The sequence below is a fragment of the Pongo abelii genome, chromosome 19 (genome assembly GCF_028885655.2).
Source record: "Pongo abelii isolate AG06213 chromosome 19, NHGRI_mPonAbe1-v2.0_pri, whole genome shotgun sequence".
Lineage (NCBI taxonomy): Eukaryota > Metazoa > Chordata > Mammalia > Primates > Hominidae > Pongo > Pongo abelii.
Window position 1 is genome coordinate 87,257,916 of NC_072004.2, and position 72,089 is coordinate 87,330,004.

The window sequence follows — 72,089 nt, forward strand, 5'->3', positions numbered from 1 at the left end:
CTACTTTCAGCAAACAACTGAGTAGAGTCAATGAAAAGTCACTGCAGTCCCTCTAGGAATGGTAACATGTAGTAGCTTCAGGCCATGGCATCATGCAAATGTGGGATGGCCACCAGCCCACAGATTAGAGGAAGTGTTCCTGGACTGGAAGCCTGGGCTGGGCTAGATGGGTCTACATGGTTTTATTCAGGAGTCTCTGAGAAGCAACGTCTGATTTATTGTAGATGAGCCACAGCCTGGAATAAATGATATGGCATTTTATTTTTTCACAATCTGAAACATTTGATATGGTATTTTAAAATAAATAAGACAATTGTCTATGTGGTTGGGGTGCCTAACAAACACCAAATGCTCTGCTAGTTCTCATTTTCAATAAATGCACAATCTGGTAATTGACAAGCAAACAAACAAGAATAGGGTTAGTGCTTAATAGAGAAATGTGCAGAATGCTAGGTGAGTCTAGAAGAGGGTCTCAAACACACTCTCAGGCAAGGCTCCGCAGTGCAGGCTATATCCTGCTAAGGATAAGCTAAGGCTTGAAAGATGGACAAGGGTGAATTCCACACAGAGGGAGCAGCAGCATAATCTATCCACAGGAAGGCAGGCAGACCAGGGTGCCTGGAGTGTGTGAGGGTGAGAGGTGAAATGGCAAAGGATAAAGCCAAAGAGGAAGAGGCCAGCATCCAAAGGGTCTTCCTTATATGTCCTGCTAAGCAGCTCAGGGAAGCATGTGTCCATGTTTGTATATACATCCCACCTTATTCCAGAAAGGATTTAAAGTGGCTGTTGCTAAAGAACTTGGATTGTATTACGAAGGCAATTGAGAGTAATTGAAGGATTTCAAGCAGGGAATAACATGCTCAGGCATGCATTTAAGAAAGATTATTCAAGCAATGTAGAAAATAAATTGTTACGGGTTCAGGGAAAGGAATGAGACTTCAGGCAGTTAAGGCAGAATAGAGGCAATTACAATAATCCAAGGGAAAAATGATGCTGGCCTGGACTAATGCAGTGGCACTGGGAAGGGAGAGGACTAGAGAGATTTAGGCATATTTAAGATTGAGCAGAATAACTTCTAAGCTAGTGGACCTAATGATACTTAACGCTACAGGGGTAAACTGAGTAGAAAGCAATTACTCAGGAAATGTGTCTTGATCAGGAATCTGAATGAGGGAGACAAATGATCTAGATGATTTGTGTGATATTAGAGAGCATGTATAGCATGAAAATAATACAGTTTCAGGTATCATGAGTTTACTTTGAATTTCCATTCAAATCAGTAGCCTCTTTCCTTTTAAGCAAAGCCTTATTTCTCTCAAGGTACAAACTTCTGAGATTGTCCACTTGTCATAGCTACTCTGGAAACACTTAGCTCATTCTTCAAAAGAGTATTGTTGGTAGCAACACCACAGAACAGAAAAACACATCACACCATCAGGTAGAGTTCCCAGCATGCAGAAACTAGGGGAGGCGATTTTCTATACAAAGGGAAACCTCTTCCCAGATGAAGTGAACAACTCATACAGACCTCAAATCAGGTATTATGAGTCTCACCTGAAACCTGGAAGGTAATTAGTTCTCAATGAGTTAGACCTGAAACCACTTTTTAAAAAGTTTTTAAAAAACATTTTCATTGAAATAATTCATTTTAATATGAATACAAAATTTAAGAATCTCTTCAAGCCTATATGTAAACAAATTAGAGTGAAGGAAGAAGGGTTGAGAATGTGCTTTTGCCAACAGGGAGTTATTTTAAAAGACAATAGTAAAGATTTCCCTTTACGGAAAGTTAATACTTTTCTTCCAATATTTTCAATCAAGACATCGAATCAGTCCCTGAAAGGAAATTTTAGCTACAGTCAAACGTGACTCTGTTTTAAAATATTTATGTAGCAGTAAGGGGTTATTCAAAAAACAGAAAGATGGTTTAAGGTTAGGTTGTTTGTTATAGTGTTCATCAAGTCCATAAATTTAAAAAACAAGATAAAAAAGTAATCTTGAGAGATTTCTAAAAGATATTTGATAAATGTCAGTATTACACGGTATAGTTTGGCTGTGTCCCCACCCAGAACTCACCTTGAATTGTAATAATCCCCAATGGGGCCAGGTGGAGATAACTGAATCATGGGGGCAGTTTCCACCATACTGTTCTCATGGTAGTGAATAAGTCTCAGGAGATCTGATGATTTTATAAATGGGTGTTCCCTTGCACAAGTTCTCTTCCCTGCCGCCATGTAAGAAGTCCCTTTGCTCTTTCTTCGTCTTCTGCCATGATTGTGAGTCTTCCCCAGCCATGTGAAACTGTGAGTCCATTGAACTTCTTTCCTTTATAAATTACCCAGTCTCGGGTATGTCTTTATTAGCAGCATGAGAATGAACTAATACATTACATTTTGATTTTTTTAAAGTAATTTAGAAATAAGTGGACATTTACTCAGCTTGAAGAATGATGTCCCCAAATCAATACCTAACATCATCCAGATTGGCTAGAAAAACATTCATGAAGGCTGGAAATAAGAAAAGGGTGTCACTATTATTTAACATCATACTGGAAGTTCTAGGTAAATAACATAAAAGGGACAAATGTGTAAAAGGAGAAAACAAAGGTATGATTATTTGCGGATGATGTGATTATTTATGTAAACATGATTCAATTAAAAATTGAAATAAAAATATGGGGAGAATTCATTTTAAATAGACAGAATTAATCGACGTTCTGTCTGTAGTACAATAATGTTTTTAGAAAACAATAATTGAGGGAAAAAAGTGATCTCGTTGGAAATCTGTATTTTATTCACCTAGTTTTTTTATCTTCAGAATCAATATACCTATACACCAAAGACACATCCTGTTGATTTTAGAAGGCACTCATTAACTTATTTCATATATTCTTTAATTTATTCAAGAAACATTGCTGAGTGTGACTATTGTTCAGCTACTATCGTTCAGCACTAGGGAAACCATGGCAAATTCCTGTCATTTTGATGCAAGTATTAAATACAATATGCTATCAGAGCATAAGAGAGGACATAAACTAGTCTTGTAGGTTAGGGTCACTTGATCCAAATGAAGTGTAGGGGTTATTTAAATCCATAGAGGTAAGAATAAAGGAAAAGGTATGTGTAAAGTCTTTGAGGCACAGAAGAGCCTGATACTCTGGAAGAAATAAGGCAGGTGGAGCTAGAGTTTAGAAAGTGAGAAGGTAAGTAGCCTCAGAATCTCATTAGAGAGAGAGGAAGAGGCCAGGTCAACAGGGTAGAGTAGACTCCTGTAGCAATTAGGGGTTGTATCTTGACAACATTGAGAAGCAACCCAAGGTTTTGAGTAGAAACAAGAGAGAGCAAGGAAGTGATTTAGAGACTTTTGGGAGGGAGAATCTTTGATGCTTGGCCATTGCTTGAGGTGGCTGAATGGTGGTGCCATTTTCTGAGATAATGAACCCTGGGTGGGGGGTACAGTGGGAGGGTGGCCTGAAGCAGGAACAGGTTCCCAAGTAAATGTCAGTACCACTGTGGTTGAGAGAGAACATTCCCTTGGCTCTGACCACCCAGGTTCAAACCCATCTCAACCCCTTTGCATCAATATCTTCAACATTCAAATGGTTTGGGGGTTCCTCATTTGTACAATGGAGATGATAATAACAGGACCTTCCTTGTGATGATTCTCTGAAATTACCCCTGTAGTGTTGGGCAGAATGTCTACTAATGTGACTGTCATCTTGTAGGTGTTCCTTGGGAGTATGGTCCATTGTGTTTAGACATATTTATTCCAAAATGTCTGCAAACTTCCTGGAGGTGACAATTAAAAGGCATTTGGTGGCTGGGCACGGTGGTTCACACCTGTAATCCCAGCACTTTGGGAGTCCAAGGCAGGCAGATCATCTGAGGTCAAGAGTTTAAGACCAGCCTGGCCAACATGCAGAAACCCCGTCTCTACTAAAAATACAAAATTAGTCAGGTTTAGTGGTGCATGCCTGTAATCCCAGCTACTCGGGAGGCTGAGGTAGGAGAATTGCTTGAATCTGAGAGGCCGAAGGTTGCAGTGAGCAGAGATCGTGCCACTGTACTCCACCCTGGGCAACAAGAGCAAAATTCCATCTCAAAAAAAAAAAAAAAAAAAAAAAGAAGGAAAAATAAAGAAAAAGACATTTGGCTATTAAGGCCTGGATCTCTGGAAAGAGACCTGGGCTGGAAGTATGCATCTGGAAATCAGAATATACATGGTATTCAAAGTATTTTAAACAATGAGAAAGGGTAGATTACTAAATAAATGGTTTGTGGTATAACTGACTAGTCATTAGGGATAGAAAACAAAGTAAGATTCTTCCCATAACCTGAACATGTAAATTTAAAAGGATTGAATGTTTAAACATTAAAACAAATGGAAATGTGACCAGCCTGGCCAAGATGGTGAAACCCCGTCTCTAGTAAAAATACAAAAATTAGCTGGGCATGGTGGCAGGCGCCTGTAATCTCGGCTAGAGAAGCTGAGGCAGGAGAATTGCTTGAACTGGGAGGTGGAGGTTGCAGTGAGCAGAGATTGCACCACTGCACTCCAGCCTGAGTGACAGAGCAAGACCCTGTCTCAAAAAAGAAAACAAAAACAAATGGAAGTGTTAAAATATTACTTTAGGATAAGAAAATTATTTGTAAAACAGAAACAAAAAGCAAAAGCCATGAAATAAAGTACAGATATATTTGAATGCATTGAAATTTTAAACATTTACATCAAAAATATGTACATTTTAAAGGGACAACATAAAAAGTAAGAAATAATCTCATTGAAAAGTAGATAAAGCATATGATCAGGTAAATAACAAAAGAAAAACTACAAACTATGTCAGCATCACATAATAGTTGCCTGTCAAACTGGCAAAAAGAAATTTTAATTAAAATCTATTAAGTGTTAGTAAAGATGGAAGAAAATATGTGCTCTAAAGCAATAATTTTATAATTCTTTGCTCATTTACGAATAAAATAACTTTCTGAAATTATAAATGCTTTCAAATTGTAAATGCTTTCGTATTTCAATATTGTTTTTTGTAACTTTAAAGTGCTGCAATATTTTAAGTATTGGCATTTAAAAATACAACTATTTCTCTTTTACTTTTTTAGTGTTATGTAAATCTAATTATTATTTGATATCCATCCTCATGCATGAAAGCCTCTTCTTTAGGATACGGAAAGTTAGTTTTGTTTTCTCTTTCAGTCTATATTTTATCTCTCTTTCTATATTTTGACCCTAATATATTTTGTGCTTCTACAATTGTATTGATTATCTTTGGATGCTTGTATACAACAACCAAAAAAAAGTATCTAATTTGAAATTTTAAATAGAAATTTGAACGTTTTATTTCCTGTGACTATAAATCTTTTTTGGACTAAGTTATGTTTGCAGTTATTAGTAGTCTGTAATTGAGCAGAACTACATCCAAGATTAACTATTTTGTAGATAATTACTAAACATAAGAAGTAAAATTTTAATGGATATTTATCTCTGTGACGGGCAGGGTAATAACCTCCCAGAAATATCCTCACCTGAATATCTGAAACTGGTGAATGTGTTTCATTACATGGAAAAAGAAGCACAGCAAATAGAATTAATCTTATGGACCTTAAAATAGGAAGAATATCCTGCATTATTTAGGTAGGCCCAAACTAATCATATAAATCCTTACAAGTAGAAAGGGAAGGCAGAAGAATTGGTCAAACAACAGAAATTTGTTTTCTCACAGTTCTGGAGGTTAGACGTCCAAGATCAAGGTTCTGGTTAATTTGGTTTCTGGTGAGGGCTCTCTTCCTGGTTTGCAGATGGCCTCCTTCTTGCTATCTTCACAATAACCTTTCTCATTTCCCTTTCAGAGACAGAGAGAGAGAGATAGAGAGAGAGATCTGCTGTCTCTTCTCATAAGAACACCAAAGGGCTCACCACTGTGACCTCATTTAACCTTAATTACTTCCTTGGGGGCCCCATCTCCAAATATCGCCACACTGGGACTTAGGGTTTCAACATGTGAATTTAGCAGGAAACAGAAATGTTCAATGTATAACATTCTGCCCCAGGCCCTCAAAATCCATGTCTTTCTCACATACAAAATATATTTATTCTATCCCAACGGCCCGCAAAGTTTTAATTCATTCCTGCATTAAGTCTAAAGTGTAAAGACCAAAGTCTCACCTAAATATCTGGCCAGGCACGGTAGCTCATGCCTGTAATCCCAGGACTTTGGAAGCCCAAGGTGGATCACTTGAGGGCAGGAGTTCAAGACCAGCCTGGCCAACATGGCGAAACCTCATCTCTACTAAAAATACAAAAATTACCCGGGCATGGTGGTGGGTGCCTGTAATCCCAGCTACTCAGGAGGCTGAGGCAGGAGAGTCGCTTGAACCCAGGAGTCGGAGGTTGCAATGAGATGAGATTGTGCCACTGCACTCCATCCTGGGTGACAGAGTGAGACACCATCTCAAAAAATAAATAAATAAAAATAACTATCATCTGAAGCAAATATGCAAGGTACAATTTATCCTGAGGCAAACAAAATTCCTTTCCAGCTGTTAACTTGTGAAACCAACAAGTTATGTGCTTCCAAAATCTAGTAGTGGACAGGAATAGAATAGACATTTCCATTCCAAAAGGGAGAAATCAGAAGAAAGGGGTGATGAGACTCAAGAAAGTTCAAAACCTGACAAGGCAAATTCCATTAGATCTTGAGGCTTGAGAATAATCCTGTTTGGTTCTATGCTCTGTCCTCCAGTACCACTGGAGTGGCAGTGTCACCGTACTGGCTCCATAGAACAGCCACCCTCTTTGGCTCTACAAGGAGGCCTCAACCCCACACCTGGCCCACTGAAGCCAAGGAGGAATCAGACTTACCCCTAGGCCTGTAGGAGCAGTGGAAGCCCTATGGTCTCTGAAATGCTTTATAGGTCATTCTTCCCTTTTCTTGAAGGACAATGCACGTTTAAAGCCAGATAGCTCTACGGACTTGTCCTGTATCATCCCAGAAGTCCAACTGCCTCCCTTTGTTCTGTTTCACTTTCTCTGTCCTTTTTATTTCCAACTGGAGTTTCTCTGCTGTTATGATTGCATCTCTTTCTGGCTTCAGCTGCAATGGCTGCCTAGACCTGTGGGTCACAGCCATGCTAATATCCTTATTAAACGGTTGTTCAGCCACACCCTTAGTGTTTTCTTCAGAACATGCTCCATCATTTGCTGCAACATAGGCTGAAAATCTTCCAAAATTTCAAGTACTGGTTCCTTTTTGCCTAACAGTCCTTTCAATATATCTCCCCCCGTCACATTTTCCTCTAAGCAGTAAGGAGAAACAAAGCCAATCCAATACTTTGCTTAGGAATCTCCTCAGCTCAATACCCAATTCTATCACTTGCAAGTTTTACCTTCCACCACAAAACATGAGAATACGATTCAGCCAAGTCTGTTGACATCTATAACCACTTTACGGTACAGGTGGAATAGCTGGCTGCTCTATTTACTAATTTTATCCAATTCACGCAGGAGTCCCCTAATTCTCCCACTGAATTCTGAATTCATTTTTAGAATGTCTGATGTAAAGGGAACACAGTTGTGTGGGTTGTTAATATTTCTCTACCTGTGAGAGAAACTTATCACAAGGAAAATTGCCTTTCCTCCAGCTTCCAAAAATGCATTCTTCATTTCCATCAGAGATCTCCCCAGAACGGCCTTTACCATCCATGTTTCTACCAGCATCCCATGCATGGTGACAGATGTGTTGTCTAAGACGACAGAGCCTTCCTCCACATCTCCTTTTTTCTTCCTGAATGTTCACTGGAATCACCTTAAATGGTTTTAGTCAAGCTATGTTGCCACCCAATGAAATGCTACATAGAAGGCGTTATCTCAAGATCAAGAGCAGCTTCAATTGTAAACAGGTAAATAAAGTGACCAAGGACTTCTTCATGGCTGACTTTTTCACTGGCCTGGACAAAAGTCCTTACAGAGTATTGGTTCAGGTGGAATAGCCATCTGCTCTCTTGCTTCTCTAATTTTATTAGATTCATGCAGGAGCCTCCTAATTCTCCCACTGAGTTCTGAATTCAATTTCAGCATGTCTGATGTAAAAGGTAACACAGCTGTGTGTGTTGCTAATGTATTTCTACCTGTGAGAGCAGAGATGACAACTCTGATGGAAGCGTCTTCATTTTTTTAAAAAATGTGCAGAGAGGTAAGTTTTTCTTTTCTTTTTTTTTTTTTTTTTTTTTGATAATGAGAAGACAGAACCTTCTGAGGCACAGAACACACTGAAGAAAAGGCCATGTGGATGAGCCATGGAGAGAGACTAAGCTCCTAGGGCAGGGAAGGGAGGATGATGTTCAGAGTCCGTAAGAATAATTCAGGGAGAACACAGGGTTGCCAGGACACTTGGAGTCCAGCCCTGCTTCCCCACTAGTTAACTGTGTGACTTATGCAAGTCACTTAACCTCCCGTTTTTATTCCTTCTTCTATTAAAGAAAACCAAGGATTAGATTAGATGGCTTTTAAAGATTTTATTTCTAGTTCTAAAATTCTACAGTTGTTACTATGTTCAGACATTCTTTCACATGCTCTACTAGAAGCTCCACCTTCTTTTAATAAATTCTATTTACTTGCAAGTGGTTGGACTATTAAGAAAAGCAAATTGTTTAAATAATGTCTGACTTTTTGACTGACTTGACTCTTAACAGGCCAGATATATATGTGTATATATATATATAATTTTTTTCTGGGTAGTGAATTTTTAGGTACATCAATCAAGCAGCCAGTATTTATTGCATGGAGCTAATTAACTTTCAAAATGACATTTTCATTTGTAACATTGGTTGAGATTTGAACTCAGATCTCATCAATGAAAAGCAGCTGCGCTAATAACCCAAGTCCCACCGAGCCCCCTAATTCTCCCAGCTTACCCTCACCATAAATGTGATTAATTGCAGGTTTATGGGAGTTCTCAGTTACTGTGAAAACAAATCATTACCAGAAACTGGCATTCCCAATTTATTTTATTTATTTTATTTTTATTTTTATTACTTATACCCTATTCTCCATATTTTCCATATGTTTTGGGTCCTTCTCATCCATTCAAGACCCTGTGGAAAGCTCAGCTCACCCCCATCTGCTGATAAACAAGAACATTTTGTCGTTTTCTCTTCACTCTTTCATTCTTAACGTGTAGAAATAATGGTACTTTGCAGGAAGACATGAGGGAACAATGCAGTTGACAGCTGGACAGAGTGAAGACAAAGATGTATGTGGTTATTCCTCACTTCAGGTCAGTACAGCAAACACAAAACTTCATCCACCTACAAGATTCAGGCATGCAAGAGGTTAGGAACTTGGAAGTGGGCAGAGGGATCTGATAGTGGCTTCTCTTTACTAAATTCTCATTCACTTTGTTACTATTATGGTAAAAAAAATTGTATAAGGAAATCTAGAAAAACAATTTAACTTTTTTCCTCTTGTTTTCAAGCCCCCCCAAGTAGTTAGATTTAATCAAGTTTGCTTTGAGGGATCTGTAACATACATTAAGACATGTAGCAGGAAGTGCCCTGAAAATCTGATGGAAAGAGACACGTCTTACTAAGATACCAGGAACAGAGAAAACAACCAATGCAGTCAAATATAACCCTAAATCTGAAGTCCTGGGGGGCAGCCTCTACTACCAGTCCTTAGTGTCCAGTGGAGTTGTCTCTTAACTCTGCATCTCTGTACGCATCAGCATTTCTGGTTGAGTAGCAGCAGGAATCAACTTATTTGGCAACAGTGAATAAGAGTCCCCATCAATATCAGGTCAGTTGTTTAGTAAGAATGTGTTTGTGAGTGTGTGTGTGTGTGTGAGAGAGAGAGAGAGAGGCAGGCTTATGCCTTAGACTCTCAGATCTCCCAAGTCCTTCAGCTTTGTCAACTGTGACAAAGGTGTAAGGCCAACTTTTCCATGAATATCTACATACATTGCCTTGATCCCCTATCTTCAGAGACAGGCAAGGGATCTCTCTCTTAAAATATATGCTTTCTAAAGGAACTTAAGCTTCTCATAGTCACTTCTTTCTCCAAGCTCCTGATCTTGCAGAACGTTCCCTCTCATTTACGTCTCATATGGGTGTTCTCTTGTCCCCACCCAATATAAACCTAGAACCAATACCCCTTGACTTGACTTTCTCCAAATACCACTATCCAGAGCCAGTTCTGTATGATCAGTGCATAAAGAAGTTTGAAGTTAAACAAGTTTGCAACTAAACAATGAAACAAAGTAGTTTCATCACAGGGTATCAGAGTAACACATGGAGCACATCACTGCATTAAAATTCCATTGACTGGTGGGGGGTGGGGGATGGGGTGCAGTGGCTCACGCCTGCAATCCTAGCATTTTGGGAGGCCGAGATGGGTGGATCACTTGAGGCCAGGAGTTCATGACCAGCGTGGACAACATGGTGAAACCCCATCTCTACTAAAAATACAAAAATTAGCTGGGCATGGTGGCACACTCCTGTAGTTCCAGCTACTCGGGAGGCTGAGGCAGGAGAATCGCTTGAAGGTGGGAAGCAGAGGTTGCAGTGAGTCGGGATCACGCCACTGCATTCCAGCCTGAACAACAGAGCAAGACTCCATCTCAAAAACAAAACCAAAAAAATTCAATTGGCCAATCCACATTAGGAAATTTCTCACTGGCTGTCTCTGCCTTGTGCCTCTGATTTTGACTTCCTTCTTTCTCTCATGGCCAGCCTCCAGCTTCCTCCTCTTCATGGCTAGCCATTCGCTCCTTCTGCAAAACACTACAGCCCTCCATCCCCTACCTCAAAGGCACCTGGCCCACTTTAGCTGCCCCAACACTCATTCAGGTGGCTCTAGAAAACAAAGGTGGGGTTACTTTCTACCATGGTCAAATTCTTAGGCTGGCCCAACTTCCCCAGCAGTCTTTGTAAGCAAAGAGGAATGATATGGAATGTTATCTCCCTAACGTGAATAATATGAGCACCCTTAGAAGGTGGAACTGCCAATAGGACCATTTGCCTTTTGTTTTGTTTCTTTTTCTTTGAGATGGAGTCTCGCTCTGTCACCCAGGCTGGAGTACAGTGGCGCGACCTGGGCTCACTGCAACCTCCACCTCCTGGGTTCAAGCGATTCTCCTGCCTCAGCCTCCCAAGTAGCTGGGACTCCAGGTGCCCACCACCACGTCCGGCTAATTTTTTGCATTTTTAGTAGAGATGGGGTTTCACCGTGTTAGCAAGGATGGTCTCGATCTCCTGACCTCGTGATCTGCCTGCCTCGGCCTCCCAAAGTGCTAGGATTATAGGCGTGAGCCACCATGCCCAGGTTGTTTCTAATAGTATATTTTGTTTGCTACTTAACATCTCTCAGAAGCACTCACACTCTTGCGATCTCTTTCTTGTACACATGCGTGCACACACACACACACGCTTTAACTCACATATTCTTTTTAAAACCCACACACTGGTAAGCAACAGAAATCGATGCACTACTCAGGTCATCCATACTCTTTCAGTGTCTACACCAAGGGGACAGGGGAAGGCAGGAAAGAGGAAAGTTAAAAAAAAAAGCAAGCAATAGGAAATGCAAAAAAATGGAAGTAGGAGGAGAAAGGAAGGAAGAAATGAAGTAAGTAGTGTGTTAGTGTGTTTGACAGCAGAGGATCAACGAGCCATGGGAAAGTGAGTTTTTTGTTTGTTTGTTTGAGACGGAGTCTTGCTCTGTCGCCAGGCTGGAGTGCAGTGGCGCAACCTCAGCTCACTGCAACCTCCGCCTCCTGGGTTCAAGCGATTCCTCTGCCTCAGCCTCCCAAATAGCTGGGACTACAGGCAAGCACCACCACGCCTGGCTAATTTTTTGTATTTGAGTAGAGACAGGGTTTCACCATGTTGGCCCGGATGGTCTTGATCTCCTGACCTTGTGATCTGCCCACCTCGGCCTCCCAAAGTGCTGGGATTACAGGCGTGAGCCACTGCGCCCGGCCGGGAAAGTGAGTTCTAAGTGGGTGGGATGACTGCCCTGTCAGCTGTTTCTCCCTGTTACCCATCTGGACCCTGGCATCATCCCTAGTATGGGGCCAACGTGTTGACATAAAGCCACATGCACAGGGAACATATCTTTGCAGAGACATCACATGGACACACATATGGGGCTCCCTCTCTTCCCCTGCAAAGGAAGACAGCCAGAGGGGAGGGAGATTCCTGGGATGCAGAAACAAAATACACACAGCACCAATAACTGACCTTTTTTTTCTTTTTTTTATAAATTGTTTGGCCTATGTTAAAAGGTCATAAGGCATTCAGCTGATTCTCTATGTGTTAATAAAGAATAGCTTCACTTTTATGTTTTCCCTGTCCTTGAGGCACAACATAGGTCAGAAGTTGGGACTGCACAAAAGAAATTCAAAACATCCAGATCAGGGTCTGTGCGTACAGGCAAGGAATGGGAAGCTACATCCGCAGGAGGTCTCTTCTTGTACTATTTCCAGCCTTCTAATTCACCCTTTTGAGGTTTAGTAAAGTAACCACAGTAGCCAAAACTGAGGGTGTTAACACAAATTAAACCTCAGATCCCTTCAAAGCTTCCTCCTGGTGACTCCAGAGCTCCCACATAAGCCCTCCACCCTGAGCCACCAACACCCGCATCGAGACCAGGGCTTTGGAGAGGATCATGCCACAGACACATCTTTCTATGTGTGTGATACAGCCTCTGCCAACTTGCAGTGAGACCTTGGAGGCCAAATATAACCAGTTGCAGGAGTCCCCATCCTGTGTCTAAGGCATCTGTGTGTGGAGGAGGGGAGGTTATTCCCTGGATGCTGTTACAGCTGGGGTTAGAGATCACCAGGCTCCCCAGGAAACCTGGAAAGCATCTTACTCAAGCTGGCATTTGCTCCTGGTATGCGTGATCCTTCCCTCCCACCAAAATCTACAACTGTATCTCTCAGGCTTTTGGGCCACTCATTATTCTCACAGTAAAATTTCTTTAATCTATTGGATACCACAGCCTCCAAAAAAACTCGGACAAAAGGGAAAATGAGAGAGTAGACACAAAAAAAAAAAATTGAGAAATCACTTGAAAACTGACCCCAAATTACAGGGGAACATTTTTTTTTCAAGTTCATCCTTCTGAAGTATGAATTGCACCAATTTCTTCTCCAACTTCATGACACTTTCGCCTGGATTCTTAAGAAATCCTTGCCATGTTCTAGTTTCCACTAATATCCCTGTCTTCCATATTATCAAGTTATCATTCTGCAAACAAACATCCAATTATATTCATATATTTTGTCTTTAGTGGTTCCCTATTCTCTATACCAGGGGTCCCCAATCCCCCGGGGCTGCACAGGAGGTGACGGCAGGCAAGTCAGCGTTACTGCTTAAGCTCCTCCTGTTAGATCAGCAGCCAGCGGCATTAGATTCTCATAGGAGCACGAACCCTATTGTGAAACATGCATGGGAAGATCTAAGTTGTGCACTCCTTATGAGATCTAATGCCTAATGGTGGAAAAATTATCTTCCATGAAACCAGTCCTTGGTGCTAAAAAGTTTGGGGAGCCCTGCTCTGTAGTATGAAATATAAAATTTTAAAAACATGCTTTTCACAGACATTAGAATATGTACATGTTCCCACCCAGACTAGGGACATCCATGTCACTATTCCATTACATAGTCTATATGACTCTCCTTCCAGACATTCTTCCATTTCTGGTATTGACAAAGTGTGACTTCTTCAAAGGCCAACCTATTTGACCATTTGCTCTGTAAAGTCTTCCGTAATCCTTCAAATAGAGATACTTCTTCCTCTCCTCTTTTCCCTGATGTTTGCCTATAGGTATCCTATTGTAAACTCTTGTTATCTTAGCTACTAGTTTGGCTCCTGTAATATCAAGTAAGCTCAAGGTGAGCATAAACTGCATTTTTAGGTCCCAGTGTAAGACAAGGCATATAGAAGATGTTCAATAAATATGATACATATCAGAGGAAAATGAATGAATTCATAAACAAATGCCTCATTCAGTGGCCCTAAAGAAAAACACACTTGGTCTGGAAAATGTTAAAGAGTGGTTAATCCACATGTACTTCTGTGAATTTACATGCATATGTAAAATCATACAGTTCATGTAAAAACTAATGTACAGATACACATCAAATTCATTGCTTTATATTTTCTGTGGGTACATGCATGCAACTTCAATGTTTCAGTTAAAAATAAAAAAAGTGCCCCAAAGGTCTTTCAGAGTCAGGTCTTTCTGTGTTGTTTTGGTTTTTCTTTTTGATTTTCTAATCACTACTAGGGATTCAATGATAAGATATACCCCATTTTTTTAGCTATCCTCCTTGGCTGAAAGACAGCTTAAATTTTTTTTTTTCCTACTAGGAGCAATTGCTGCTATGAAATCCTTGGGCTTTCTACATCCTTGTGCACATATGTGTATTTTTCTTTTCTTTTCTGTTTTCTTTCTTTTTTTTTTTTTTTTCTAGACAGAGTCTTATTCTGTCACCAGACTGGAGGGCAGTGGTGTGATCTCAGCTCACTGCAACCTCCGCCTCCTGTGTTCAAGCGATTCTCCTGCCTCAGCCTCTTGAGTAGCAGGGACTACAGGCATGTGCCACCACGCCCAGCTAATTTTTGTATTTTTTTAGTAGAGACGGGGTTTCACCATGTTGGCCAGTCTGGTCTTGATCTCTTCACCTTGTGATGCGCCCGCCTCGGCCTCCCAAAGTGCTGGGATTACAGGTGTGAACCAATGCGCCTGGCCGTATGCAAGTTTTTCTTAAGTGTAACACCTGAGAAAAAGAGTTGCTAGTTCATAGGAAATGTCCATTTTAAATGTTAATAACTTCTACAAATTTACCCTACAAATTGGTTTACAAATGTAGCTACTTCAATCTTTCTACTCTTTCATACTCCCATTTTACACTTCAATAAATTCTAATTGACATCTTCTAAAAATATAGTTCCAGATTTTTTTCAGTGAATGCTTGTTAAACTTAACATCAAATTTTCCTAGTATCATTGCTAACCTTTAGTTCTTCTATCTCATTAGTTTCTCTTGGATTCATCTTTCTTGTTGTTGTTATATAGCTTCTTATAATACCTTCAGAGTGTTTGCAGGAGTTTGTCTTATTACTCATATGTAGAAACCTATCTTCCTTTCAAACTCATGCTTGAATAATAGCACTAGGTAGAGAGTTACGGGCTAAAATAAATTTTCCTGTAGCGTTTTAAAATTTAAATTTCTTCCAGCATTTAAAGTGCTTACTGTATTCTTCTGTCTAATATTGATGAGAACTCATATGTCAATATGATTTCTCTTCTATTATAGGTAATCTTTATTTTTTTCTTATCTGATAGCTTTTGGGATTTTTCTCTTGATTATTTCTGTTCTAAAATTTTACTACAATATGTCTAGATGAAATAGTAAAGATTGGTAAATAATTAAGAAACTGAAATATTTGGATGTTTTATATTAGATGGATGTATGAATAACTAAATACATACTTACTAGCTGTTATTTTACTAATAGGTACAATATAAAAGGGCATAGAATAACAGCAGAATGGAGCTCTGATTTTAGCTTGGCACTAATAGGCTGTGACAACTCTGGATTTGTAACCGTTCTAGGTATCACTGTCTTTGTGGGTGAAATGAGGGGGTTATAGGAAGTACCTCCAAGATGATTTTCAGTCATAAAATGTTGTGCTAGGGACTCTGAGTTTTTAGAAACTCTAAGTGTTTTTATGTGGTTATTTCTTTTTTCTCAAGACTATATGGAACCTAAACGACATCAGTGATGTTGCTGTTTGTTAGAGCTATTTCTTTGAAATGATTTCTAGAAATCAAACATCTCTTAACTCTCTTCTCTTGTGTCTCTTTTGCCAGCAGCTAAATGTATGATTTTTCTTAAGTACAATAGATAAAATCAGGAGAATACATGAGTATAAAAATGTTGTTAAATGTTTCTTTTAATCTTACAGCTGAAGTAAAAGGGAGTGTGTATAAGTGAATGAATTAAAGGATTCCATATGAGATACTTTATATATTCAAACTTTTGCCAAAAGGATACTTAAAACATTCACAAAGGGAATTCTAAGAAGCCAAAAGATTTCTCCCTCCAAAAAGGCACAGGACCCCATTGAATTAAAGCTTCGGACCTCTGAGTACCAAGCTGCCCCTGATTAAAAACAAATGGAACACGTGCTATGGAGCATAAGTTTACCTGATTTATGACTTGGAAAATTAAGTTACTATTACTTATGAGGCTTGGAAGCAAAGGCCCAATGCAATAGCTAATTGAGAGTACAGAAGGGGTATATGCTGAAATTGGGAAAATATATTTTAGGGAATGGCTGAGTGAAGACATCAGGGTATGTAATTAAATGGCTTTTTTAAAAAAAGTCACACTCCCAACAACCTCTTATATCAAACAATTGGAATGTGTTAGTTTTATTAACTGGTCTTCTGCCATTAGCTCCATCAAGCTGGGTATTATAGAGTTCACTTTCTTCATTGCCTATAGTAAACATATTAAAACTTGCATTACCAGGTGTCTCGTAATAATGGAGTATTCGTTTAGGAGAAAAATTTGCGGTACTTCTCCAATAATTAAAGGCAATTTGAAATGCAAGCAATTACTGAGTCTTGGTAAACTACCCAAATGACTAGGTAGTTCCTAGGTTCTTCATAGTCATAACGGTATGTTTTGATGAGTTTTCTGATTCATCAAATGAATCGCCATTTAATCTTAAGAAGAAATGTTATTTTCTTAGGAGTTAGGGATCAGGAAGTTCTGGTTACACAAGGTCAAATGCAGGAAGACAGGAGACGGAATAAGACTGTGCACAGGGCCCTTGCTACCAACTCTCATTCCAGTGTAAATCTACTTTCCAAGCCACTCAGAAAGTTGCGTGGTAGGGAACTAAAAATCTCATTATTTCTTACAGTTGGGCTGTGACTATTTGAGTGATAAAACTGACGACATATGGAGGGAGTTTTTGTTTTTATTAGACGATCAATTATTCTAGACTGATGGCCGTAATTTGTTCTAATAACTACTGAATGTTTTTGAAATTGAAGGGTGATACTGTCTAATCATAATAAAAACTGACTTTGCTATCATTGAACTTAGTTACTGAGGAAATATGAATATATACTTATTTAATTACAGTGAAAGAAAATTTTGGCAATTGAGAGGTTATTTTACTAATTAAGACACTAAAAGAATATTTCTCTTACCTAAATCTCTCTTTTAAAATTCATACACTTCATTCTATAGTCATGGTTCTTATCTAGGGGTGATTTTGCCCTCCAGGAGACATTCAACAATGTCTGGAGACATTTTTGGTAGAGGCCAGGAACGCTGCTAGCCATCTTACAGTACACAAGACAGCCCCTATGATAAAAACATTTGTCCTAAAACTTAAAGTATAAAAAAAAAAAAAATCTGTCAACCCAAAATATTGGTAGTACCAAAGCTGAGAAACTCCAAAGGAACTTTTAACCATTCAGTATATAGTTCATTAACTCAATAACTGAAAAGTCACATAAATGCAAATTGATTACTATTACTCTAAATGGACTCCATTTTTTAAAATGCAATTTACATACAATTTTTCAGGAGCACATTATTGTTGAACATGAAATAGAGCTGTACAGATTTAAACCCAACAAACAACACCAAAAAGAAAACCCACTCAACATACCATCTGCTGCAGGGAGGAACTTGACCAATGCCTGACCTGGCACTTTGCCCACAATAAGAACTCAATAAATGCTTGCTGAAAAAGTTTTTAAATAATCAATTATTTGTTCAAAATATAAGGATAGGCTCTCTTGAGAATGTCTATACTTTCTTTCTAATAAAGATCTAAAATGTCCAACGGGAGAAAAATTCATTCCTAAAGAAACTAGATTTGTATCTTATTCAAATTTAAAATAAAAGTATTTTTTAAAAATTGTTTGGTTTTAAGATTGTTGAGTTGGTTGAAACAGAAGGTAACTCTATGGCTATTTTAATCACAGCTCTGGCTCTGTTTCCATAAAAAACACTGACTGTTTCCAGATATAAAAACATTTGCACGACCTTCAGAGGGACGTTCCAAAGAAGCTTTCTGCTGTCTGCAAGACAGGCTATGCCCAGGGACCCACTTTTCTCTATCAATCTCTAGCAAGAATGAAGTCTTCACTTTAGCTCAGTAGCCTGGGGGAGAAAGGATGTTTCACACCCACTAATTAGGGGCTGTCAGGTAACCCAGGTGACCCCTGAGATGCCAAGCACATGGGTAATGAATTGTTTGGTCACGCTTCCTGCCACTCTGACTCAGAGATGCTCACACACCAACCACCCATCTATGAGTCTCTAACCTTTTGGAGGTTTCCTGATCATGAATTTTGAGGAGTAGGAGAAGCCAGAGAAACAGTGGCAAAGACAAAGAGATCCTGAAAGGCCTGGAACCAGAGAGATCAAGAGCCAGAGACAGCTGATTTGGGATGGAAGTTTCCAGCCTTTCACTGAAGTATCTCTCACACATGTATAAACACAAAAAGTGAAATGTCCTTAAGCAACAATCTATTAGTTTAGTGTATCTAGCTGTGTATAAACATCTAGAAACCATGCATCCCATTTTCTTGATCACCTGACTTAAAAAATTGGCTCCAGACTAGTATAAGCAATTTTTCTTTATGACAAAGGATTTTAAAAGATTATAAGAAATAAAGGTAGAATTAAACATTAGGATAACAAGGTTTGGAGTGGAAGTTAAAGATGTAACAACCCCTACATCCCTCCCTATCTATCTATCTATCTATCTATCTATCTATCTATCTATCCATCTATCTATCATCTACCTACCTACCTACATATCTACCTACCTCCCTCCCTATTCCTAATCTATAATGTAGAAAAAAAGTACACTAACATTTCTTCCCATGGGCAATGATACTAATAATATTTTATTTCTGGCAGTTTTATCTGTACTTGAAAATAAATTAATGGCTCCCCGATGAAAGTCAAGTGCAAGTTAAAGATGGAAAATAATTGTATTAAGAAAAATGCATCATGCAGACTTAGCGAATTTTTAAAAGACATTTTCACAAAAAACTACTGAACCTAACTTCACTTGTGAGTCATGGCATAGAGCACGGGGAAAGGTCAGTCAGTACTTATTTATCAAAAGTGAGTAAATAAGGTTGATGCCATGAGATGTTCAGTTGTTTGAAAAGTAAGAAATCCAGCCTAATGTCTGCTTGTGTAAAGAGTTTAACCATGTGAAGTTGCTGAGTTTTTAGGCCAACAGTAAATATCAATAATTTTACAAAGTTTAGCTTTGTAGCATCATTTAAAAAAAAAAATTGTTAGACAACATTTTAAATCTCCCTTCTTACTTTTCAAATCATCTGTGAAAAGGAATCTTCAAAGCTAAATCCTGTCTTTCCCTACTGTTGGCATGGAAGGAAATCTTAGAAATAATTTTCTCCTCCCTAGGCATCTAAAATGAATTTTATTTCAAGAAAGAACAAATTATTTCTGGATAAATTGGGATTACGGAGGAAATGGGCCTGTGGGTCCGCAGCCACATTGAACAGAGTAGGCAGAGGGCAAAGAGAATGAGGAACAGCTAACACTCACAGAGCCAGACCTGATTCTCACTTTTTGACGTATATTTACTCATCTAAATCTCACAAGAAACCAATAAAATGGTATCATTATTGGCCCCATTTTATGGATGTAGTAACAGAGGCACAAGCAAGTTAATTCTTCTAAGGTCACACATTAGTGGATATTGAGACAAGATTCAAACCTAGGCAGTCTAGTTTCAGAACCTACATACTTAACCCCGGCACTGTATTTTTCCACGAACAGTACCCTGTCCTCCTTCTATATCCCCTTCCTCTGATTTGCCTTTCTTTTTTTCACGTAACTCCATCTGGTGAATACATTTGCATGGGCTCATACAATTATTCTTTGTCTCTTGCTGCTGCAATGTCAGGTTTCTGACAATATGAACTGTGTCTGTCTCATTTGTTAAGGCATCTTCTTCTGGGTCTAGATGTGGGAGATGCTAAATCATTAGTTGTTGGAATAAATTATTGTGTGAATGAATGAATGGTGTATTCCACCCTAGGCTAAGGAACAAGGGAAGATTTAAAGCATCAAGTCATTAAATTGAAGCATAAGGTGCCAATCACAGGCAAGGCACAACAAAAGGGATTGGGGGCCCTTTTGGGTCAGTCTCTGGGGTGAGACTGTGGAGGGAACATTTTATACCCTGCCTTGGAATGAGCACCTGATATCAAGCCAGTTGGGTCAAAAACATGTTCCATTCTTGCCTGTGTGCCTGGTCCTCACCGCCAATACCATGAGAGCAGCTTTACTTTTCAGCTGCTTCCCAGCAGAGCCAAAGCACTGAGTCAGGCACACTCTCCTTCTGATGCATTTCCAAGAGGATTGTCCAATATTCAGATTTTGCCCTGTGGCCCCCAACCCAGAAAATTTCCCCATGCAATCCAAATGGCAAAAACAAGAACTGAACCTGTGCCTTGGTCCTGATTAGCACCAAAAGGTGGCCAAAGTTCTCACTGTGGAGAGTGGAAATAGAAGCAAGCAAGGTATTGCATAATTGAATGTGAAATGTTTTCATGAATTTAAATGAGAAGTATTTAAACAAATTTATACTTTTCTGGATTATGATTCTGACTGCTTACTGAAGTTGCAGAAAAAGGCCAGGAGCAGTGACTTATTCCTGTAATCCCAGCCCTTTGGGAGGCTGAGGCAGAAGGATTGCCTAAGACCAGGAGTTCAAGACCAGCCTGGGCAACACAGCGAGATCCTAGCTGTACAGGAAATTTAAAAATTAGCTGGGTGTGATGGTGTGCACCTGTTAGATCTCGGGAGTTCAAGGCTGCAGTGAGCTGTGATCACACCACTGAATTTCAGCTTGGGCGACAGAGTTAAACCTTGTCTCTTAAAGAAAGAAAGGTGCGAAAAAGAAAACAAGATAAATGTTAAACAAAATAGGACGATGGACAGCCAGGGCCCATGCAGACTCAGATGAACACATTCCTACAGATGCTTCTGTGGGAAGAGAGGAGAAGAACGTGGGTGTTTGTGTTCATTTTCACACAGCCCTTTCTTTAACCCCAAGAAAAAGAAATATTACAGCTGGAGCATTTCTTATTCTTCTCTTGGTTCAGAGTAAGGATGTTTTCATGTGTACATGCACACACAAGCATATGTGGAAGTCGGGGTCTATTAAGTATGGAGACCCCATATGGTTCCTTCATACCTCCCCCTATTCCAGAGTTGAAGCAATCGTGGAAATGGACGGAGTCCAGAGTTTATTCCTCAAACTACACGTTCAGTCTTGAACTTTATTTCTTTTAACCAAAGAGTCGTTATAAGCAATAATTATGATAAAAGGGTAATTAGATACAGATTTAAGGATAAACCAGAAGAAAACACAGTGAATCCTCTGCAATTTAAGTCCACATGCACTAATTCAAATTTTACATATTTCAATTAAAAATAATTCGTGCTGCTCTATCTCCAAAGGCCATTTCAGATGGCATACTGCCTGCCAGTGTTTGGAGAACTCTGCTACTGAGGGTGGTTAGGTGGGTGTATTAGTTCTCATGCTGCTAATGAAGACATACCCAAGACTGGGTAATTTATAAAGGAAAGAGGTTTAATGGACTCAGTTCCACGTGGTTAGGGAGGACTCACAGTCATGGCAGAAGGCAAAGAAGGAGCAAAGTCACATCTTGCATTGTGGCAAGCAAGAGAGAGCATGTGCAGGGGAACTCCCCTTAATAAAACCGTCAATCTCGTGAGACTTACTATCGTGAGAACAGCATGGGGAAAGACCCACCCCCATGATTCAATTACCTCCAATCAGGCCCCTCCCATGACACATGGGAATTATGGGAGCTACAATTCAAGATGAGATTTGGGTGAGGACACAGCCAAACCCTATCAGTGGGTGTGGACCTTCCCCAGCTGTCACAGCATTTACCCCAGGAAAACGTGTGCCTGTGCATCGCTCTGTGTGTTCAGGTGGTTTTCATTTGTCATTACACATTCTCATAGATTGCCTCTCTTCTCCTTAGGTACGGCTGGAGGATTGTTAGATATAAGCTAATTCCTTACTCAACCATCCGTTGAGCCCCTGTTAGATCCCAAGCAAGCGTGTCCTACTCTTAGGATACAAAGATGACTCAGGCAGGGTCCCTGTCCTCAATACTTTACAGTAAAATGGAGGAAACTAGGCCCAGTGTAGGGGCTCATGCCTGTAATCCCAGTACTTTGGGAGGCCAAGGTGGGTGGATCACGAGATCAGGAGATCAAGACCATCCTGGCCAACATAGTGAAACCCTGTCTCTACCAAAAATACAAAAATTAGCTGGGCATGGTGGCACGTATCTGTAATCCCAGCTACTCAGCCTCAGGAGGCTGAGGCAGGAGAATCACTTGAACCCAGGAGGCAGAGGTTGCAGTGAGCTGAGATCCCACCACTGCACTCCAGCCTGGCGACAGAGGGAGACTCCATCTCAAAAAAAAAAAAAAGGAGGAAACTAACCAGTTACAAACTATGATCAAGTCTGGCAAGTACTGCAATACAAATAAACATGGGATTGCATGGGAACACAAAGGGATGGGGACTGCAGACGCTGGGTGGAGATTGACAGCCTTAGAGCCACAGGGGGTCTGAAACTTGTTTGGCCTGGACGCTGCATATAATATATATACCTGAATTTGAAGACACTTAGGGCTTTGAACTCAACAATTTGCTGCAGTCCCCACCCTGCCTAATTGCCTTCATTTACTTGGGTGGCCATTGCTGGTGACAGAATGAGAAAACTGGCTGAGTTCACAAGGGAATGAAGAAGTGATGTCCAAGCTGGCTAAACCTAGGCTCTACGTTAGCCACAAGGAGGAAGGGACGGGACTTGAGAAGAGCAAACCTTCTGTGAAATGGAGTGTGAGTGTGAATGGGACCCACTGCTGGAAAAGTCACATGGAGTTCCATATTTCTGAGGAGGGACAGTGGAGAACACTTTAAAGAACACTTTAAAGAATTCAGAGTAACTTTGGAAATTAATTATATATATGTAAATATAATTAACATATATATTTCTATTTAATATATATTATATAATTTAATATATTAATTGCATGTTTCTATTTAATACATTATATAATTTAATATATATTAAATAGAAATATGCAATTAATATATAATTAATATATTATGCATTATCTATTAAATATTATTAAATTTATATCATATATTAAATAAAATAAATTAATCTAATTAATATATAAATAAAATAAATTAATCTAATTAATATATAAATAAAATAAATTAATCTAATATATAAATAATATAAATTAATCTAATATATAAATAATATAAATTAATATAATTATAAAATATATAATTATATAATTATAATGTGTATATTATATGTATCTCCTGTAAATATTGTTTACAAATATATATTTACCTCTTCACAGCCATTTGTTATAGATCTCAAACAAGGCTTTTGTTTAATTTTGTAGTGTTTTCCCTTTTGAGTACAGGGTCTGGATTGGGGTCACCAAATCAAATACAGGATGCCCAAATTTGAATTCCAAATCAACAATGAATTTTTAAAATCAAAGTATGTCCCAAATATTTACATAGGAACATACACTAGGAAAAAAATAGGCCCTAAATATTACATGGGACATACTTATAATGAAAAAAATGTTGCTTCTCTGAAATTCAGAATTCACTGGATGCCCTTTATTCTTGTCTGCGGAATCTGGCAGCCCTGGCATTCATACTGGAGAGCCCCTCAGGGCAGTCCTGTTTCCGTGACGTAGCTTGCAGTTGGACAGACATTCAGATGCTTTCAGAAAGCCTAGGGAGTCTGGTGAGCACATCTCACATCTTTTAGCCCACAAACAGCTCCCTGTTCAGTCTGTAACCTCTTCCCACCCTCTGATATCACTCCCTATCCTTGGGCCACACTCCCAGACATCCTGAGAGCAGATTAGAAGGAGAGTGGGTGTGAACAGGTAACCCTGAGAATTTGGAGGCTGAGTGGGAGAGAGTAGGTGAGGAAGAGGGTAAATTGTCAACAAAATGTCAGCAGCTTGCTGGTGGAAGTTCAACAATGACCATGTTGCTTTAATACAAAGTGTGGGCCGGGCACGGTGGCTCACACTTGTAATCCCAACACTTTAAGAGGCTGAGGTGGGCAGATCACCTGAGGTCAAGGGCTCAAGACCAGCCTGGCCAACATGGTGAAACCCCATCTCTACTAAAAATACAAAAATTAGCCAGGCATGGTGGCTGCATGCCTGAAATTCCAGCTACTCGGGAGGCTGAGGCAGGAGAATCGCTTGACTTCAACTTGGGAGGCAGAGGTTGCAGTGAGCAGAGGTTGCGCCACTGCACTCCAGCCTGGGCAACAGAGTGAGACGTTAGACTCTGTCTCAAAACAAACAAACAAACGACAACAACAACAACAACAACAAAGTGTGGCCCAGATCCTGCAAAGCCATCCACGCTTTGGCCTATCATGGGTTCCATACAGAAGAAAGCTGGCCAAGGAGCCTGTTCTAGATGCAACTCAATCCCAATACAGATGAGGTGGCTCCTTTGGAGATATTTCCCCGAAGTGCAAGCACATCACTCCTCACAAGTACTGGTTGCCAACCTCAGAACACGGTTGCCGGCAGCATTCCAAGCAGTTGACACCCTTGCAACAACCGTTTTCCATTTTTTCTCTAATCCAGCCACTGATCCTTGAATTAGTGTCATAGGAGCTGTCTTCAGAATAGAGCAAGAAGGGACCCTGAAATCGCCAGAGGCATTTTGACTCAATATTCCAACGTGGAATTAAAATTTTAATCTAATTTGAGACAGTTATTTGGGGAATCTGTGGACTTGTCATAAGGCAGATGATTAAAGCAAAACTAAGGGATCTGAGCCTTTCTTTGTGAGGAAAATGTAAAAATGTTGGAGGAATTTGTTTCTTTTTTTATACATCCTATACAAGAAAATTATGTGATAGACACCAGGCAATGTACTTGGTCTCAGTAACCAGGCTGGGCATGGGGGAAAAGGGAAGAAAATAAAAGATCCTTTTTCATCAAGTTGTTAGTAATAATGCTTTTTAATTATTTATTTTGCCCTTGTCACTAGCCAACTTAGCAAAACACACTACAGAATACAGTTAAATGGATTTACTTTATTTGTTTTAACCAAAGAGTTCTTATAGCTTATAAACAATAATTATGATAAAAGGTCAATAGATACAGCTTTAAGGATAAATTACAAGGAAATACATTCATTCTTTCATTCATTTTGAGACAGGGTCTCACTCTGTCACCCAGGCTGGATGCAGTAGCACAATCACAGCTCACTGCAGCCTTAACCTCCTGGGCTCAAGTGATCCTTCCGCCTCAGCCTTCCGAGTAGCTAGGACCACAGGCACATGCCACCACATCTAGCTAATTCATTATTACTATTTTTTTGTAGAGATGAGGTCTCACTATGTTGCCCATGCTGGTCATGAAATCCTGGGCTCAAGTGATCCTCCCACCTCAGCTTCCCAAACTGTTGGGATTACAGACATGAACCACCTTCCCTAGCCAATGATTTCTTTTTAAACCCATATTCACTAATTCAACTTTTACATATTTCAGTTAAAAAAAAAAAAAAAAACTCATGCTGCTCTATCTCCAAAAGGCCATTTCAGATGGCATACTGCCTGACAGTTTTAGAAGAACTCTGCTACTCAGGGTGGTTAGATGGGTGTGGACCTTCCCCCAGTGTGAGGCCTAGAGCAGCTTACCTGTCACAGCATTTACCCCAGGGGAATGTGTGTCTGCATTGCTCTGTGTATTCAGATGGTTTTCATTTGTCATTACACATTCCCATAGATTCCTTATCTTCTCTTTAGGTACTGCAGGAGGATCATTAAATAAAAGCAAATTCCTTACTCAGATAAGGACAGGATTCACCATTTTGGGCATCTAAATAATTTTTTGGCCCTAAGGCCAGGCAAACACCAACGTTCAAGGATCAGAGAATCATATTCTTTCCTTCCACCATTCATCAACATTAAGAAGAAAGAATGTTATGTGTGAGGAACAACTGTTCTCATTTGGGATGCCAGTAGAGGACTTGAGGTTCCTGAAGAGAGAGTCAGTAGTTACATGTAACTCACGCAGGGGACAAGGGATGGGGTGGAGGTGGCATTTCCTGAGGTCCTGACGTCATGTCACTATTTTTTATAGGAGTCCTCCCACTCTTTGTCTGAGAACTTCATTATGTCCCTTTCTGGAGAGGCCCTAAGGACCAACAGAGAGGCGTTGTTCTACCCTGGGTACAGAGACTCCAAGATCTTGTTTTGACCTTGAGCAAATCCCATAAAGTCTTGGGACTCCATTTTACCATCTATAAAATAGAAATAATTCTACCTGCTCCTTCCAACCTCACAGGGTTGTTTTAAGGGCAAAATGTTAAGAGCATCAATTTTAAAGCATTCAGAAGTCACAATTAATGCAGCTTAGCATTCATGTAAAAATGGTTGTTATTATTCTGACAAAAGTATCAGCGTTCATCGATTTTTGTCAATGGACAGCTATTGTATAATACCCTGTATGCATGCCTAATCGCATTATACAACAGATTGCTTTTATCTTCTCACTGACTGGTCCTTCTGCCTGGAATATTCTTCTGTCATGTAGCATTCACGGTAAGTTTTCTCACCTTCTTCAAGATTTGCTCAAATGCCATCTTCTCAATCTCAACCTTATCTTCTGCTCTAACTATTTTACTTAAATTACAACACATCCCTCCACTCCTGGCATCCCTGATACTCCATGCACTGCTACATATTTGTCCATAGAACTTATTTCTTCCAACATACTATAAAATATATTGTGCTTAATATAATTATGATTGAAATAATACATTAATTTGTATCATAAACATGTCACTTATTATGTAGATGGTCTCTTGCCTGTCTCTGTTTCACAAGAGCAGAGATGTCTGACTGCTTTATTAAAGTACTCCAAGCTTATTAAGGCCAGTGCCTGGCACAAAGCAGACACTTAACAAATATTTGTTAACTAGTAAATTAAAAATAAACCTGAGGACATCCAGTGCACACTAACTATATGAACTCCATGTTCCTTGGCTTAGAATCCAAGGCCATCTGCAATGTAGTCTAAATTACCTTTTCAGTACCATCTTCCTCTTCCCACTCTTTGGTTTCCTTCTTTCGTAAGCACACATCCCAGCTAATCTGGATTGTTCCAAATATCCTGCGGAATTGTGTAAACATTTAAAATCTTGTTTCTTTTGCTTAGATGCCTACTCCCCAAATGTTCTCATTTCAAATCCTATTTATCTTTCAAGTTCAAATGCCTTTTCTTCTATGCAGCCCTTCTGGATTTTCAAACAAGGACATCATCTTCCCCTCCTCTTAACTCAGTGCCTCTAGTATGGCCCTTATGTTTACATTGCACTGTAGTTATTTGGAGGCATATTAGTCTGCTGAGGCTGCCATAACAAATGCCACTGGGCTTAAACAACATACATATATTTCCTCACAATTATGAAGGCTAGAATTCTGAAACCGAGCTGCTGGCAGGGCTGGTTTCCTCTGAAGACTGTCTCTTTTGCTTGCAGATGACTGTCTTCTCCCTCTGTCTTCACATCACCTTCCCTCTGCATGCACCTAGGTTCAAATTTCTACTTCTTATAAGGACACCAGTCATATTGGAGTAGGTCCCCTCTAAGGACCTCATTTTAACTTAATTACCTCTTTAAGGTCCTATCTCCAAATACAGTCACATTCTGAGGTACTGGAGGTTAGGATTTCAACCTATGAATTTGCAGGGAACATCATCCAGCTCCTAATGGGCACCTATCCCTTGCTCAAGGAGCTGCGAGTTCCTTTAGGATAGGCCCTTGGTCTCATCTATTTTTGTAACTCGCAAGCAATCTAGCACGGTTTCAGACCTAATTATTTCACAAAAACTGTTGAGTGAGCCATGTTTCCCAGCACAGTCTTACAGAAACCGGAGTATATGATGAAGATTCTCTTGACTCCTTTATTTCTTGCTCTTGGCAACACCTGCCGGATCAACAGGATCTTCTTCAGTTCCTCTTGACTTAGTTCTTTATCAATTTTCCTTTCCTCCAAGTTTGCTCCCCTAAAGATCCATTCCCAGTTGAAGAACTATTTGCTTCTTCAATTGCTTTTTTGCAAATGAGAATAAATTAAGCATTTATTATAACTAAGCACTCTTGCAGCTTTCAATGAGAGCAAATCTTATGTGAATGGGCTCATGTCATAGTAGATAGAATATGGTTAAAATTTAGGCAAAACTTCTACCTGAACAATGTTATAACTAATCATTCTAAGAAAAGTTAAAACCTGTCTATTTTGTATTTAGTACTTGCTGACTTTGAAGCACATGGTGTCCTTGACAACATGTACTTTAACTGTAGGATTTCTAAAGTTCTAATTAGAACTTTAGAATTGTGTACTAGAATTGTACATTTCTGTCAAAACATGAAATGCCATTAGCTAATACAGGATTCCATCTTGAGAAGACATTCATTGAAAGAACTCTAAAAACCTGTGTTTGGTGATTTACAATATGATACTCTGAGACTGGAAACACAGAGAATACTTAATTTTCTGGAAAATGGTTGACTTTTTATAGTACAAGGTAAAGATCTCATGTCGAAGTTCAGTTATACATTAAACATTCCAGTTAGCATTTACGAACAAAACTGTGACTCCCGATTTTCTGTTACTGAAACAAACATACAGCCCCTCAGGAGTACTGAGGCCACAGAAGTAATTTCTTGTATTTTTTTAAAAAGCATATCATTTGGAAGTTTACACTGAAGAACAAGAGTACCCAAAGCTCTGAAATTAAACAAAATAATCCCTGCAGTAACATTGAAGACTAGGAAGTAGTGTTCACAGGAAAAAGAAGACTGGGTTAGGTTAGAAAATTTTAATTATAGCTCTGTTTCTGCCAGACATTTCTATTGTTTTGGTGAATTGGGTAACTGATAATTGGTAACTGATAATTGGGCAATCTTTGGGCTTCAATATCTTCATCTGTAAGTAGAAAGGGCAGATGAAATAACTGTGATCCTTAAGGCAAGGCTGAATTGTGACCTTTGGGAACTTCTCCATGAATTTGGATCATATTGCAAAACCTTTCTCCACTTGATGGAAACCCCATTGATTATCTCAAGGAGTACTTAGATTGGTTGGAGAACAAAAGGCAGAGTTCATAGTATGATGGCAAGGAAAAAGGTCCCAGGACACGCCATTTCTATGAGGAACCATGACCGTGAAGAGGGTTTTCTAATCCTGTTAGTGCCTCCCACCTGCTGAAGTGAAGACACTTAGACTGTTCATCCAGAGGTCCCATGGTGAAGACAGTAAACACCCACAAGACACTGTGATGCTGAAGGCATATTGGTAAAACAAACTTAACCCCTTAGGTCACACTATGTCACCTTCCAGCTATTTTATAAGGTGTGACATGTAAAATACAATAAACATGAAGATGCTGTTGAAACCATAGGTCAAGTTCACATAGAAATAATGAAGTCAAGAGGAAAATTGACTACTTTTCCCCAAATTCCTAGATAAATGGGATATTGGTCCTGCATTGTTTAAACATGCTTGTCCTAATTAGCCTAATTTTTTAGTGAATTTATTCTAAAGGAAAAAGTCTGAGTACCACTATAGCAAATGCTGGGAGCTGCTGACATAGGCATTGCCTAACAGCTCCTAGAAAAACCTGCCTGTTACCATTCCTGATAGGTTGAACATCCATCCACCAGCTGTGAATAAAAGACCACACAGCTTTCAAGCAATCTGTCCATCAGGAAAAGCCCCATATCTGGTCAGATCACAATGAAATTTATTTGGGGTATTTTATATCAGCAAGGTGTTTTCTTCTTCTTTTGCTTGGCAAATCTCATCAAGCCCTAGGTGTGCAAAGTAAATTGATTATTAAGAGTTGACCCACTAAGCTTTCAGAAACGTGGAACACCCAAAAAGCTCATTAAGTCAGACATCTATTAATTGAATCCTGTTGGCTCGTAAACTCTAACAGAGGAGTATCTCAAAGTTTATAGAGATAGTAATAATAATTATGCATGGCATCAGGCAACAAATAATCTACTTTCCATTATTATGCATTGACCTTTTCTTGACATTTCATATGAATAGAATGATACAATATTTATAATTCTTAACATGTCTTTTGCATATGACTTCTTTCATTTAATAAAATATTTTTAAGGTTCATCCATGTTACAGCATGTATCAGTACTTTGTTCCTTTTTATTGCCAAATAATTTTCCATTGTGTGGGATACTCTACATTTTGTTTATCCATTCACCAATTGATAGACATTTGGATTGTTTACATTTTGAGGCAATTTTGAATAATGCTGTTATGAACATTTACATATAAGTCTGTGTGGATGTATGTTTTTATTTATTTTTTGGTAAATACCCAGAAGTAAAATTATTGGGTCATGGTAAACTTACGTTTACATTTAAGAAACTGCTGAATTACTTTCCAATATGGCTACAATATTTTGCATTCCCAACAGCCATGTAGGAGGCTTTAGGTATCTTCACATTCTTGCCAACATTTGTTATTATCTGTCTTTATCATACTGTCAAGAGTTTTGGCGCTCAGCTTATATTTTGGTCCATGTGAATCTGGATATTCTCTACATAAATAAGTATGCACAGCAAGAAAAAAAAATTTTAAGCTATTGATAAATTGCCATAAGTGTACGCACACTTAAAGACTTCCTGATAGTCCATAATCATTTCCTCTATTACATCAAAAGTTCCCAAATTACAACCTGTCACTCGCTTTACCATGTGAAAATAAGCTATTGTTCTTCTCTCTGCATCTTAACTATTTGATTACCTCCAATGTTGCCTGGTATGAAAAAGTTTCAATAGCAGCCAAGAAAAAATAACCCAGAAGTGGTGAAAGAAGAAATGACAAACTGGAGTTTTTCAATAGACACAGAAAAGTATGTAGCCTGATGTTTCTAAAAAGGAAATGGAAGCAGCTCAAGATCATAGCTGCAAAATCTGAGCTGTGAGCCTTGGCTCCTTCGCATTTCATCAGTTACCAGTGGCTCCACTGAAATAGAAAGGTTAGTCATTACTCAGTGGAAAGTTTTGTTGAAGAAAAACACATATATACTCATGGAATATCTTGTCCAGACCACAAATCACTTTACAAGTGACAATCAATTAGGACCCATAACACATGCACAAGGCGGTTCTACCCCATGTTGCAGCAAAACCTTGCTGAACCTAATTATTTCTTCGGACAGATATTTGGAGGAGAGTACTGGGACACTGAAATTTCATGAAAACTTTTTTAGAACAGATAAAGGCCACTTATGCATGTTGAGGGGAAAGACATCCCTTTGTCTAAGCCACCTAGAAAAGTAGCAGAATACATCTAATAGATTTGTCATACATTATAACCTCCTCCTCTTTGGGGAATATGGGTTAAGTGAGACTCTTCCCACTTGGTTTTAAGACATTTAATGGTATTTTTCTCATTTTTATAATATCTAACTTTGACCAACACAGACTAGTAATAGTGGTAGACTCTTTAGTTTGCAGCTTATTCAACAGTTATTGAACACTACCTGTATGCAGGCATTGAACTTCCTAGAATTGTCAAATCAAGTATTTTTTTTCTAGCAGTAGTGTCACAGCACTAAGGTTGCTGGCAGTTGGTGTTGACAAGGTTGGGCATGGGAAGTGGAAGAACCACAAGACAGATTAAATCATGAAACCTCTGTGGTATAAGAGAAGGAGCTAAACAGAGAAATTCCAACTCTTATTCTCTAGGTTTATGACATCATTAGTGAGTCCATTAAGTACTTTGTTGATGTTGGGGTGTTCTATTCCCCCCGAAATCCAGAACTTTTCCAGTTTTGGTCAGTGCTTGAGCCATCAGGCCAAGTGCTATTTTCAGCTCCGGCAGCTCCCTTGTTTTGTGAGTTCAGCCCAGACAGGAAACCACCCAGTCTGGGAAGGTTCAGTTAGATCCCAAAAGAGCACACACACTCAGGTGCAAGATCTTCAAGGCAGCAAGGGATGTTACAGTTAATCACACCCTGCCTAAGAAGTGAACAGGCAGTCATTGTTTTTCCAAGAGATGAATGCTACTTAGTGTGTGTGTGTGTGTATGCATGCAAATATTTGGGGTAGATCTAAAAGGTGTTTTATAAATCCTGCTGCTCTGCTCCATGTGGACCATGTAGATTTCCCATGGATTTCCACAGAGAATTGGTGAAAAACTTAGAAATAGTTTTATTCTAGAAAGCCCTTTTTTTTTCCCACTGGAAGTGGCTGTGATTAAAATTTTTATGTGTAGGGGAAGAATGCCCAGCAGATTTTGTAAATGGACAAACTCTCTGCCACATACAGAACTGTAGTCTAGGATTTGGAAAACTTCTTTAAGGTGTTCTTGACTTACAAGGAAGAAAGCTTATCTGAGGCTCCAATTAAATAAGTCCATCTGGCATTGCTGGTCCTACCAATGCCAACAGTGGCATCAGAGATTAAGGAAGAGAGGAAGAGGGTACTAGGAGTCATCAGATCATCCAAAAGTACATGTGATATTTGGGACATAATTATACTAAAAAATTACTCATTGTTTATCTGAAATTCAAATTTAACAGTTTCCTGTATTTTCTCTGGCAACTCCATCATTGATACTCATCACTCACCTTTGTGACTGAGGACTAAGCTCTGTTTTTGTTTTGTTTTGTTTTGTTTTGTTTTGCTTTGTTTTGTTTTTAATCTTGCCCAAATTCCTATCTAAGGGGTCTGGGGAGTCAGGCCCTATAAACCATAAATTCTCACTAGATGGGTTTTACTTAACCCTATATGTTGTGTCCTACTTTCCAATATGACTCTGGCATAACATTATGAGACAAGGAAGAAAATCAAAATATTTTCCCCCCAAACATGTTTCTTTGCCATATCTTGAAATGGCCCTGCAAAGCTGTCCCTGGTAGGGGAAAATGTGTATGCATAAATAATCTGTGTTAACTTAGTTAGATCTTTTTCTTCCAGGCCTTTCCAATCCTGCAGAGATTAAGTAATAGCCTAGCACCTTTTTGAAGGTCTGAATAGGAAACATTTGCCATCTATTGTCTCTAAGGGCTGCCACTATAAGACTTCAAAAGAACCTTGGTCTCCACAATCTTTTATTTTAACCTGAACATTTCCTTTCTATTGATCCCAGGTCTTTAGACAAACTCAACCAATTGTCGATCAGAAAATGTTTGAATTTACCTATAGCCTGGAAGCTCCCTGCCCCCAACCTTTGAATTGTTCCGTCTTTCTGAACCAAATCAATGTATTTCTTAAATGTATTTGACCAATGTCTCATGTCTCCCTACAATGTATAAAACCAAGCTGTACTCCAACCATCTTAGGCACATGTTCTCAGGACCTCCTGAGGGCTGTGTTATGGACCATGGTCAGTCATATTTGGCTCAGAATAAATCTCTTCAGATATTTTACAGAGTTTGACTCTTTTCATTGACATGACAATCCTCCTGCCTCAGCTTCCTGAGTAGCTGGGACCACAGGCATGCACCCCCATGCCCAGCTATTTTTTATATTTTTTGTAGAGATGGGATTTTGTTGTGTTGCCCAGGCTGGTCTTGAACTCCTGGGCTCAAGCAACCCTCCCACCTCAGCCTCCCAAAGTGTTGGTCTTTATTTGCCCCAAGGGCCTAGAGTTCAGAACAAAATAGATCATCTACTAATGCTCATTGGATGAGTAGATGGATGGATTATTAATATAACTCAAATCTTTAATTCTTCTAAGTTCCATATTTCACATTAAGTGTCCAATTTTAAGTTCATTGGGGAAATAAAATCAATGAGACAATTCAGTTACATGAATTAAGATCAGATTATTTAATATGGGAGTTAGTTTCTGCATTTGGCAGGTTGATACCAAATTGGGGTGAAGTGCTCTCTTGGAAGGTGAAACCAAGAAGTTCTATTCAATCATGAGTAGCTAACACCTATTGAAGCCTCATTATAGGCTACTATATCTTTGTATTAACATTTGATTCTCACAAAACCCTAAAAGGTAGGAGACTAACTCTCTTTCACAGATGAGAAAAGTAAGACACAGAGAAGTTAAGTAATTTATTCAACATTACACAGCTGTTAAGTAGTATTGGAATTTGAAGCCAGGCAGTCTGGCTTCAAAGCTAGTATCATAACTATACAGCTACACAGCATCTCAATTAGAAAGTACTAGGTATTTAACTATGCTGGCTCCATAGCTTTTGCTTCAGGAAGCAAGTGAATTTTTCTGGAATATCTATGTCCGGCCTTCTTTCTCTACTAGCCAATACTATTCATGAATAGAGCTGTCAGAGTCATCTCCTTCTGCAACCCTCTCTCTCCCTCTCCCCCATATAACCCTCAGCCAACATTGCAAATGGCTTTCCGAAATGGTGACAACATACGAGAGAAACTCCCAATGGAACTTATGCCCCAACTTCAAGAGTTGAAGTAAATCCTCCCTCCCTCCAACCTCTGCCCCAGAAAAGAGAACAGGGTAGAAAAGTAGAAACAATTCATACAGTCTAAGAAGACATATTTTGTGAAACTTGGTGCTTGTTGGGAGAGGATGGGACTGAAGATATCTCACAGACTGTAGACTCAAGTCCAATAGGTAAACAGAGACCCAGAAAGCTGGACATAATTTATGTTATTAAAAGATGACTCAGGTGATCTCAAGTGATTCATACCATTCATGTTTGAGGAGAAAATGATTTTGGAAAATTTCTTAAAATCATTTCACATAGAGAACTATAAAAATATTAGGTGTCATGCTATTTTATCTGCATTTGATAGAGATGTAATGTGCTTTATTATTCAATTTAAAACTAATATTTTAGGTGATGACAGGTTGAGAAGACTGGATTCACAGAACTGGAACTGGAAATTATCAACTGGGAAAATCTAATGCAGCTTGACTGATGGCTGGAAGGAATAGTAAGTTTGAATTAGCATTTTGGAAAGCCAGTTCATCAACTGTCATAAGCCAATGTTAAGGGGAAAAATAAAGTGTTAAAACATGAGATCTTTCACTTAGAAAGAAGGAAAAAATGCTACAAAAGGCCAATGGCTTCATATTAAGAGACATTTCCAAAGAAGGGTGTCGAAAGTATATCCTAAGATTTGTTTTCTTCCAGAACTACTTCTAAAGAAAACTAAATAATTATTCACTTGTAATGATTTGGGTAAAATTCTCACTGGGCAAATAGGGATAACCAGAATGATGCTTTATTTCCTAAGATTATTTAAATTTCATGTCAGAGGGCTTTCAGTTCGACGTACAGTGACCTGTATTCATTTCTATTCCATCATCTACCCACATCTTACCACAACAGCTCACTGGGTTTTGGTGTTCCAGGGCTTAAAAACACAGCTGAGGGATCTGCTACTTCAGAAATATTGAAAATCACTGGCACTGTCTTGGGATATCAATGTCCTATGTTCCATGTTCCTCAACCAAACAACCAGATGCCTCAAATCCATAATACTTTCAACATTCTGAGTATAGTGAGGAACAAGAGAAATGCCTGCTCTATTTAACCAACACTACCCAGGCCATAGGGTCTTCTCACGGTCAAGCTCAGTAGATACAAGCAAACCCAATACAGGATGCAGTAGGGTACATGATCCAGGTGTGTAATTGCCCAAGTCTGTTGATCCATTTCATCTCATCAGGATGCAAAACCTCATTTTCTCAAAGCAAAACTCTCAGCTTCACTCTTGGGTGGAGGTGAGGGGGAGCACATAGATCAAAGACAAATAATGAGAATGCAGAACTTCCTGTGCCCACCTTTCACGGAAGGGAAACTCTTGAGTAACCTTATCAAAGTGGATATGACCAAGGGGTACCATTCTTTATGCTTTGGATCTGATGCAGTCTCAAGTCAAATTGATTCCCTCATTAAGAAACATCAAGAAAATTTCACATAGAAAACACTGATAGTACAGGGAGATAAAGGATGGAATAGGAAAAAGAAAAGAAAAAAACAGAGCAAAGTGGGTAGAGAGGTTTCCTGAAGCCTTGCTCAGATTGAGACTCTGAATCTCTGCCAGACCATGTGAAGCTTGCTGTTGTTTTTTAAGTCTCTGTTTCATTAAGACCAGGAGTTGGGCAAAGTTCCCTCTTGATCATGGGGCCAATCTGCTTCTCTGTTATTGCTACCATTGAGAAAGAAAGAAAAAAAAACATATTTGGCATTATAGCTTAGACAAATTTACATTTCATTGTGGAAGATTTGTGTTTGTTCAACTTTACTCAGTTCCGATCTGTTCCAGCCAAATCACTTTTTTTATCCTTCTTCCTCATTATAGTAGGGAACAAAAGGAAAAGACAGGAGATAGAGATGGAAATAGAGATAGAGATAGAGGGGGAAAGACAGGGGAGAAATAGAATATAGGCTCCTTAGGGCCCAGTGAATTCTGCCCACCCCCCTTTAAAGTGGTACATTTCCTATATGTGTTCAAAGATTTGGAATTTGGGTTAAACTGTTTCTTGATCACCAGTTGTTTCAAATATGGAAAGAAAATAGGAGTCATTATGGCTTGGTTGTTTTTTAAAGAAATAAAAAATCTTTTATAAGGCTGAATACAACACAAGTAGGACTATCTTGGTTTCTACCCCCAAAATAAACCCTTGTTTCTAATACGACAAAAGAACTTCATTTTAGAGCGATTATATCCATCACACTATTCCATGTCTTGGTCTTTTAAAGGAATATTAACAGAATGTCTCAGGCTTGACCAGTTGTAGACAATAATTATGCCTAGCGGTGCCTTAAGATCCTGTGACCAAATGATTCCCGGTAAGCCCCATTTAGCATTTATCAGTGTATTTGCTAGTGGCACAAAACAGTCCCTATTTCAAGAGAACTCTCCGATGTGAAGCTGTAGACCACAGAAGATGAAAGACAGAAAACCTGGAAAATAAAAACCTCATCTTCGAAACTGGCATTAGCAGACTGTAATATTCAACAACCACAACAAAATCTAAATAAATAAAGTAAGGCCACAAGACTTCAGTTGAAACCAGAACCAATTGTCCAAGTGCCTTATCAGGAATGATCCGAGCCCCGAGATGGAGGTGAAGTGAATGAAGTAAGCGAGCTAGAAAATCAGATCCTCAGAGCACGCAAATCCACCCTTCTCAGGTTCTTATGCATTTGGAAAAGGTCTACTGCATTTGGAATTATTTGACTTTAAAAAAAAAAAGAAAAATTGGTGACTATTGACTTCATTTTCCTTAAAAGTATAGATAGATATGTATACACGTATAGCTCTACAAATACACATTCCAAATAAATTAGGAAATGATATAATTAGTTTAGCATGGTGGTTGCAGTCACTTGCACAAAAAAAAAAAAAAAAAAAAAAAAAAAGGAAGAAAGATCTAACTGCCTGTTTTTGGCTATTTAAGGAATTTAAAGGACTCCACACAGGTTTATCCTAGTAATGCATTCTGAGTTTGGAAACTTAATATCTGCCGTCCTGATAGAAAATGACCAAAATTGATTTGACCAAGTCTCTGAATTGTAGAATATTTCAGAGCATGTTTTGAATATTACCTGGTATTTGTCCTACACAGCCAGAAAAGGCCAACTCAGGAGGTAGGGGGTGGGAAAGGGAATAAAAAAGAAGAAGAAAGAGTAGGGAGTGCAGGAGGAGAAGTGGGGAAGAGGAGTGGGGAGAGGTAGAAAAGAGGAAAAGAAATAAATAAGAATTACTGGCCAGGGACAGTGGCTTACGCCTGTAATCCCAGCATTTTGGGAGGCTGAGGCGGGAGGATCACGAGGTCAAGAGATCGAGACCATCCTGGCCAACATGGTGAAACCCCGTCTCTACTAAAAATACAAAAATTAGCCAGGCGTGGTGGTGCGTGCCTGTAATCCCAGCTACTCGGGAGGCTGAGGTAGGAGAATCACTTAAACCCAGGAGGTGGAAGTTGCAGTAAGCCAAGATCGTGCCATTGCACTCCAACCTGGGTGACAAGAGCGAAACTCCGTCTAAAAAGAAAAAAAAAGTTACATTATGATACAAGAAAGAGGTGATATATTTCCACCAATCATCGCCAAAAATCTGATATTTTCACCAACCACAGTGCAACGTGCATGACTTAGATCCAGTGCCTTTAAGCCGTTTACCTAATGAATGATTCATACCTCAGATCAAACCCAAGCTACAAGTAGCACATTGAATTAACTTAAGAGGGATAAAAGAACCCACTGTAAGCTCTCTTCCACTCATTTCAAAATGAACTCCAAATCTCTTTGGTTTTCTTAGGAGACTTTCAAAAACTGACCTGTCAGTAGCACACTGAGACTTACTGCATGTCCAGAGGATATAAATGTTAGGCATGGTACATTTTTTTTCCTCAATGCATTTGACTGTATAATTGTTATAACAGTTTTTTCTTCATCCACATTTACCTTAGCAGACAAATTACAAGACAGGAATTCCGAAAGAATTGGCACTTACTTGATATCAATAAGTCAATGGGAGAAGTGTGAAGTCTTATCTTGATCAGAACATTCTCACTGACTGCTTAAGTAAACCACATCACCAGATGACTACACCACCCCACCTAACCCAACACTGCTGTATGCTGAAATAAAACACAAGCCAGAATAAGTGTCTGAACCACATACTTCCTGGGTGCCTACTGTTCTAAGCACTATGCTGGCTGCTGGGCGAATAAAAGCTGGTAAACAAGAGAGGCATGATCATTGGTTTTACAGATTTTTCATCTAGAGAGTGAGAAAGTCATTCAGGAAATAGTCATCCAAATGTGTCAAGTACTGTGAAGGGCAAGTGCTGGGTATCGTGACATCATAAAGTGGAAGGACCTAATTTAGGTAAGGTAGAGAGGGGAAAGGTATCAGCAAAAGTCTGAACTTGTTGCAAAAACCTTATTTTCTATTGCACACTCAAAATCTCACAAAAGTGACATAAAAGACAATCTGAGTGAGCAAAGGAGTAAGGGTTGATTGATTCATTGGAGTTTTAATTTTTATCTTGTTTGAAAGTACCTTTTTTTTTTTTTTCTCCAGGTAAATGGGATACAGGATTCCATTGAGAAAACAGAATCAACAATCAACAAGAGAGAGTAGACAGAGGCTTTCTGAACTGGAAGTCAACATGAGGCAGCTATCAGTGAGTTTCTACCATCAGGCGGGAAGAATTCTCTTTGCTTATGTCATGGTGAAGAGATATCAGGTGACTGAAGCAGAACTTCACCCAGAAGCCCTGAAGCTGGAGGCAAATGCTTTCAGTCTTTATTACAATTCTCAGGAGCCCACATCCTGTTTTCTCCCAGGCTCTGAACTCATCTGCATAGTCAGAATGTTCCTTCCAGCTCTGGGTCTCTCTGCTGGGTTGGGAACTATTTTAATAGCCGCTTGATGCCTCATAGGTTTACTATGAATGGCATTGTGCAAGAGGGGCCCAGCTCCTGGTGTCTATTAAATTATACTACTATTTTGCACTTTGAATTTCCATACACAGAGCAAAATGTAAAGCGCTCAGTCCTTCTTACCTATAGAAGAACCAAGACTAGGCCTCAGACTTCCTGATTCCTTGCCTCAATCCTTGCTAAAGTGTTTATTTTTGTATCTGTGGGTAGCGAGGGGAAAAAGGCACTTTATCTTTTCCAGATTCGAGGTTTGTAAAATATTATGTGCCCTTGTCTAAATTGCAGTGTCACTTTCTACAGTATATTTGTATTATTAAAAATTGATCAAGTTAAATGACTGGTAAAATACGTGGTAAAGCACTAAACAATTGCCGAGTGAACTTAAATGCATTTCCAGTACCTGATGTCACAAAATCTCCTGTGAGCATCAGGAAAATGGTAAGGTTTTATTTACCATAATAAGAGTCATCTTAAACATATGCAAAATGCATTTAGCCTAATATAGGCTATAAGTGGATAACTGTTTAAACTAAATGTTTCATTTAACTGCCCTTATTAAGTGCTCTGAGAACACAGGTCATAGAATCACAAATTGCAGACTTGGAAACCGTCACCCAGTCCAACCCCTTATCAGGTGTTTAAATGTCTCTAGTGATAGAGGTCTCACTACCTCCTAAACAGCCCTTTAGGCAGCTTTGAATTTTAAAAGCTGCAATCCAGAAGAGCAATAAGAAAGAAAAAAAAGTCTCCAACTCAACTTCAATGTAGAGAATAGACAAGTTACCAAGAGTACAAAATGGCATTTTACCAGGATTGTTAAATGAAGAAATCATCTGTTAAATAAATAAAACGTTGCCTTAAATGGGAGCAGAGCCGATGTAGAGCTAATACACCAAGACGTTAGTTTAACAAATGTTTATTGAATATTTATTATATACCTAGTACGGCTGTAGGCATTAGGGATAAAATAATGAATAAAATGGACTATGTTCTGGTAGCTTGTAATAGAATAGGTTGTGTAAGGATAGTTTGTACAAGTAATGATAGTAAGCAGTTTTTGTGCTACATGCCAAGTTTCAAGTTTTGTTCTAAGCATTTTATGTATGTTAATGTATTTGAACTTCACGATGATCCTACCGAAAGGTACTCTTATTACCCTGTTGTATTCCTCTATATGAGAAGACTGGAGTTTTCCCCAAAGTCCTGAAACTAGCACATGAAGAGACCGTATTGTGCATCCAGGCATCTTAGCCTCAAGCTTCATCTCTTAGTCATAGTGCTTGGCTGTCTTTTAGAAAAGGAGAGGAGGGCCAGGCGGGGTGGTTCACACCTGTAATCCCAGCACTTTGGGAGGCCGAGGCAGGCAAATCACCTGAGGTCAGGAGTTCGAGACCAGCCTGGCCAACATAGTGAAACCCCATCTCTACTAAAAGTACAAAAGTTAGCTGGGCATGGTGGCACATGCCTGTAATCCCAGCTACTCAGGAGGCTGGGGCAGGAGAATTGCTGGAACCCGGGAGGCGGAGGTTGCAGTGAGCCCAAATCGGGCCACTGCACTCCAGTTCCAGCCTGGTGGATAGAGCAAGACACTGTCTCAAAAAAAAAAAAAAAAAAAAAAAAGGAAAGGAGAGAGAGAGAGAGAAAGAAAGAAGGAAAGAAAGAGAGAGAGAGGAAGGAAGGAAGAAGGAGGAGAAGGGGAAGGGGAAGGGGAAGAGGGAAAGGAGGGAGGAAGAAAGGAAGGAAGGAAGGAAGGAAAAGAAAAGAAAAGGAAAGAAAAGAAAAGAGAGAGAGGTTGGGTGCGGTGGCTCATGCCTGTAATCCCAGCACTTTGGGAGGTCAAGGTGGGTGGATCATCAGGTCAGGAGATCGAGACCATCCTGGCTAACACAGTGAAATGCCGTCTCTACTAAAAATACAAAAAATTAGGTGGGCGTGGTGGCGGGCACCTGTAGTCCCAGCTACTCGGGAGGCTGAGGCAGGAGAATGGTGAGAACCCAGGAGGCAGAGCTTGCAGTGAGCCAAGATTGCACCACCGCACTCCAGCCTGGGCAACAGGGTGAGACTTGGAAAAAAAAAAGAAAGGAAGGAAGGAAGGAAGGAAAGAAAGAGAGAAAGAAAAGAAAGAGAGAGAGAGAGAAAGAAAGAAAGAATGAAAGAAAGAAAGAAAGAAAGAAAGAAAGAAAAAGAAAGAAAGAAAAGAAAGAAAGAAAGAAGGAAAGAAAGAAAGAAAGAAAAAGAAAGAAAGAGAAAGAGAGAAACGTAGGGGCGGGGGTGCTTGTTTGATCAAAGAGGAACTACTGATGCTATGGGGTGGATGCCAAATTCAGTTTTAGGCATAAGATCTGTAAAGGCTTCCTGGAGGAAATAACCATGATGTATGACCTGATAGTCAAATAAGAGAAATAAATGAAGTTTGCTGCAGGTGGAGGCAGTAGAGGGGAGTTCTTCTGCCAAAGCAATAGCAGGTATCCAGGCTCAGGGGAGTAGGAGAGCCCGACATGTACAAGAACAGGAGGGCACAGGGTGCCCAGATCGCTGAAGGGCAGGAGGGCCAGGATTAAGCACATGCTAGACAGTGACTCAGTGGGGATGAGTTCACTTTTTGTTGCTTGGATCATTCCTTCATTTATGAATTTTATTTATTTATTTATTTATTTATTGAGACAGAGTCTCACTCTGTCACCCAGGCTGGAGTGCAGTGGCACGATCTCGGCTCACTGCAATCTTCACCTCCCGAGTTCAAGCTATTCTCCTGCCTCAGCCTCCTGAGTAGCTGGGATTACAGGCACATGCCACCACGCCCGGCTAATTTTTGTATTTTTAGTAAAGACGGGGTTTCACCATGTTGGTCAGGCTGGTCTCGAACTCCCGACCTCATGATCCGCCCACCTTGGCCTCCCAAAGTGCTGGAATTACAGTGTGAGCCACCACGCCTAGCCAAATTTATTTATTTAACAATCATTTATTTACTAAGATGTGCTAGTCACCCCCACAAGAGCTCCATCTCCAGTGCCCCTGCCCATAAGGTGTTCCTTGTTCTGGATGATATGACGAGATGAAGGACCAATAAATACACAAACAAGCAGTATAGCTTTGAAGATGGAAGACAATATTGTAAATGTGTCTTTTCTTTCTAAGTTAATCTATAGTTAATCAATGTGGTTAATGTTTGCCCAATCAAAACACCAAAAGTATACTTTGAAACTTGAAAGAATGATTCTAAAGCTTATCTGGTGCGCAGGGGAGATGTGCAAGAACCACCAATAATTTTCTGGAAAACAGATATAAACAATTTGGGGATGTATCATTGGGCCATAGTAACTTTAAAAAGAGGTACCAATGCAAGAACAGACAACTGGCCATCACATTGCAGCCAGGCTGAACTTAAAATTGACATTAAAAAATCATTTAAAAATCACCAATGATTGGTGAAAACAGAATGTCACGTTAATTTTCATTTCTTTCATTTCCATTAACATTGGCTGTTTTCCACATGTTTGTTGGCCATTTGTTTTTTTGTGTGTGAATTGTCTGTTCAATTCTCTTTGCCTATATTTCTGTTACTTGGGGTTTACTTATAGATTTGAGATTTTTATGTGACAAGAACATTAAGTTTTGGTAGCATTTATCTGTTGGAAATGAACCCATGCATTCATTTTAATTTGTTGACACGCCAGTACTTACAACTATCTCTAGCCTTGATGTGCACACATATGTACTTGTGCACATGCAATTGCTTGCTTAATCATTGTTCTTTCTCCACAATGATAACAAAGATGAGGTAACTGAATAAGACAAACATTATCATGGCACACTTTTTGGGATCCAACTTGAGCCAAGGAGTGAAATATCAACAATTTAGCTTCCTTTTATGAGAAACCTCAGACTACCTGAAAAAGACATAAAAACTTGGACACTTGAAAAATGTGTGTCAATTTTAAGAATTTTTTCTAAGCACTTATCATTCACCCTCTTTCTACTATCTATCCTTGACTGTTAAAAAGTGAACATATGCTTTATTTCTTTCTAAAGATTATTTCTGTACAGATTCCATGATATTTTAGAGGAGACAAGTAATTAAATGGGTAGCATGACTCTCCGCTTGTCTAATATCTGAGTAAATAAACAAAGAAGTCTCCCAGCAATGCACTCGCTCACAATACTAAATCCAGTGTCTATGATTCTCCCTCCCTCAGAGTTGATTGACTTCTATCCTCAAAGCTTCTTCTAGGGTAGGGTGCCCACTGGAATCCTGGATTACAGCATGTGGTATATTTATCTACTGAAATATGAGCTGTGGGTACAATGAGCAATGCCTTGCCACAGACACCCCATCCATCTGCTGAAAATAATCAATCTCAGAAAATAAAAGTCCAGGGAAAAGTGAGATTTGGGTACATGCCGAGGATTAACAAGGGCGGAACGGCAGTTATTTTATTAACTTGGAAACAGTGCTTGCAAATGGATTTGGTTATTTACCATTGGTCTAAAAAATGCATCTGTCATATAAAGGCTGGAGTTTCAGTCTGCACAGCAGCCAGGCAGATTATACAGAGTCGCCTCTTGGATGGGAAATGATGTATTTGTCAGTGATGGTTGTTTATTCCTACTCCTGAAGTAACTCATGCTCCAGATTGGTCAGCTTGTTTAAAGGACCATCACACCATCTCCACACATTTCCCTTAAGCTTAACTGAATATAGTAGTAATGACAAATAATAATAATAGCTCACAACATTCATTGAGTACCTGTGATATATCAGAAAATTCAGTAGCAACAAAATTAAAATCTCATTTAGTTCTCCTAAGACCGCTTTGAAGTAGTTATTATTACGTTTCATTTATGGACTCACTTATAAGCCAAGGCTCAAAGAATATGTCACTAGTAAATTATGGAAATGAAGATTTGAACCCAAGCCTCCATGACTCTAAACCCAGCCACTCTTAAGAGAGCACCACACCATTAGAAAGTTAGGCAAGACTGGGTATTTGTCCCAGTACAATCTCCCTTACTGGAAAAATAAGAAATACCCTCCAGTTTTAATTATGCCAATCTCAGATTGACAGGATATTAGCTAATCAGGGTGAAGAGAAATATTTCTAATAACATCATCTCTCCTGGAGAGTTGGGGAGGTAGAGGATTAAAATCCTAAGTGGCTCTCCATACATTGTGAAGCTTAGGAAAATAATGCACATGACCAAGCCCATCATTCCTTTGGGCAAGGCTGTCTGCAGGCATTTTGCCTTTTTACCCTTTTTCGTGGGAAGAGCTGCCTGAGCCACAACATACTCTCATCACTTCCCAAATTAGGTTTCCATACATTTATTCCTGAGGGAAATAATCTGGTTCGCATGTGATGGTTAATACTGAGTGTCAACTCGATTGCACTGAAGGATGCAAAGTATTGATCCTGGATGTGTCTGTGAGGGTGTTGCCAAAGGAGATTAACATTTGAGTCAGTGGGCTGGGAGAGGCAGGCCCACTCTTATTCTGGGTGGGTACTATTTGATCAGCTGCCAGCATGGCTAGAATATAAAAAGCAGGCAGAAAAACGTGAAAAAGAAGAGACTGGCCTGGCCTCCCAGCCCACCTCTTTCTCCCGTGCTGGATCCTTCCTGCCCTCGAACATCGACCTCCAAGTTCTTCAGTTTTGGAACTCAGACTGGCTCTCCTTACTCCTCAATTTGCAAACAGCCTACTGTGGGACGCTGTGACCATGTGAATTAATACTTAATGAACTCCCCTTTACATACATATATATAAAAATAACTCCCCTTTACATACATATATACATATATGTATGTATATACATACATACGTGTATATGTATACATACATGTATACATACATGTGTACATACATGTGTACATGTATACATACATGTGTACATACATGTGTATATGTATACATACATGTATACATACATATGTGTATACGTATACATATATGTATATATACATGTATATATACATATGTGTATATGTATACACATATGCATATACATGTGTATATGTATACATATGTGTATATATACATGTGTATATGTATACATGTGTATATATACATGTGTATATGTATACATGTGTATATATACATGTGTATATGTATACATATATGTATACATATATGTATATATACATGCATATATACATGTGTATATGTATACATATATGTATACATATATGTATATATACGTATGTGTATACGTATACATATATGTGTATATATACGTATGTGTATATGTATACATATATGTATATATACATATATGTATATATACATATATACATGTATGTACGTGTGTATATACATGTATATACATGTATGTACGTGTGTATATACATGTATGTACATGTATGTGTGTATATACATGTATATACATGTATGTACGTGTGTATACATGTATGTACGTGCGTATATACATGTATGTACACGTATGTGCATGTATGTGTGTATATGCATGTATATACATGTATGTACATGTATGTGTATGTGCATACATATATGTATACATACATGCATATATGTATATATGTATGTATGTATATATGTATGTATATATGTATATGAACTCCCCTTTACATACATACATATACATATATAAATATATACATACATATATATAAACTCCAATCACTTTTTATATATGTGACTCCAATCACTGATCACTATAATTTATATCTATATTGCTATATATATACACATATGTATGTATATATGTATATGTATAATATATATATACATATCATATTACTTCTCTCCCTCTAGAGAACCCTAATACAAGGTGGAAAAGTACACGTAAAAGAAAAAGAAAAAGAAGAAGTGGAAGCAAAAAGTGAGGAGAAGCAGCATTGCACTGGGCTGTCTAAATTTCATCTTGGATAATAACATAAACTCTGAGTCAGCTTGACTTGGCTGTGAATCCAGACTCTAACTTGGAAAACTGACTTCTCTCTTCATCTATAGAAATTAGGCAAGAACAGAACCTATAGAATGGGGTTGTCATCTGGATTTAATGAGATAAAGCAAGTGAAAGCTTGGAACATCAAAAGGATTCAATGTAGGACAGTTATTGTTATTTTTATTACTATTATTATGTTCCGTCCATCCCCCTTTTAGCATCTATGATACATGTTGCAGACTTTCCTTTTCACCTGCTTCATATATCAAAGTGTCACAGCCTCTTATTTTTGCAGAGTTGGCAGGACAGGCTTATGGTGAGTAAGAGAGAATTGGTTTTCCTGCTTGCTTTTAAAATATTTTACCAACCTTGCTCAGTTTTAGATATGGCCAATGACGAATGAACTTATTTTCATCATTTTTTCATCTGAAGTAGAAGCAGAAAGAATGGAATTCTGATGGTCCAGCTATTCTCAACTCCTTTTTTTTTCTTAATATAAACAACGAATAGTTTCTAACTTGGCATGTCAGCCACCCACACTCTGCTATCTGATATTGAGGCAGAGGTACCAACTCCTTTAAAGATCTATTTTCCCCCTATAACATGTCAGGTTGCCATCTTCAACATACTATTTTCATAATGCTTTTCTTTAAAACCAATTGACCAAATTGTTGAAGAAAATTTGGGGGAAAAGATGTAGGCTGGCTAAACGCAGTTCTTAAAAATCAGAGCTGGAAGGAAAGATGTTTAACTTGGAATAACGATAGGAGACTCACACAGAAGCACAAGGGGTTGTAGCTGGAGAAGAAGGCAACTGGAAGAGGACAAAGAAAAGTGACCTGATACTCAGAGAGCCTGCCTGAGTTTCTGGAGGTTAACCCAACCTGCTCAAGGAAGGCACTTTATTTTGGTGCAGAACTGGATCACCACTATTATATATTCAGAAGCATAGACTTCTGATTATATTTGTACAAACTGGAGAATCACTTCCAAAGAGTTCGTATGCCAAAACAGTGTCTTTCAAAAGAGGGTTCACAGAGATAGGCAACATAATTCACTGCCAATAAAAAACTCAGATCAGCAACATTATGGAAGAAAAATCCAAATAAAATCAACCCGGGGGTTTCCTCTGCTGACGTGGAATCACAAATTATTTTTCTTATCCCACACAGAGAGACTTTTCCCTGTACAGTCCCAGAGATGAAGCCGAAGTGTCAGCTTCAATATGAGAATTTAATTCCACATTTCCTTCAGCGGATCACTAATTCCAAGGTTCAGCATGCCTAAATGTTCTGTGGTTGAGTAGATTTTAGTGGTCTTTAAGAGATTACCTCAAATGCAACAGACTCTCAATACAAGACCAGAAATATTTTGAAAGAAAAGAAAAACACTCTCTACTTCTTTATAATTTAGCTTTCAAGAGCTTAAAATTATTTTAAAACATATTTTTGTATCAAAATTGTGCCAGCTTTCAGACATGGGAGATGTCCTCTTCTTGTTTTGCAGACAACATGTCATCAGTCAAGTATTTATTGGATCTTGAGTCATGCATAGCAATGTGCAAAGGCAGTTGGAGAACACAATAAAGAGGGAAGAGCTGTCTGCCCTCAGTGGGCTTCCAGTTTAATTGGAAGCCCTTTGTTTCATGTAGTCTTCTAATTATTATTATTTTACTTCTTCTGGACATACAACTGTTTGACATACAATCAGACAACAGAAGAATCTTATCAGTTGACTCATCTCAATTGTATAGGATGACTCCAATCACTGATCACTGGAACTTACTATCTGTATTGCAACTTTTTTTTTTTTTGAAACAGGGTCTTGCTCTGTTGCCCAAACTGGAGGGCCGTGATGCCGTCATATTTCACTGCAGCCTTGAACTCCTAGGCTTAAGCGATCCTCCCACTTCAGCCTCCAGAGTAGCTGGGATTTCAGGCGTGTGCCACCACACCCAGCTAATTATTTCTTATTTTTATTTTTTTGTAGAGATAGGCGGTCTCACTATGTTGCCCAGGCTGGTCTCAAACTCCTGACCTTAAGTGATCCTCTCGCCTTGGCCTCTCAAAGTGATGATAGGTGTGAACCAATGCACCCGGCCTGTATTGCAACTTTTTACATGAAGTTGCCCAAGGATGTTTATTTTGTAAGGTGAGGGACACAAATGCATATGTGTCCACGAGTGAAGCCAAGATCAGTGAGCAAAAGCAAAGGAGAGGGAGAGTGCCGAGCAGTGGCAAGTTAGGTCAGAAAGGAGGTAACGGGCAGGAGTAGGGCTGAGAAGAGAGGAAAAGCATTCATTCCAAGGGAAGAAGGTAATAGATGCAAAGACACGAAGTGAGAATGAGCCAGGTGTGCGCGACGGCTGGGAAGCCGAGTGGGCTAGCTGTTCTCTTTGCTTTGGCGAAGATAAAGTTGTGCGGAGACACATTCGCACTGAACTTTAAAGTGTAGGAAACAGAAAGTGTTTTGTCCCCTTCGGAGAGTGTCCCATTTTCCACCCAGGCCACAGCCCTGACTCGGCGATCCTCCTTCAATGGGCGCTTATGTTCTCGCCAGGAAGGGCAGCCCTTGCTAAATGTTATGGTTTGGAAGGATCCTTCACAAGGATGGAAAACCGAGTTAATTCAATTAAGGCCCGGGGTCTTGGGCTTTGAACCAGCCACAGTCTCAATTTTATGAGAGGATGAAAAGTTAATTATTTGCCGAGTTTGAGTGAAGTCTACTTTGAAAATCCCTTTCCAAAAGAGTAATTTCCACATCGGCTTCCCTGTGGAAAATCAAGGCAGGTTGAACAAGGGTCATAAAGAGAACCTCAGGAACTGGGTCTTCAGAGAGGTCCAGTACCCAGTGGCTCGCCTGTCTCCACACCACATTCGAAGGGCTGGGTGGTGTCTGAAGCCTCTATTTGTCCCCACAGACTACTTCGAAAAACAGAAAAGGAAATATAAGTTGAATTCAGAAAGTCAAGGTTTTTAGGGTGCTTTTTTTTTCTTTTTTTTTTTTTTTGAGACATAGTTTGGCTCTGTCACCGAAGCTAGAGTGCAGTGGTATGATCTTGGTTCGCTGCAACCTCCGCCTCCCAGGTTCAAGCAATTCTCCTGCCTCAGCCTCCTGAGTAGTTGGGATTACAGACATGTACCACCATGCCCAGCTAATTTTTGTATTTTTAATAGAGATGGGGTTTTGCCATGTTGGCCAGGCTGGTCTTGAACTCTTGACCTCAGGTGATCCACTTGGGGAAGGTCTTATAATTCATTTGATGGAGGGTTTCACTTCCCAACTGGCAGCTTCCTGGCTGCTTTTAATGTTATTGTTTTATTTAACTTTAACATTTTAACTTTAAAAATCATGCACACATATGTACATATGTTGATAATATAACAATAAAACAATTCTTCTGGCTGGGTGTGGTGGCTCACGCCTATAATCCCAGCACTTTGGGAGGCTGAGGTGGGTGGATCATTTGAGCCCAGGAGTTTGAGAATAGCCTGGGCAACATGGTGAAACCCCATCTCTACAAAAAAATACAAAACATAGCCAGGCATGGTGGTGCATGCCTGTAGTCCGAGCTACTCAGGAGGCTGAGGTAGGAGGATCACTTGAACCTGGAAGGCAGAGGTTGCAGTGATCCAAGATCACAACACTGCACTCCAGACTGGGCAACAGAGCCTGACCCTGTCTCAAAAAAAAAATACGTAAATAAAACAATTTTTCTGATGTAGAAAATATAAAGATAAATCATTCATAAGCCCACTGGCCAGATAATAGGCTAATGGTTTTGGTGTGTATACTTCCAAAACTTTAAAGTATTTATACCCTGATATATACACACACACACACACAAACACCACACAGGAATAAGCATGGGATCATATTTAAATAGTTATCCTTCTGGCTTAGTTTTGCTTTTCGCAGCAATATATTATATCGGAGATTTATTTCCATGTAAATTGGGATAGCATAAGAATAAAGTGCATGGGTTCTCGGAAAAAACAAACAAACAAACAAAAAACCTTTGAGTTAATTGAGAAAACTTCTCAATGTTTTTAGCCGCAGTAAAAGTACAACCAGTCTCTGGTGTGGTTCTGTGGCTTCAATACAATATTCTCTGTAAGGCTCTTAGTACCGAAACGTAATAAATGCTCAGTGTTTTTGTCTTTGCATCAATGAATATAGATTTATGTCTTTTTTTTAATGACAGCAAACTATTCTGTTGCAATTATGGCTGTACCAGGATTTGCTTTAGTTTATCCTTGATGGACATTTCAATTGTTTCTAATTTCTCACTCCCATGAATGGATCTGCAGTGCATATTCCTTATATGCAACTTTCACAGCTTTGGTGTTGACACAGGCAATTGGAAAGAAATGCTTTCTGAGAGTAAGAAACATCATTCATGCCCCTTCCTCCTCAAAAGAGAGATTTTAACCTTACTAATAAATGTGTGTGGGTAATTCCTAGGAATATGCTAGAAATGCTACTATAGAACCTAAATCCAAGGAAAAGGACATTTTCAAGTCAACACCTCCTGGCAAGAAGAGTGGACTTAAAGTAAGGAGAATCCAGTTCTAGCTCTGCTGTAAGATTTTGATCAACCCCAAAGAAATGACAAACTCTCTAGGCCTGCTTTCTCTTTTGTAAAAAGAAGTTGAGTGAAGTGAACTAGAAGTTTCTTTGCAAATGACTGTGGAATTCATACTCTGCATGCATTGCTTGACAAGAACTCTTGCCATCAATGCTATGACAAAAACTAAGTCCTAAACAAACTCTGGACTAGGCCTAAAGGATTCCATGGTCATTTGTGTCTTTGCATTCAACTCTAGCGAAATGAGACAAAATGAAATGCAAAATGCAAGTTGTTTTTTTTTTTAATCCACATGCTGAACACTGGGCAATCGATGCTGCCTTCTATAACAGAACATATCTATGACAGAAGTTTATAAAAAAAGAGAAGTGCTTAGAAATATCTAGCAAACAAATTGTTGAATCTTACCACGTACAAGAAGGATTTCAAAGAGCTGTGGGGGACATTATGAAGTTAAAATATGATTTCTTGCCTTAAAATTGCCACCATGTGGTAGAAGAGAAAAAGCATGCCCATAAAATGATCTCTGAAAATAAAAAGATTGATTATTTATGATTTTATACCTCACCTGGTTTTAAAAAAGGACTTAAAGACACTTCAGAAAGTGGCATATACTATCCAAAAGGCATTCAAATAAGTTAGAAAAACAATACTTACAAAATGGCAAGTACGGGTGCAAGATGAAGATTGGAATAATGTTCATGCACCCAATTCATTCCATCAAATGCTGTACGTCACACCTTTAACTACGAATTCTGCCGTTCAATCCAGAGAGAGAGACAGATATTACACGTATTTATTAACAACAACAACCAAAATCATTGTAATAACAGTTAATGCTCATATAGGGTTTACTATGTGATGTGGCCGTCAACGCTTTAAGAATTTTCCATATAGATTAATTCATTTGACCTCATGATAAACTACAAAGTAAGCAATGTTATTATCCCCAACCTACCAGGCAGAGATTGGTCAGGTAAATTACCAAGGTTCACCCAGCTGGGAAGTCACAGAGTTAGGATTCAACTCCAAGCAGTTTTCAAAGTCTCTAAACTTGAAGCGTCACCAAACTCTTCTCATGTCACCTCCAGGTTATGAAACCAAGGAAGGGGGTTTTTCACTTTTGTTTTATTTCTTACACTTTTACAAATGCTCCAGTTTCTCTAGAAGTGAATATGTCAATATATTTTTTATAATCAAAAAAAATTAATTCTTTATAAAAACAAGCAAGGCAGGATAAACTTTGGGCCTGTTCAGCAAACTCACCACAAAGAAACAGGATAAGGAGTCACCTGTGATGGTGGGGTAGTCAGAAAGCCTTCCTGGAAGAGGTAAATCTTAAAGGACAGGTAAGACTTGGGAAGAAAGAATGGAAAAAACAGGAATTATAGGTAGAGTAGTATGTTTTTCAAGAGCAAAATTGAGCTCCTGGGCAAAAGTCACATGAAAATTCAGCTCAATCTCCACACAACCAAAAGACGTTGACCTTCCTGTATTGATAGATCAAAGAGAGAAAAATTAACTCAAAGAACTACACATTTTCCTTGCACGTATTTTCGTATATCCGCAAAGACTCCAACGTCCTTTCAGGAAAATGGTAACCATTGGGGCCTGTGTGCTGTCTTCGTTTTTCCTTTTTCTTCTCACTTATCCATTCCTAAAGTCACAAATCCATGACTCAGATGAAAATGGCATAGCAGCAAAGGGAGGTGTTGAGGAGTGGGAGAGAGAAAAAGAGGTAAAGGCAATTAGTCTTTGGATCCTGTTTCTTGGTGATCTCTGTCATGACACCAAATTGCAAAGATGCAAAAACCCACTCTCATTAACAGCCTGGTGACGGATATGAGAAAGGTCACCCAACTGAAGCTACTGGAGGCTCCTTGTGTATGAATCCCAGGCAAACCAGAAAGGCCCTGCTAACAGATATTTTCAGAACATTCATTCACTTCAAAATCAGATCAGTGAAAGGTTGAGAATATTCTCTGGGAAATCTGGTCTGCCTTTAAGCAGAGGGTTCTAAATGCAGTCATTGACGCAGTGATTAAGGAGAATAATTATCTCTTCCCTTTATTCTGCCACAGAGAATTGCTAGAGGCCAAGAACCGATTAGTGCTGGCTAACAAATCCTACTCTACCCCTCCTACATCTCCCTGCACCCAATGGCTCCCAAATGAAAATGGACAAAATATTTTTCAGCTGAACTAATTCATGAAGCTATAAAACTAGCAGCCTTGCTTGCCATTCACCATTTGGGATTTAAAAACTCAAGAATAGGAGATTAAACAGTGTCTTGGCTTTACATGCTGTTACTACAATTAAATAAACAGCCCCCTGTGTGAATTAATCGCCTTCGTGCAGGCTAAAATAGTGCAAGAATCTAGGCGAGATTTTGAAAAATGTTTAGACTGATTTAGATTGACTAGGAATTGCTAATGGTTTTTATAGCTAATACTTTCAACTCCCTCCATCCAAAGCAAACACACACACACACACACACACACACACACACACACACACACACCCCTCAGGAAAGCAATGGTTGAGTCTCAGTTGTGTAAACTTGGTCTTGCAAAATGAAATTTTTTGTCTCTTGCACCTAAACATCCTAACATGGCTCAGGAGACACAAAGACTGAAATGAGGATGATAGTCATTTTTCAAAATTGAAGGCATATGTTTTATAACCCACCTGGTGTTCATTTTATCATGAGATCTTCTATCCCAGCCTTCAAGTGATTGTCAAATAGTTATTGAAATAAAACATCAATGTGATAAAATGACTACAATTTACATGAAGACAGTCAGAGAATCTTATTCCTGAGAAAATCTCCAGCCTAAAACCGAGAGGTTCAAAATATAAACTCCAAGTGCTTTTAAAGACTCCCTTAAGTAAGTGGAGAGACGAAATTAAAGAATAGCTGTGTGTGTGTGTGTGTGTGTGTGTGTGTGTGTGTGTAAAGCCTACCATATTAATTTTTTAAAAATCTTTTTTCCCAGCTTCATTAAGATATAGTTGACAAATGAAAATTGTCAATATTTATGGTGTCCTATATGATTGTTTTGATAGATGCACACATTGTGAAATGATTAAGTCAACACTAATTAACATGTCCATCACCTCAATATCATTTTTTGTGTGTGTGGTGGCAACACTTAAGATCTACTCTCCTAGCAATTTTCAAGTATACAATATAACAACAGTATAGTTATTGCTGGAAAGGGGTCCCAATTCAGACTCCAAGAGCGGGTTCTTGGATCTCGAGCAGACTCCAAGAGAGAGTCCTTGGATCTCAGGGAGAGTCCACGGAGTAAAGCAAAAGCAAGTTTATTAGGAAAGTTAAGGAATAAAAGAATGGCTACCCCATAGACAGAGCAGCACCATGGGCTGCTGGTTGGCTATATTTATAGTTATTTCTTGATTATATGCTAAACAAGGGGTGGATTATTCATGAGTTTTCTGGGAAAGAAGCAGGCAATTCTCAGAACTGAGGGGAAACCCCCCACCACCTGTGGTCTTTTTAGACCATATAGGGTAACTTCCAGATATTGCCATGGCATTTGCAAACTGTCATGGCACTAGTGGGAGTGTCTGTTAGCAAGCTAATGCATTATAATTACTGTATAATGAGCAACAAGGACAACCAGAGGTTGCTTTCCTTGACATCTTGGATTTGGTGGGTTTTGGCTGGCTTCTTTACCGCATCCTGTTTTATCGGCAGGGTTTTTGTGACCTGGATCTTGTGCTGACCTCCTATTTCATCCTCTAAGAATGCCTAATCTGCTGGGAATGCAGCCCAACAGGTCTCAGCCTCATTCTACTCAGTCCCTGTTCAAGATGGAACCTCGAACGGGAACCCCTGTTCATTCTGGTTCCAACGCCTCTAACATAGTCACCATGTCATACAGTAGACTCCTAGAACTTATTCATCCTGTCTAACTTGACCTTTGTACCCTTTGACCAACATATCTGCATTACCACCACATCGTGTTAATTTGTTTTCATTAAAAAATAAAATGAGAGAAAAATTATACCCAATCCTTATGGGAGAAAAGATACAGATGCACTGCCTCTGCAGAGGTGGCCTGATGATCCCAGCAAAGAGACTAGCGGTGCTGAATTCAATTAGCTTAACTCTTGCAAGAAAAGAATGGAAAGCCATATATACCACAAGCAGTGCATGTGATAGTCCTGGGGATTATCGAGGGAAAAGAACGAAAAATGAACAAGTTCAGCAGGAACTGTGATAGCCTGGGGTAATGAAGGAGAGTGGGACGCACTCGATGAAAGCCCCAAACACAGCAGCAGGTGGAGAAGTTGTTGACTTTATTTAGCATTAATTGCAGGAAAGCGTCTATAAAATGTGGTCAAAAATTATTAAACCCCTGATGTTATGCCAACATTATGCCATCCCCTGTTCCAAGGCAGGTGTATTATTCCTGGTCCCAAGGATTAAAGTAAATCATGGCTTTTCCATGTATTCTGAATATTGCATTTCATTATTTTTTACTGCCCTGTTTCTCTAGTTTTTTTGTGGCTTAATAGGCTCTGCTATTTATAAACTCATCACGGGTTCCATGTTGGGGGAGGGAATGTCAGAAAAAGAATGTCCGTTCAACATTCCCTCTCCACCCTTAAATCTCTATGTGAACAGACTCTATATACATTTCTGGAAACCTCTCAAGTCAAACACATTTACAGTGATGGCCACAGACACATCTCTATCCTCCCACTGGATTTGGGATACTTGCTTAGATTTAAGAGACTGACTTCGAGATACTCCCTTGTGGCTATCTGAAGAAACCCAGATTTGCATACTTGATGCCCAAAACTTTGTTCTAGAAGCCACAAAACTATGCTAATCATTTCAAACAAAAAGGGAGCTTGAGTTTACCCACAAATCCAAAATGAATCCAAGCATACCTTTTGTCTGTGACAGGGTCTCGCTCTGCCACCCAGACATACTTTTAAAATCTCAATTAAAAATTAAAACATTCAAGTAGCATTTTGCAGAAGACTCTCAGTATTACCCAAATATTCCTGAAGGCCCCAAAATGATGAGATTCTACAGATGCGCTGAGAAAATAAAACAATGAAAAGCATGCCCTTGAGTCATCTTGTGAAGCCACTGTGCACACTGACCAGCCCAACCGTTGGCCAACACCACCCAGGACCCAAGAGTCATACCAGGCAGAAAACAGCAGCCTCCCTTCCTTATGTGTCCTGATTGGGGAGGTGGCCAAAATACTGTAACTGCAAGCCCCTTCTCACTCCCAATCCCTATTCTCCCTGTTTTCTGTATCTTTTTATCTTTAGTTCTCAGAAAACAAAAGGACAGGTGGTCAAAGAATAACCTGAAAATGTTTCTTTGCCTCCTAGGATGCAGAGTGGCAGGTGGAGAAATAGAGAACGAGCAGCACTCTAGTGACAGCACAGCCCAGAAGTGGAGCTGGACGTGCGTGCCAGTGACACTTGTTCAAATGCCGATCGCAGTGCAGAGGGTGGAGGAAGAGAACTCACACTTGCAATCATGCTTTCTCAGTATTTCCCGGGTTTTTTTTTTTCCCCTTGTTACCTCCCTCCCAAGAAAACCTTTTAGATTTTTTTCCCCTCATTGCCTTCCTCCCCATGAAATTTCATGCCACAGATAAATGGGTATATATGTTTTTACACTCATTCACAAAGAACCAAATTTTGCCCACTTGGTAGTATTTATCCCCCCTCTTGGGAATGCATGTGCCAGCCCCTTAGTCCCTGGGAGTCGGGTTATGTGTCTACAATGAATTTGCTTATCCTCTGTAAAGCAGGGTTTCTCAATCTTCGTACCATTGACATTTGGGACAGACAATTCTTTGTTGCAGGTGCCATCCTGTGCGATGGAGGGTTTTTGGCAGCATCCCTGGTCTCTAGGTGCCAGTAGCACTTCTATCCCCCATTCTCCTTTGTAACAACCAAAAATGTCTCCAGACCCTGCCAGATGTCCCCCAACACGGCAGAATGGCCCCAGCTGACAACTGCTTCTCTAGAGGTTAGGAACACAGCAATGAATAAGGCAGGCAAAGTTTCTGCCTAAAGTTTTGCTACTAAACAGTTGCTTGATCTTAATATCTCTCAACAGCTCTTGGTTGCTTTACCTCTCCAAGAAAAAAGAAATTAAATAATACCCAAGGTCCTCTCCAACTTTGTCATCCTTTGTGATCTCTTTGTGTGTTTTTAATTAAATATAATTGTTTAGAATGGCTTTTTTTCCCCTAAAGGTTTGAACCCAAATCACATATACAATGGATTTTAAAAATAAACATAAAAAGCATTTGATAAATAAATCTCTTTTTAAAACAAATATATTCTTCCAAAAATCAATGTGTAAATGATCTTATCCAGAGAAAGTTACACAAATACCATCTCCTTGTAGCTTTCAGTTCTGAGCAGCCCAAGATCTTGTAGCGAGCAGAGCAGAGAAACATACAGAATTGGACGTACGATAGATTTCATGCTTGATGGTACAAAGCCATTAAAGAGTGGAATAAAATCACATTGGGCATGGAGATTTCATTGACTTTTTTTTTTTTTTTAAAGTCTTCTCTTTTTTTTTTTCTTTCGAATATAAACTCATGTTTTGCAATTCAAAACCCAGGGCCAAATCAAGTGATTGGAGTGGTAATAAAATGATAACTTATGTTAGCATCCAACTAACATAAAAATCACTTGATCTGCACCAAAAACAAAATCTTGTGGTGTTGATAGTGAAAAAGGTGTTGGTCCAAGTTAGGAAGTGATGTAGAGAAGTGAGGCTAGAAGAGTTAAATGTTGGGCAGGAGGCTGAGGCAGGAGAATCACTTGAGACCAGAAGTTAGAGACCAGCTTGGGCAACATATTGAGACCCTATCTCTAAACTAAAAAAGAAAAATTAAATGATGAGAGTAGAATCTTCCCATAGGCCCTTTTGGCAAGTGATAAGGGAGCCCTTTGAATGCCATTAAAAATGTCCTAGACATTTTAGCTACTGCCAAGTCCTGTTTGCCCAGGGTCACGGAAATATTATATTCCTGAAGCTAGGAATAAACTCAGAATATCTCTGGGTGAAAAGGGGATTGAAATCAGTTTTTGATCTAGGAAATTGTGTGATATCTTGATGAACATAGGTGAGAGTTATATGGATTCCTTTATCTGTGACCATGAACAGAGAATTCTATGTAAGTGGGGAAACTGAATTAATGTGAGGGCCCAAAACTAGGTCTAGGATTCATTTACCCTTTGAAGTGCTAATGCGCCACACTTGCTTGATGTTTTTAATGGCAAAACCATTATCTAAGAGTATCAGTCCCGGCACTTTGGAAGGCCAAGGCGGGCGGATCACAAGGTCAGGAGTCTGAGACCAGCCTGACCAACATGGGGAAACTCTGTCTCTACTAAAAGTACAAAAATTAGCCAGACACGGTGGCACGTGCGTGTAATCCCAGCTACTCGGGAGGCTGAGGCAAGAGAATCGCTTGAACCTGGAGGCGAAGGTTGCAGTGAGCTGAGAGCACGCCACTGCACTCCAGCCTGGGCGACAGAGTGAGACTCTGTCTCAAAAAAAAAAAAAAAAAAAAAAAAGAGTATTGTTGACCCATGTGCTTTGGAAATTCTTTTTGTTTTCTTGCTTTTGTTTTTGTTTTTGTTTTTGTTTTTTTTTGAGACAGAGTCTCGCTCTGTCACCCAGGCTGGAGTGCAATGGTGCAATCTTGGCTCACTGCACCCTCCACCTTCTAGGTTCAAGCAATTCTCCTGCGTCAGCCTTCTGAGTAGCTGGGATTACAGGCACGCAACACCATGCCTGGCTAATTTTTGTATTTTTAGTAGAGACTGGGTTTCACCATGTTGGTCAGGCTGGTCTCGAACTCCTGACCTCATGATCCGCCTACCTCGGCCTCCCAAAGTGCTGGGATTACAGGTGTGAGCCACCACGCCTGGCCAGAAATTCTTAAACAACTGAGGAAGTACACTGAAGATCAACATGACCCTCAAATTTTTTAAACTAGAGATGTTTATGCCTTGGATCACTTTAGAACAAACTAAAGAATTTCTCATGAAAACACCATTGCTTTCTTTGTTTGTGTAGATAGAGAAAGGAAGTGGGTTTCTCTTTTCCTCCTTGCCTGGCCAAATAGAATAAGCCAATTTTGATGGCCAAATCATTTTGAAAGAGGAGGATTTTAAGTTCTTAGAGCTTACAACTTCACTTCCCATCTTGAGGCTGGTTCAGCACCTAGGAAGCTTGTAAATATAGTCTGCTGACTTGTCTGTAAACAAAGCTCTTTAGTGCTGGATCTCATTGAAAGAATGAGGGAGCCCCTCAAGGTCATATTCCCATAGCCACTGGACTTTATTTTCCTATCCAAGGGGACCTAGGAGTAGATGTCTCATGTTGGCAAATTCAAATATTCCACATGGGCTAATTAAGTGCCTGCTGTGGTCAACAACTGAAGAATGTTACCAGAAAGCCTAAATGGTTATTATCCTATTTTGAAATCTTCTCACTCCCTGGCCAAAAGTTAAAATAACTGGCTACAGAACCAGGAACTTCTCCTAAAGAGGCATCCAAAGGGAAAGTCAAATAGCTCATAAAATCCTACTCCAGTCTGTAAAACAGCGAAAGAGACACTTAGCATTGGGTGTTGTTTCCTTGGTTCTCTTTATTTTATGAGGTCTCAATAAGTTTCCTGGGGCTGCTGTAAAAAAGATTTCTTTATAGTGGTTTGTAGGCTACATTCCCCCACCCACCCTCATACACACACCCTCATTCCCACCTCCTCTCCCTTTGTTTGATTTATAAAATTTTTCCATGTCCTGTGTCCTTTTTCCATGCTCTGTCAACTGACCCTTTTGCTCAAAATGCTTCTTTCCTCTCCAGGGCAGTGTTCACTGCTGATTGGGCCTGTCACAGTCCAAATTATAGGCTCACTGAGGCTCTCTGTTTAGACTTTTATTAACAAATGAAATATGCCAGTAATTCCTCATAATTATCTGAAGTGGACGCTGTGGCTCTCTGTTTAGACTTTTATTAACAAATGAAATATGCCAGTAATTCCTCATAATTATCTGAAGTGGACGCTGTGGTATACCGCTCAGACCTCCCTTCAGGAATGGAAACTTGATTTCTTCAGTTGCAGTTTGTGCTGGGATGGACCTCAGCTGTCAGCCTTCTTCCAGAAGTGCCCCCACTGGAGAAAGCTGCCTCACTGAAGGTTGTGCCTTCTCCCAAAGCAGCTCATACCGGCGACCCATCGACATGAAGTTCAAAGGCCCAACCTCCTCCCCGCTAGCCCTGGACAATTCAGAAGGCAGTTCTAGCTCCAGAGCTTCCTGCGGTCACTTCTGCATTGCAGCCCAGCATTTCCTTCTGCCCAGTCCTCCTCACTTCCCCTTTTGGTCACAAGATGCTGATCCCAGGAGCTCTCTGTCATGCCTGTCCTGCACTCTAATCTCTGTCTTAGAGTCTGCTTCCCAAGGAACTCAGCCTGTGACAATTGGTGCCAAGAATGGGCTGAGATAGCAGACACTAAGATGAGACTTTGGAACTTGATCCCCTTTCACCCAACTGGCAGTGAGGACCCCTTCACCGGTGACAGGTGAAGCACAGGTAGCCCTGGCACATGGAGCAGTGAGATTTTTGAACTTTCACCACTGGTGGACTGGGGTGGTGTAGCTGTGGAAGGGACTATGCCAGCCAATGCAATGTATGAGATCTTTAAAAAGGGACAACCATAGGACAGTAGAATTGGGTGGCCATTGCTCTACTTGACTGACACTCCAGAAAACAACAACAACAACAACAACAAACTGAGTGTGATGAATCAGCAATTAAAAGCTAAGTGGGAAAACCAGAGGACTTTCTTGGTCACATCAAAAGAGACTCTCATTGCCTCTAAAAGAAGGTAAAGAAAGCAGAAGACTGGGCCAAAGACGGTTAATTCCCAACCAAGTCAGAGTGGCTATGCCAAGACCATGGCCCCAGCCCCTGTTGGAAAGAATGGGGCCTCAACTCATAAGATGAGGACATCTGGGTTGATGATACTCACAAATCTTGGATGCCCAGGTTCCCCTGACCCCTTTGAACTTGAAGAAGTTGTTCACTCTTCCCAATGGGCTACTGCCTGCCCCTTGCTTAAATGCAATTCCCAGGCCTTTTTCCTTCAAGACAGCATGTTTCATCCTCAGGATCTGTTCCCCCCTCCTGTCCTGGTTAGTGTGTTAATAACTAGGGTAGAGTCACAGCACAACCCAGCCAGAGATGTGCTGAATCTGCTGAGGGGGGAAAAGGACTATACTCTAAAGGCATTCTAAGACCTCATCAATATCTCCAGGCAAGAGTTAAAAGAGGACTCCTGGGACAGGAAAATGAGTGCTAGAATAAGGAAACAGAACTTAAATTTAGATAAAAGAGAGTTGTGGCATTTTGTTTTTATATAGAGATGGTGATATGGTTTGGCTGTGTGCCCACCCAAATCTCATCTGGAATTCCCACATGTTGGAGGGACCCAGTGGGAGGTAATTGAATCATGGGGGCTGGTCTTTCCCATGTTGATCTCATAATAGTAAATAAGTCTCACAAGATCTGATGGTTATACAAGGAGCAGTTTCCCTGCACAAGCTCTCTCTCTTTGCCTTCTGCCATCCGTGTAAGATATGACTTATTCTTTCCCTTCTGCCATGATTGTGGGGCTTCCCAAGCCACACGGAACTGTAAGTCCAATTAAACTTCTTTATTTTGTAAATCTCACAGTCTCAGGTATGTCTTTATCAGCAGCATGAAAATGGACTAATACAGTAAATTGGTACCAGTAGAGTGGGGTGTTGTTGAAAAGATACCCGAAAATGTGGAAGCGACTTTGGAACTGGGTAACAGGCAGAGGTTGGAACAGTTTGGAGGGCTCAAAGACAGGAAAATTTGGGAAAGTTTGAAATCTCCTAGAGATTTGCTCAATGAGTTTGACAAAAATGCTGATAGTGATATGAACAGTAAGTTCCAGGCTGAGGTGGCCTCAGATGGAGATGAGGAACTTGTTGGGAACTGGAGCAAAGATGACTCTTATTATGTTTTAGCAAGGAGACTGGTGGCATTTCGTCCCTGCCTTAGAGATTTGTGGAACTTTGAACTTGAGAGAGATGATTTAGATGCTGAAACAAGTTATGACTTTTTACCAGCAGCAAAGCATTCAAGAGATGACTTAGGTGCTGGTAAAAGAATTAAGTTTTATAAGGGAAGCAAATCATAAAAGTTTGGAAAATTTGCACCCTGACAATGCTATAGAAAATAAAATCCCATTTTCTGAGGAGAAATTCAAACCAGCTGCAGGAATTTGCGTAAGTAACAAGGAGCCAAATGTTCATCCCCAAGACAATGGGGAAAATGTCTCCTGGGATATCAGAGGTCTTCACAGCAGCCCCTCCCATCACAGGCCTAGAGGCCTAGGAGGAAAAAGTTGTTTCCTTGGCCAGGCCCAGGGTCCCCAGGCTGTGTGCAGTCTAGGGACTTGGTGTCCTGCATCCCAGCCACTCCAGCCATGGCTGAAAGAGGCCAACATAGAACTTGGGCCATGGCTTCAGAGGGCACAAGCCTCAAGCCTTGGCAGCTTCCATGTGGTGCTTAGCCTGTGAGTGTGCAGAAGTCAAGAATTGAGGTTTAGGGACCTCCACCTAGATTTCAGAAGATGTACGGAAATGCCTGGATGTCCAGGCAGAAGTTTGCTGCAGGGGCAGGGCTCTCATGAAGAACCTCTGCTAGGGCAGTGTGAAAGGGAAATGTGGGGTAGAAGGCCCCAGAGTCCCTACTGGGGCACCACCTAGTGGAGCTGTGAGAAGACAGCCACCATCCTCCAGACCCCAGAATGGTACATCTACTGACAGCTTGCACCATGCACCTGGAAAAGCTGTAGACACTCAACGCCAGCCCGTGAAAGCAGCCAGGAGGGGGACTGTACCCTGCAAAGCCACAGGGGCAAAGCTGCCCAAGACCATGGGAACCCACTTCTTGCATCAGCGTGACCTGGATGTGAGACATGGAGTCAAAGGAGATCATTTTGGAGCTTTAAGATTTGACTGCCACATTGGATTTCAGACTTGCATGGGGCCTGTAGCCCCTTTGTTTTGGCCAATATCTTCTATTTGGAATGGCTGTATTTTTACCCAATGCCTGTAACTCTATGGTATCTATGAAATAACTAATTTGCTTTTGATTTTACCAGCTTATAGGCGGAAGGGACTTCCTTTGTCTTGGATGAGACTTTGGACTATGGACTTCTGAGTTAATGCTGAAACAAGTTATGACTTTGGGGGACTGTTGGGAAGACATGATTGGTTTTGAAATGTGAGGACATGAGATTTGGGAGGGACCAGGGGTGGAATGATATGGTTTGGCTATGTCCCCACCCAAATCTCATATTGAATTCTCACGTGTTGTGGGAGGGACCTGGCAGGAGGTAATTGAATCATGGGGGCAAGTCTTTCCCATATTGATCTTGTGATAGTGAATAAGTCTCATGAGATCTGATGGTTTTATAGTGTGTGGGGGGGTGGTTCCTGCACAAGCTCTCTCTCTTTGCCTGCTGCCATCGATGTAAGATGTGACTTGCTCTTCCTTGCCTTCTGCCATGATTGTGGGGCTTCCCCAGCCACATGGAGCTGTAAATCAAATTAAACCATTTTCTTTTGTAAATTGCCTAGTCTCGGGTATATCTTTATTAGCAGTGTGAAAACAAACTAATACAGATGGGGTCTTGCTATGTTGCCCAGGCTGGTCTTGACTTCCTGGGCTCAAGCAATCCTCCTGCCTTACTGGTATGGGTGTACTCTTTCAGAAAATAAGAGTTAACTCCCTGCAAGGACCCCTGGGAGATGGCATGAATGCATTGTTAGTATGGCTCCCAGGTGCATGGGAAAGTAATGGCCCCCCACCGAGTGAGGTAGAAGTGCCAGAATTGCCATGGCAGGCATTGGAAGAAGAGATAAAAAGCCAGAGAAGGGGGCACCTTAAAGTGGCTGAAAGTCCAACCAGGGAACAATGTTCATGAAACAACTCAGAAGAATGACCGTTTTCAAAGCAACGAGGAATGCTCTGCTGAGATGGACACCAGCCTCTCTAAGAAGTTCAGCGGTGACTCTTCCCTGTGGGACAGGGACAATGGGAGAAGATGCTGATTCAAAACTGGGCGTACTAATAGCAATAGGAAGATAAGACTACAAAACAATAGAGGCCAGGTGATAATGCTTAGCTGCCAGAAGTCAAGTGGATACAATTAACATCATAAGCAGCAAAGTGAGAGGGCAGCCAAGGTGCCCTAGCTTGTAGAGACTGCAAGAAACTGGTGGATGTGGAAAAAGAAAGGAGAGGCTAACAAGAGCATACTCAACATTTATAATAAAAATAAATCAAACATGGCTGATGAGATGAGGCCAGTTGCCCCATAAAAAGTCAAAATCCCTTGACTACTTTTCTAATCTGAGCCGGTTTGGGCTGTGGAACCTATAGATTGAGGAAGAAGTGGGATCCCCAGGAAGAAAGATGCTGCAACATCACTACAAGTGTATGCAGTAATTATTCCCCCAGTTCTTCCTCGGAGGAGCCTATTGCCATTTACTCAGGCACTGTACACAGGGGAAAGGGGAATCCCCACACATTTTGAGGATTGTTGGACATAGAGTCTGAGCTGACATAGATAATCCACACATCTGAAACAGACTCATGGCCTCCACTGTCAGAATAAGAGCAAAAGGGGACCAGGAAATCAGTATGGTCCTGGCTCAAGTTCAGGTAACAAAGGGTTCACTGATGTCTTCAGCATCTCTGGTTGGTTAATATGATTTGGATATGTGTCCCCACCCAGATCTCATGTTGAAATGTAATCTCCAATGTTGGAGGTAGGGCCTGGTGGGAGGTGTTTTGGTCATGGGGTGGATCCCTCATGGCTTGGTGCTGTCTTCTCGATAGTGAATTCTCACAAGATCTGATTGTTTAAAAGTGTGTGCCACCTCCTCCCTGTCTTGGTCTTGCTCCTGCTCTTGCCATGTAACACACCTGCTTCCTCTTTGCCTTCCACTATGATTATTAGGTTTCTGAAGCCCTCACGAGAAACCAAGCAGATGTTGGTGCCATGCTTGTACAGTCTGCAGAACCATAAACCAGTTAAATCGCTTTTCTTTATAAATTCGTAGTCTCAAGCATTCCTTTATAGCAATGCAAGAATGGCCTAACTCTGTGGTCATTTCTCCAGTCCCTGAATGTATGAATGGAATAGATACACTGGGTATTTGGCCCAAATTCTCATCGTGGGTTCTTTACTTATGAGACAACAGCCATCGAAGTAGCGAAGGTAGAAGCCTCCGAAACTGCCCTCCTGGACAAGATAATAAATCAAAATGAATATATTATTTTAATGAGTTCAGCAGAAATTAGTGCAACTTTAAAGACTTAAAGAATTAAATCAGGGGTCAGCAAACTATAGACCACCCTGGCATGCTATGTGGGAGCTTTGCACTTTTGAATGGTTGCATTTTAAATGATGATGTAAGTACCTACATAATAACTTCTGTTTTGATGCTTGGCTCACAAAAGCTAAAATATTTACTAGCTGGCACATTACAAGAAATGTTTGCCAAGCTCTACATTAAAGAGGGGTCCCCATCTTTTCTCTATTTATTTACCAGTCTGCATTTTGCACAAAACAGACAGATCCTGGAGGTTAACAGTGAACTACAACAAACTCAACCAGTAGTAGCCCAATTTGCAGCTACTTTGCCAAATGTGGTAGCTTTGCTAGAGCAGATTAACATGGGTCCTGGAGATGGTATGTGGTCATCGTCCTGAGGAACATGTTCTGCTCCTCTTTTATTAGAAAAGAAGGTTAGAAACAATTTGCTTGGCCGGGCATGATGGCTCACGCCTGTAATCCCAGCACTTTGGGAGGTCAAGGCGGCAGATCACAAGGTCAGGAGATTGAGACAATCCTGGCTAACATGGTGAAACCCCATCTCTATTAAAAATACAAAAACTTAACCAGGCATGGTGGTGGGCACCTGAAATCCCAGCTACTCTGGAGGCTGAGGCAGGAGAATGGCATGAACCCAGGAGACGGAGCTTGCAGTAAGCGGAGATCACGCCACTGGGCGACAGAGCGAGACTCCATCTCAAAACAAAAAAAAAGAAATAGAAAAAGAAAAAGAAAAAGAAACAGCTTGCTTATCTTCAAGGGATAACAAAATAAATTCACAGTTTTGCTCAAAGGCTATGTTAACTCCCTCACCCTCTGTCATAACAGTCTGAGGAGATCTGGGCCATTTAGACAGTTCATAGAATTACACACTGGTCCATGGTATTGATGACATTGTGCTAATCAGACCAGATGATCAAGAAATAACCAGCACACTGGAGGCCATGGTAAGATCCACATGGTCTCAGGATAAGTGGGAAATCCTACAGAGATACAGGGTCCTGCCATGTCAGTAAAGCTTTTAGGGTCCCAGCAGGGGGGCATTTTAGCACAGAGGTCAAGACAACAGTCTTGGCTGTTCTCTGTGAAACAAAGAGTAGATGCTCAGAAATTGAGAGTTAATGTGATTACAGTACTGATGATAATTATAACTTTTGATGTTTGGAAGGCCTAGCCCTGCATCTGCTGTTAACCTTCCCATATCTTTAAGTTATTAACTTTGTGTGGCAATGTGATGCCTTGGATCTAGAATCCTGGAGCTTGATCAAATGTTGGCTCTGCCCTCTTAGGGATTGTGAAACTCTGAGCATGTTACTTCACATCTCTCTGAAATATGTACATTCTCCCCTGTTAATGATCACTTTGGATTAGATAATATCTAACATCTCTTCCATCTTGAATGCTCCATTGTGGTAGCTGCTACTACATGCTTCTATTTAAACTTACACTTAAATGAATTTAAATTAAATTAAAATTCAGTTCCTAGGCCACACCAGCCACATTTCAAGTGTTCAATAGTCACTTAAAATAAAAATGTTTAAACAACAGTTTAAATATTTTTTAGATGAAATGGTACTATGCATTTTGAGGGACAATAATGTCGTGGCTATGCCTGCCATATTGGACAGTAGAGATAAAGAATATTCCCATCACCAAAAAAGTTTCTTTGCACATTGTTGCTCTAAAATGCTATCATAATATATTCCAATCTTTTTAAGTTCAATGAACATGCACACACGTATGTAAATAAAACATACCCTAGAGCTAACAGAGTACTAAATCGGTCATACCATAAGGGCTTAATACAAGGACATTAATACATATTACATCAAAGTTATAATTACAATAACCTTATGAAATTGTTGCAATCATTCCATTTATAGATAAGAAATCTTAGTTTTCAAAGTTACCCTCTGCTCACTGAGTTAAATGCATATCTGATTGCCTCCTTTGGAGAGGCTAATCAGAAACTCAAAAGAATGCTACTATTTGTTTCTTATCTACCTATGGCCTGGAAGCCCCCTCCCCGCTTTGAGTCTTCCCACCTTTGCTTTGAGTTGTCCTGCCTTTCCAAACGGAACCAATGTTCATCTTGCATATGTTGATTGATGTCTCATATCTCCCTAGAACGTATAAAAGCAAACTGTGCTCTGACCACATTGGGCACTTGTCAGCAGGACCTCTGAAAGCTGTCTCACAGGCACACATCCTCAACCTTGGCAAAATAAAATTTCTAAATTAACTGAAACAACAAAAAAAGAAATCTTCATTTTTTCAAGTGATATTTGCAGCCTCTTGTAGCTCACTTGCAGCCTCAACCTCCTGGGCTCAACCTCCCACCTCAGCCTCCCAAGTAGCTGGGACTACAGGTGTGTGCCACCACACACCACAACTGGCTACTTTTCTTTCTTTCTTTCTTTTCTTTTCTTTTTCTTTTTTTTTTTTTTTTTTGTAGAGATAAGGTCTTGCTATGTTGCCCATGTTGGTCTTGACTTCCTGTGTTCAAGCAACCCAACCCACCCTTGTCCCAGTCATACATCTAAGAAGTGGTGAAGTAAAGATCCAAACCCTTTTTTAAGTCCTCATCCTTGGGCACTGTTTCCTACTGTCCTCTAACATGCTTAGATGCTGATTGCAAGTACAATGCAATGATCTTCTAAATTCCAACATGAGAGATTCTCAGGGGCTGGAACTTAAGCAGCCAGGAACTGGCTTTCAGGCCCTTGGAGGCAAAGGCTTGCCTTGTTTTCCTCTTGGCTCTCAGGGCAGCTTCTCAGAAATAAAGGGAACATTGCTTGGAAAGGCTTCATTCTTTCTGGCTTTCCAGTCAGTTACTTCTTGCTTCAAGCTGATGTTGTGACCACTTTGTGCATGTCTCCCCCAATCTTCATGCATATCCCCCTTTGTTAACACACACATTCACACACACGCACACACATATATTTTTTCTTATACTGTAGCCTGAAAATGGCATAGATGTCTGGATGCTGTGTTGTTCCATTAATTTAATAATAATTCCAAAAATATTTTGCTTTCATCCTATATGCCTCTTTTAAAGTTTGCATAAGTGCACGCGTTTGTGTGTAAAAAAAGACTGCCTCATTTTTAGGGTTGGAGGTTCAGAAGAATTCCTCGACACAGGCAAGTTGAGAACTGAATTTTATTTTGGAAGGAAAAGGGGGAATCCCGTGTGTGAATTGTGAAATCTAACTGACTGAAGTTCAACTAGATTTAAATATTTTTGAGACGAAATGGTACCGTGCATTTTGAGGGACAATAATGTTGCTTAAAAATATTCTGGCTTGGAATTAGAAGACCTCAGTTTTGGTACTAACTCTGCCATTCATAGATGTAGGACTTCGGGCAGACAGTTAACTACTGAGTCTCATTCTCCTCATCTAAAATGGTAATTGTGATAATACTGGCTTTAGTGGATGCTCTAGTGTACGGCTACATCCATACTGGATGTAGTGAGTGCTGTAATATATGGCTCAGACTCCCATTCGAGACCAAGATAATTATTTTCTAGGTGAAGGAAATGGTTATTTTAAATTTTTTTAATTAAAAAAAGTTTTACAGACAGGGCCTTATTCTACTACCCAGGCTGAAGTACAGTGGTGCTATCATAGCTCAGTGTAGCCTTGAACTCTTGGGCTCAAGTGATCCTCCTGCCTTAGCTTCCCAACTAGTTTGTCTTACAGGCATAAGCCATCACACTTAGCAAGGAAATATTGCCTGCTGGCAGCTCACAGGCAAGTCTGTCCCCAGGAATTGCCCTCAGCCTAAAGCAATCACCTTGCCCAAGCTTATACACCCTTACCAAGAATAGCCCACATCCAAAGACTGATGTATGTAACATAGAGAGATCCAGTCTTTTTACCTCAATTTGGGATCTCTGATGTGCTATCCCAGCTCTAGATCCCCATGGGATCAGCTGATAACTACATTTCAATCCAGTTCCTCCCTTTGCCCAATTCTGCTTTTCTCACTCCTTCACGGATAGTAGCCTCATGAGCCTTCTCCAAGAAATGTAAGCAAATCTCCATCTCAGAGTCACGTGGAAATCACCTAGATCCATGCTACAAATCAAAGTTTTGTTTTCTCATGCTCATAACACAAACATCAAGAGAAATGTACTATTAAAAATACGTTTTCTTTTTATACTGAAGCATTTTTCTCTGAAATATTCAAATCAGGAGAAAACTTTGAAAGATTTAACTCCTTAGGTGCCAATAAAATAACTGTATTCTGGATGCAACAATTGAAATATTTAGTGTCTTGGCCATTTTAATAGCATCTAAGGTGAGAGTTAGCATAGCATAACCTGTTTTAGAGTTTTAAAATAAAATAATCAAAAAAAGGTCTTTTTTATATTACCCAAGATACCTCATGCTATAACACTTACCACTACACAGTCTCCATCTCATGATATCTTTCCCAGCACTCACAGTCAAAATGAATCATTCTTTCCTTACTGCCTCTGTAAAAGACAAGCATAGTTATTTTCATATATGTTTTTCTCCCCCATGGGATTGTGATATTTCTATAAGGCAGAAACTATGTATTATTCACATTTTATCCCCCAGAATTAAGTACATTACTTTCATTTAGGAGACTGCCTACAAATGTTAGCTGAATGTCAGTCTGGGTAATTATAATTGTTATAGTTTACATATATCTAGAAGGCCAATTTTCCCCAATTTTCTCTGAAGACTACAAGAAGAGAAAATGTCTTAAACTGAGGGCTGAGAGATTCAAGAATGAGGTAAACAAATATTTTTATAAGTATGATATAAAGAAATATTTTTATAATTGTAAGGCTTATTATATGTTAGAAATGGCTACTAAAACCCAAACATTTCTGGCCAATTGATCCTTGACAAGGGTGTCAAGGCCATTCAAAGAGGAAAAGAATAGTTTCTTTTACAAGAAGTGCTGGGACAACTGGATACCCACAGGTAAAAAATTCAACTTGGATTCCTACCTCAAACCATATACAAAACTTAACTCAAAATGAATTAATGACTTAAATATAAAAGCTAAAACCATAAAACTCTGAGAAGAAAACATAGAGTTAAATCTTCATCACATTGGATTTCTCCATCGATTCTTATATATGACACAAAGAACATAAGCAACAAAAGATGGGACAGATAAACTAGACTTCATCAAAGTTCACACTTCTTTTTTTTTTGAGACAAGGTCTTCCTCTGTCACCCAGGCTAGAGTGCAGTGGTGCTATTGCAGCTCACTTGCAGCCTCAACCTCCTGGGCTCGAGTGATTCTCCCATCTCAGCCTCCCAAGTAGCTGGGACTACAGGTGTGTGCCACCACATACCACACCTGGCTAATTTTTTTTCTTTCTTTCTTTCTTTTTTGTAGAGACAAGGTCTTGCTATGTTGCCCATGTTGGTCTTGACATCCTGTGTTCAAGCAACCCTCAAGTCATCACACAGGGATGACAGGTGTGAGCCACCACATCTAGCCAAAATTCAAAACGTTTGTGCATCAAGAGACATTATCATGAAAGTGGAGAGCAAATCCACAGAATGGGAAAAAATATTTACAAATCACATATCTTATAAGAATCAAGTATCCAGAATACATTAAAAATACTTATAACTCAACAATGAAAAGATAAATCAATAGAAAATGGGCAAAGGACTTGAATAGACATTTTCCCAAAGAAGATACATAAATGGCCAACAAGTACATGAAAATATGCTTAATATATTTGCTATTAGGGCAATGTAAATCAACGCCACAATGAGAGACTACTTCACACCCACTAAGATGGCTGTAATAAAAAAAGGAATCTCCACCGGTGTTGATGGGGATGTGGAGAAAGGAGTGCTCTTGTACATTGCTTGTAGGAATGTAAAATGGTTCATTTTACAAATATAGCTATGATGGTTTTTTGGTTCCTAAAATGTTAAACATAAAATTAGCATATGACCCTGAGATTTCACTCCTGTATATGTACTCCAAAGAACCTGAAAACAGAAGCTCAAACACATATGTGTACACACATGTTCATAGCAGCAGTATTCACAGTAGTCAAAATGTGGGACAGCCCAAATGTCCATCAGTGAATAAATGGAAAAACTAATTGTAATAAACGCATATACTACTCAGCCATAAAAAGGAATGAAGTACTGTACTAGACCGTTCTCACACAGCTATAAAGAAATACCTAAAACTGGGTAACTTATAAAGAAAAGACGTTTAATTGGCTCATGGTTCTGCAGGCTGTACAGGAAGCACAGCTGTGGAGGCCTCAGGAAACTTTCAATCAGGCATGTTTTACATGGTCAGAGCCAGAGGAAGAGAAAGAAGCGGGAGGTGCTAAACACACAAGCACACACACACACACACACACACACCAGATCTCCTGAGAACTCACTCATTATCAGGAGAACAGCAAGGGGGAAATCCACCCCCATGAGCCAATCACCTCCCACCAGGTCCCTCCTCCAACACTGGGGATTGCAATTTGACATGAGATTTGGGCAGGGACACAAATCCAAGCCATATCAAGTACTGACACAT

The 72,089-nt window shown here is 39.8% G+C and overlaps 1 long non-coding RNA gene across 1 annotated transcript; it reads left to right on the plus strand.

Annotated features, from left to right (window-relative positions):
- The first annotated feature begins 23,830 nt into the window (after positions 1-23,830).
- On the plus strand, positions 23,831-39,757 carry LOC129051102 (uncharacterized). Its single transcript, XR_008515150.2, has 3 exons — positions 23,831-23,919; positions 35,021-35,117; positions 39,224-39,757. It is a non-coding gene; the product is annotated as an uncharacterized LOC129051102 (long non-coding RNA).
- Positions 39,758-72,089: the final 32,332 nt, after the last annotated feature.